This window comes from Pezoporus wallicus, unplaced genomic scaffold (genome assembly GCF_028554395.1).
Source record: "Pezoporus wallicus isolate ANWC-B61680 ecotype Strahan unplaced genomic scaffold, APGP_CSIRO_Pwel_v1 contig_7011, whole genome shotgun sequence".
Taxonomy (NCBI): domain Eukaryota; kingdom Metazoa; phylum Chordata; class Aves; order Psittaciformes; family Psittacidae; genus Pezoporus; species Pezoporus wallicus.
Window position 1 is genome coordinate 1233114 of NW_026638234.1, and position 71734 is coordinate 1304847.

The window sequence follows — 71734 nt, forward strand, 5'->3', positions numbered from 1 at the left end:
CCCTGGGACTCTCAGCTATAATATAAATGCCAACTGTCCCCTCATTCATGTCTCTGGGAAGTTTCTTGTAACTGGAAATGAGAATAGTATTAGCACCTCAGACTTTCTCATAAGAAGGAACTCCTGTATTTTGCTACCAGTTCTTCATAGCAACTCAAGTACATTTTGCTAGTACCTATGTTTCTGGTATCAAACTGATGGTTCCTTCCACTTTTCAGACCTCATTCATTCTTATGTAGCCCTGCAGTGGTACATAAGAAAGGATGGTTAGTGCTTTGCCAACTACTACTGCCCAGCATCCTCTCATTCCTTACTGCCTTCTACTACTCTGTATTATCCTTGTACTAGTATAGGATGTCTGAGGTAGATGTGTGGATGTTACAAAAACCTACGACCTCTCAAGCTCACTTTTGGGCCTTCTCACAGAAAGTGATGCTATGTATTAGTATGTAAGGAAAGCGTCTAGGTTAGTTAGGTCAGACTAACCAGCTAAGCTCATTAGGTACACTATTTTTCTGTGTCGGAATGCCTGACACAAGCAGCTCCTTGAGTATAGCCAGAAAAAGTGCATTTGTCCTTCATGGCCTTACTGAAAGGTTACAGAAAACATCTCCTTCATGCCCAAAGTAAGGAGGAAAGGACACAGACATGGCATTACGTGGAATCTTTTACAAGTCTTAAGTCACAACACTTTTGGTCTTGGCCAGCAACAGGATACTTCTGAAAAAAGTCCAAAGAAAGGGTGAAGATCAGCTGCATCAACTGCCAGCAAGAGGAGATGCCGCTGTCCACTGTTTCCGCTGTATTTTCCTTCTTCTAAGCTTCCCTTTGTTGTCTGTTCAGCCAGCTGCTTGCAGAACATGAAGGGCTGTTTGTCCTTTCTTTAAGGCAGGTAAGAGAACCAAGGTGTACATAATGGTGGCATTTGACTGATTTACAAGTGTTTGAGTAAGTTTTTTTTTTATTCATCTGCTTATTGCAAAATATTCCTTATCAAGACGTGTTGTTCTGTGCTCCAGCCGTGATGCAAAACATAGCTGTGTGGCTGCAGCAGGCCCTGGACAGTCACCGTGCCCCTGGGTGGCTGCCACTGCCCCAGGCCGCGCGGCCGCGTTCGCAGGCTTGCGCCCAGGCTCAGCTCCCTCAGGTACGGGCAAGTTGACCGCTACCCTCACTCAAGATGGCGGAAGCAGCGTCTAGCTGGGACAGGCCACCTGTTGCTGCGGCGGCAGCAGCTTCCTATTGGCTCACAAGGAGCCGTGCACTCTGCGCCCGGGGGGGGGCGTGGGGCGTGTGTGTGTCACGAAGGCGCCGGTTGAACGGGCGCGGGGGTTAAGTGAAACGGCAGGGGCGCGGGCGGGGGCTGTAAGTTTTGTGCGCGCTCCAAGGCGCGGCGAGGCAGCGGGACGCAAGCCGTCGCTGCGAGGCGTTGGTGGTGCCGGCGGCCGCCAGACTCCGCCCCGCGGGGGCTCCGCTCGCCCCCGGCCATGGAGAGCGGCGGCAGCGGCGGGAGGGGCCCGGTGGGGCAGGAGGAGCCGCCGCCGGCTCTGCTCCAGCCGGCGCTGCCGTCGGCCGGGGAAGCCGGGGAGGAAGAGGAGGAGGACGACGAGGAGACGGCGGCGGCGCTGCTGCTGCGGCCCCCCCCCGAGGCCCAGGCGGACTGGATCTTCATTGACGGCGAGATGGAGGAGGTGGCGCTGCAGGACCTGCCCACCGCCACCATCGCCTGCAACCTGGATCCGCGCGTCTTCCAGGATGGACCGTGCCGGGTGAGCGCGGCGGGCAGGCCCGCCCTACGCCGGGGACCGCGAGCGGGGCGGGCCGGCTCCCTCTGCTGGCTAGCATCAGCCGCCGCGCGATGCGGCTCGGCTCGGCTCGGCTCGGCTCGGCCAGCTTCTCTTCGCCCGGGCCGCTACTTGTGCGGGCAGCGGCGGCCTGTGGCGGGCGCTGTGGACCGGCGGCGGGAAGGAGGGTGAGAGGCAGAAGGAGGGCCGCCTCCGCCCGGTCTCGGCGGGCACCTTAGTCGCCGTGGCCACCCTCTCCGTCAGGAAGTGTGTGTGGGGAAGCGAGGCTGTGTCTCTGCGTCTCCGCCCTCACTCCGGACGCGGAGCGAGTGTGTGGAGGCGCTGCGGTTCTAGCCCGGCCGGCCGGCCCCTCCACCGGCATCCCGTATAAAGTCTTCTCCCGGGTCTCTGTCCTCGGGTCTGATCCAGAGGCTTAGTCCGGCGGATCCACTGACCTGAACCCGTAGGTCAGAGTAGAGAGGGGCATAGACGAGGAGGGAAATAACCCCTGCCTGCGACCACAGTTGAGAGCCTTGCGTTTATGGGTCAGCGAGGACGTGTGGTTTATTGATGCATCCGAAGGCGTTTGAGCTACGAGGCATAAGGCAGCGTTTGGAGACACGGGAGGCTGGCAGGCAGGTAGTTGGTCGCAGGGGTCCAAGTAGACGCAGAAGCCGCCGGCCTACAGGCAGAGGGAGTTGTTGGGTAGCACACACAGGTCTCTAGCGTTTGCCTGCCTTGAGGACCACTATGTTTAAAAGGCAATCAAAATTACGAACCGTCATTCTAGAGGAGAGAATGGTAACAGCAGCTGTCATAGGAGTACCGTAAACTGCCTGAAGTAAGCCACAGCTCTAGGTTTTAGAAGTAGATATAAATATTTCAGAATTGCTTCTCCTGTTGTCTGTGGCCTTCTTGAGGAAGAATCATCAAATCACTTTTCTATTTTCATCCTTCTTTCATTTTTCCAAGCCCTAGCAAGAATTAAAGAATGAATGAAGCTGATTTCCCCCCCCCCCCCCCTTTTTTTTTTATAGTTAGTTTTGCTATCAAGCTCTTATTTTCTAGTGACTTGGGTGCTGATGGAGATACTTGGTTTTTAAACAGATTGAAATTAAATGAAAAGGGCTTGAAAAATTAGTCGGTAATTGTACTGTATTAAAATCCTATTGAAGTAATAGACTGTCTCTGTGTGAGAAACAACTTGAGTTGTAGTAGTAGTCCAACAGCTCAACCCTGCTAACAGTTATAATGCATTAAAAATGAGCTGAAAATAGGAGATGCAGCTATGTTGTGTTCCAGTTACTTTCTAAGGTTATGTAACTTTCAGTGGCAATACACTTCATATTGCTTCGAGCACCTGGAGGTGTGGTGGGAATGGCACCTTTCTTGGGATTTACCCTATGTATTTTCATCCAAGTTCTCTCCAGGTGTGCTTAGGAAAGCGCATATAATCACTTCTGTGTGGTGTCATCAGTTGCGTGTACTAATAATATTTTCTCAAATAAGTTTTTGTGACCATGAAGTACATGTTTTAAAACAGTAGTTAGGTGGATGACAAAGGTAGATGCATAACCCCATGCAAGACCCAGAGGTAGCTGAACCATTTCTGTCTTTGTTTCGATGCCAAAGAATCTCTCCAGACATTTAATTTTGTTCAAAGTCTTATATATCCTTAACACCAGAATAAAAATTTTTTTTAACTAATTCTTTATTTTCCTTGCCAGGAGCTGCCGCAGGGAAAAATGCAGATTACTTAAAATAGTAGCAAATTAATTCGAGGTTAATCATCTCGGCATAAACTGTGTTATCTTAACCATGGATGAAAGCATGCACTGTTACTGCAGCATAGCTGGGGCTTTTAAAATTTAAATTCCTAAGGCAAAGAATGGAAGAATTATCTTGAAATTGAATAAATACTTATATCCATGAGGGAAGAAAAGTTTTTCTTAAGTTTTATAAAAAAAATACCCAGAAATATTGAGGTGCTTGGACTTGGTGTTTTATAGATGTGGTAGGTATACATAGACTTTTAATAGATTGAAAATATAGCCCAAGTTTTTGCTAACTGAATCGCAACCGCTGAAAAATATAATTTAGCTTCAGTTAATATGGTTATGAAGATGTCAAAAGCTAACTCTTTGGAAATGTGTGACTGCTGTGGAAGAAAACGGCAAATTCATGGATGGATATGTTTAATGTGTTCTGTTGGCTAAATATCAGGCAGTTGCAAAGAGAGAAAAGGTAGTATGAGGCACTAAGGCTGGAACGTATACAGAAAAATCAAACTTGCCCTTACCAGTGTAAGCAAATGATTGTGTGGAACTTTGTGATAATAAAGGAACAAGTAAAGGTATTGTAAAATAAAAGATAACCAGACATAGTGTTTTATAAATATTCTGTGAATTCTGATATGTGCAGTGTGTTTTCTTCTGTTTTGTGAACTTCTTACTTTTTCCAGTGTATGTAATACTCTTAAAATACCTTGTCTATATAGTTAATGTTTGTTGGTTGTTTTTTTTTTTTTCCTTCAGTAAGCCCCTTAGTAATCCTGGATTGCCCTATTTGAGGAGGGTTGATCCAATCAAAGGTGAGATAGGACAGCTAGATGATGGCTGACAGCAGCAGTTTCTGGTTTGCCCTCCTCCTTCCCAAACAGTGATTTCAGTGATTGGCACTTGAGATGCTGATTGGATGTTATGATGTTATTGCTCTTCCTTTTTTTTTCTTTTGAGCTGTTGATGTCACAGTTGACAAATTTTCAGATTTGCGATCAGTCTTTTAAAAGTAGATCATCTGCCAAGTAAGGTAATAGTTCCAGCAAGTTACAGTTTGTTCTCTGTTTTATTCTCATCAGAATGTGACTTGCTTAAATACCTGGCTAGTTTTTCAATGTCAGTTACAAAATCTTCCAGAGAACACCCGAGTACTTACTCTCAAGTTTTTCTGAAGCACAGTTGGAAGAATACAGATAGATTCCACATCCCTTTTTGTTTTCACTGGTATAAAAGAAGTTATCTTAAATGAAAACCCTTTATCTGATCCCTAGGTTGGCTAATTACCTTGGAAAAATACTGTTCTGATTTCCTGAAATGTCCTCTGCCTCTAACCCCCAGCTTTTTGATAGTTTTAATGTCAACTCTGTGCTTAAGAGATTTTAAATCTTACAGAAAAGCAGTGTTTCCTCATACAGATGAGTTTGATCTATTGTAAATAAATGCCTGTGAACTCATTTAAAAAAAAGGGAAAAAGTGTCAGTAGCTAATTATCAGAGCCAGCAATTATGCTTTTGCATATTTCAAACCTCCTCAACTGGTGTTCGTTTTTTAAGAGCCTTTTTATGTCATTAGAGGACACTCGGGTTTTTTTATAGACCATGTACTGTCAAGTGGCAAGTCCAGTAGGTAATACACTTGCTTTTGTTTTGTAATCCTGAAGGGATGTGGCATACTTCACTGATGACTTTAAAGTTCTGAGTACAGCCACGGGGGGGGCTAAATAACTTCATTTATGCCCTGGTAGTCTCTTGCTAAGTAGGTTACCTAGGTCTATTCTGACTCTCAGGTTTCCATTTCAGCTTAATTGTAGACAAGTATCACTCATGTAATTTGTGTAGAGTAAAAAGAGGAAGATGAAGAGTATCTAGAAAGAATTCAACTTTAGACTGCTGAGAAAAGAATGAGCTGAAGGATTTTTGTTGAAATAGTTTTCCCTAGAATGGGTTGAGTTCCTTAAATTACTTTAGCAGATGTTTTAAACCTTGCAGGTTACTGCAAACTAATGAATGTGGCAGAGTTTTCCCCTAATTAACAAAACCTTACATTCATAGATAACTCCTGAAAACAGGCTGTTATATCACAGTAATAGTTTCTTGCTGGAGTCTGTTAGGGAAAACTTCGCTGAAAGACGGATTTTTAAATATCTTGACTGCTTTTAAGTGCACCAGCAGTAGGAGTGAGCCAGTCTCCTACAGTAGTCTGTGTCCTGAGGTAACCTCCAATGGCAAGCAAAAGTAGAACTGGCTGTGAAACAGTGCGATTATTTATTAACAAAAAAAGGAAGATTACAATTGTATTTGAAGATAGGGTCTAAATAAGGTCAGAAATCTCTCCAGTAGTATAACCAAGAGAAAAGCTGTAATGGCAGGTGTATTGAATCTTGTTAGTGATTATCATAGCTTTAAAGGTAAAGGAAGAGCAGAATTTTACATAGGTTTAGTACAGAAAAACTTGTTGTGAACTGATCTGAAAATGAAGCTGTTGTTAAATGACCCATGCTTTTAGCAATTTTTAATTGACTTAGAGCCTACTGGACTAATAATGAGGTGCTGAATGTATTTTGGGTTTTTCAGATCCTTAGAGATTTCTTCTGCTTTACCGGAAGCTTGTCAAATTTCTCAGGAATATTTGCAAAACTTTCTTTACAAAGCAATACATGGGCTTTCTGATAATCTCTTCCTGTCTCAGTCCCATGCCTTGTTAATCCTCTTAGATCACGTTAAAAAAAAATAAATCATTCAAGTAAATGTCAAAAAAATATTTTTATGTGTTTGTATTTTTGTGACCACAGCTCTGTTTCTGTCAAAAAGTTCCTAATGGGGAATGTAAAAATTACTTAGTGGCATCTATACTATTCTGCTTAGATTTTGAAGATTTTCATGATTTCTCTTCCAGTGTTTATCTCAAATAATTTTTATTTTTTTTTGGTGACAACGTTCATAGTTCTTTATATCCTATTGCTTTCCAGAAAAGCCCAGGGTTAAGATTGTTGTTCAAAATCATATCCCAATAACCTGTTTTTACACTGAACAGTAAAAGGATTAAGGATCATTTTAAAAAAATGGAGAAAACTTGTATTATGAACATTTTATTAATAAAATTTCTGGAATTATTTAGCTCCTGTACTTTCAGATGATGCAGATTTATTCTGCAGGTATTAACAGGTTAAGGCAGATTTCTGGGTGATTTTAAGCCTGGAAGCCATATAAATATAATGCTATCTCTGGCATAATAATCTTTGATGTTACAGTAGACCATAATACCACGCTAATGCAATTTTATGGCTCCTGGGATGCATCCAGTTTGCCAAGCGCACAAGCAGAGAATGTTTGTATCTCTGCATCTGAGGACAAACACAACTCTTGAGAGTCACTGGGATGCTTCACCTGCCTTTTTTTAGATTTAAAAAAAAAAAAAAAATCTTCTTTTTTGTCTAAAAAGATGGCATATTTTATGACTCATATGAGGCGTTCTAACACTTGATACTGTATCTACATTCTGTATGGAAACCTTAGCAGTAGTCATGGAGAGGTGAAATACGCAGAGAGAGTTCCTCACTTTGAAGACAGAAGCTACATACTTTATACACTCAAAGTGAAGAGGTGCTTGTAGTTTGCTTAGTGACTGTGCTGTCCTCTGGGGCTTTTTTGTCCATTCTTTCTATCCTATGCCTTAATAAGAAAATGGAAATAAATATGAATACCGTTCTACATATTATCAAGTATTAAAGTTCTATTCAATCTCAGTGTGTCTGTTTAGTTTAAGGGTGGTGTCTTCAGTCTTCTTGCTTGAATAGCTGCTTTTGGCCCGTGAACCCAGAGTAGGTTTTCTGGTTGCTCCTTTCCAGGTCTTGTGTGGGATGCTGAGAGGTGATTTGAATAAATTTCAAGTAAATACTTCAACAAAATTCAAATCACAAAGGTATTTGAATAAGTTTAGAGCTGAATACTCTATTTTAAGCTAGCGAAGGATCTAAAGAGACTGTATAGTATAGAAGTTTTTGATCAAGCAGTGCTTGACTGCTTCTTTTCCTATGCTTTGAAGCATTGAATAGTGATTTAAATGGCTTCCTTACACTATTGTCCACATCTTAATTATTCTTCTTGTGGAAGTATGGATAATACCATTAAACTGTAGTAGAAAGGCTGATTTCACAAGGGGAGAGAGAATTAATTTAATTTCTGTAGCTCTTTGTTGTGCTCAATGCATTTCAGAGTGCATCATAACCAATTGAGGCCTTGATAAAAAAAGGTGCTAACAGAAAATCCTCATGGTGCAGCTTTGAGTGTACTATATCACAGTTTAACTCTCTGTAGGTCTCCTAGGTCAGGTGAAAATAACAATATATTTATTTCTGTGTCAAAAATCAAATACTATCTAAGTGCTTACAGTGTGCTGATCATTCTGTTCTATGAACATTCTATTCTATGATCATTCTATTTTATTGCAAATACCTTTATTAGTAGAAATAAAATGGAAGTATAGAATATTTATATAATATGCTAAGTCATGCAAATGGCATGAAAGTAAGAGTAAAGTTGAATTTATGATTGTTTAGAAGCAATTTCTGTAATGCTCCACAAGATGGTTGCTGGGCTGCTTAAAAACACTTACAAATAAAAAACATACTGTAAAATTGTCATAGCATAGATGTTTGAGATATTAATAAAAATATTTCCATGTGATCCAATGCTCAAATCATTAGCTCAAAGTAATGAAAAAAGATCATAGGCAAGATATGTGCTACAACAAGATTAAGAGCTTTAATCTTCCTGGAGAATCAAATGGAAACTTGGAAGAACTTTGTCTAGTTTAAATCACTGTGCTCTGGTCACACTAACAAGTATTGTGTACATTAGAATGCTATGGAGTGCATTTCCTTATGATCTTTGCTATCTAATTTATTTATTTTTTAAATTTTTTTTAGGAATAAATTTAGCTTTGTTCTCTAGGAATACTGGCATATACACACTTGTGTAAAAAGAAATACATGAAAATAACTACAGATTCTTAGATGTGATACTGCCTTAGAACTTATTCCAAACACCTATTGGTAACATAATCAGTAATAAAATGATTAAGACAGTCTTTTCACCAGCAATCATACAGAAAGCTTAATTCTGCAGCAGCTTATTATTAAAACGTGTACAGTTGAGTAAGTAATTTTGGTAAGCCATGTTTATAAACTTGTATTTCTAAGTAATATTGGTCATTAATAAGCAGTATGCTTTTCAGTGTCATAACAATGTCAAAAGAATTGAAAATGTAGAACGAGGAAAGTAATTTAAAAGTGGTAACACAAAGTTCATGTATGGTAAATTAAATAGAAATGGTTTCGGTTTTGTGCCTATATGTGTGAAAATATACTGGAGATCTGGATGTGTGGTTTTGTTGTGTGGTTTTGGTTTGGGTATCAAGTACCCAATTTGGTTTTGTTTTGTTTTGTTTTTTTAATAGTATTCTAACAAAGGTGCACCACCTTCCACAGCTGGTATGCTGGGTACTGTTAACTGGAGTTCGTTTGGATTTTTTCCTCTTGTTCCAAGTATGACCAGGTCCAAAGCATGGTTCTGCACTTCAGATTTTTCATGGAGATGTTTCTCAAGTTAGTGAGGGAAATTAAGCTTTTGTTGCTACTGTTGCTATATCTTCTGATAAATAATCTAACTGCTGTTTTGACACCAAAGTAGCAGGTAAAACAATGTGAAGGAACAGTGGGTGATGCTAGCTAATATTTTCTGTGTACTAATTTATAAAAAAATGTGAAATAATTCAGAAGCCCCAGTATTCACTGAGACTTCAGCTTGGTGAAACAGAAGTCCCACAACCACAACATGAGACAATGGGTGGGTTTTCTTTGTATGTTTGGGGATTTTTTTGTGTTCTGTGGGTGGATTTTTTTGTTGTATGTTTTTTTTTTTTTCTTCTTTTTTTTTGGCGGGGGGGGGGAGTGTTGGGGTTTTCTGTTGTTTGTTTGGCTTTCTTTTTTTTTTTTTTCTCAAGACTTGATACAGCTGCTTATAGAAGTATCTGAGGGGTGGACCCAACTGAGACTCTTGTCAGTGATATAAGGACTTAACTTTGTGAGGAGAGGTTTCTAGACACCTCTGACCTAAAACCAGCTAGGAATGACTTTATAATTGCTTGCAGTTTTTTCCATTCAGATAGCCAGAACCTGCTCCTACCTTCAAGGGAAACTGTATTTTTAAGAGTGAAGAGATCATTCATGCATATGAATTGCTGCATGAATTACTGCATGAATACTGTCTGGTATTTATGAAGGATTTTCAGGGTTCTTTTTGTTTCATTGTTTTTTTTTCCTTAAAAAAAGAAAAAAGGAAAGGTCTCTTCCCCTCAAAAGAAAAAAAGAAAAAAAAAACCAAAACAACACCCCCAAAAACAAACCAAAAACAAGCCAACAAAACCCAGTGCCCAATGAAACTTGGTCTCCATCAAGTTCTACCAAAATTTGTAGTCTACAGGATTGTCATTTCCATTAGAGAGGGGAGGTGTGGGAGTGAGCCCTTGTGCAGCATGTTTGTATTCTTATTTGTCTCATAAAATGTGCTGGAAATGCATTAGTGAAGCTGAAATATCCTCTGTCATCAGTGAATCTGAAGTTGGGTCTGAGGTCTAAAATAAAATTTTAAAAATCATTTTTTATGCATTTAATGCATAATTAAACTGTGGAAGTCATTGTCCTAGAATGCTTGGGAGTTCCATGAGCCATATATTAAAAAAAAGGTGAAGCACAATCCTCAGTTTGTGAAGTGCTGTTGCCAGGTTTAGATGAGAGAAGAGTAGCCTACGTAGTCAATAGTTACCTGGCTTTATACCATTTGCTTCTTCCTCCAAGCATCCAGAGAAAGCTAGAATGGCTTTCTTGTTTTTTGTTAAGTATGTGAGTCATTATTTATTACTGGTCCCACTCATAAAAGCAGATCTGTCAATTCTCATAGAGTATGCAGTGGATTTCATTTACAGAAATGTAACTTCATTGTCCAAGATAAACTTTGCTCTTCACAGATTTTTCAGGCAGTTCAATTTAACAGTTGGAATTTGATTGTTTTTCCTTTTTGAGGTTTTCTTTTTGTGAGTGATTTTGATGCTGGCTGGTTTCCTGGAAGGAAGATGCAGTCTTGGCTATTGAGCTGAGAATCAATGGCAAACCTAATGAGTTGGATTTTAGTTACTTGTTCCTGAAGTACAGAAAGTATGATGAAAATGTAACACATACACTGCAAACACTGTAAACTATGAGACAGTTTATCTCTTTGATGCAGCAGTGGTCTTGGGAGTAGTAAGTGTGACCAAACTGCCTGATTGTGAGAGTAAAGTAGGAGTTGAAAGTATTGCAATTAGCTTTTCCTATCTTTATTCAGCCTGGCTGAAGGATGTTTCTGATGGTATAAACTTGAGTCATTTGGCAGACAGTTGGCATGGAGAAGGACGAGGTGCTTTTGGCACTTCTCTCCTGGAAGCTACGTTGTAGTTCCCCTATTAAGAAGCTGCTTTCTTGAGGCATGCATAGAAACTGCTGTAAAAGCTTAATGCTGTAATAAGTGTTTGTCCTATCTTTTAGCTCTAAGTTTGCTGAAATGCATGATGACTTTGAGTGAAGATCACGGAGAGATGAGGATTGTTTGATAAATGAATTGATATATATATGTGTGTGTCTGTATCACACTTAAAAAAAAAAAAACAAACAATAAAAATCTTGGTATGTTTAAAAGAAAAAAAAAGACTTTGACTTTTAGATGCTGTATAGGTGAGTAAAACAAAATCATACTTTCTTTTCTTTCCTTGACGAAATACCATTCTGGAAACTTCTATGAAGTTTTAGGCCTATTTTAAAAACGAAGGACTGTCTGGATGAAAAGACCTCTTAAAAATCAGGATGCTTTTCAAATAAAAATTGGCTGAAGGGCATGGATAATTGTTTCTCTTTTTCCTAGACGTACTGTTTCCTCTCTCTCTAGCGATAAGGAGACAGGGTAACTGAGCTGGTAAATTGCCAGAAGACCCAAGCTGTATTTTAATAACAAATTGGGTTTGGTTGTTGGTGTTTGGTTTGTTGGTTTTTTTAACTCTAGTTTATGTAAGTGAAGAAGTCGTTCATAATGCAGGTAAATAAAACATATCTGTGGGCTTCTAATGAAAATATAAGAAAGGGAGGGTGTAACACAAAACCCATAGATAACATATGTTAAAAAATGTGTTAAGAACAACTCCCAGCTCTGTTATTTCTTTGTAGAATTTTGATAATTATTCAGAGCTGGTAGCTTTGCAAGTAAGCTGCAGTACTAACGCATCTGGTACTGTAGAAAGCTGAGGCTACTTCTAGTCCTGATTTTTGTCTAGAAATTGTATGTTTGCATGTTGCAGACTGTCTTGCCCAGTTAAGGGAGGAGACTGAAATTAAATATGGGCAAAAGAAGAAAAAATAATAACTAAAATGTGTATTTCTTGCAGGTTGTGATACTAAATAATGAGGAGTTTTTTTGTGTCAAGCAGAACATACGTATTTGTGAAATATTCTGGCGAAAGCTCATGTGAATGGCTTGTGTAAGTGAGAGGGAATCAGTGGTATTTGTCGAGCTTCTGAGGTATGTGGACACTTTTTTACAGGGTGGATATTTTTAATCAATTTCCTGTAGTTAGACTACTTGGCACTTTGGCCATACCGTATCAAGCTGATAGCAAAGGTTGGTTGCCTAATGGAAACAGTGATTAAGGGCTTGAATTTTCCTGGGGCTCCAGGGTGATAGTGAAACAGCTGCTGTTGCAGGCAGTGGAAAGTATGAATAACTCTTGCCTGGGGTTGTATAACGAAAAGAATAATCGGATCAGAGACTAGGTTAAATCATTGTGACTTCTATTAAAAACGCTGCTGGCCCATGTTCACGCCTCATTGCAGCATGTAATTTAAGGACACTGAAAAGAGCCCACCTATTAGGCATGAATAAAGTCTTCACATCAGGAGTCAGGTATTTTTCTCTTGAGAAAGGAGTGAAGGGAGAAGGTGATTGAGAAGTGTATAATAACTCTGAACACATTTTAAAAGTTGTTTGGGTTTTTTCTGTTTGTTTTTCTTTGGTATATGGCAAACAAACTTTAAATACAATTCTAATAACCTTGTCCATAGCAGATTAAATGCAGTAATTCTTCACAGGAGACAATTTCAGGAGAGATTGTTCTTAATTAACTACTTGAGATGCTGTTATGTCTCTTGTTTCTTCTTTAGTAAGTTGCCAAAATAAAATTCTGCTCTTATCAGTGTTAGACGGCAAGGATGAAGCTTTCATCTTCCCTGCTGAAAAAAGTGAAACCCAACAATTTCCGGGGGGGGGGGGGGGGGGGGGCGGAAAGCAGGAGATAGAAGGAAATGCAGAACCACATTGGTTTTCAGCAATTTTAATTGAAGTGTAAGTTCATAAACAACAACAACAAAAAAGTTGCTTTTGGTATTCAGGAAGTTATAATGGTTTCGGGAGTTCTTTTCTAATACTGGTCCTTTTTCGTCTTCAGTCAGAACAGATGTGTTCTTGGCATATAAACAAAGAAATTAAATGCATCCTGAAAGCTTTGCTGTGAAGTACCTCAAAAGCTTTAAATGCCTGTGGTTTTTATTACCAGTAGTGTTTCAACAGCAAAATTGCCTTGAGGCATCTCTGATTAGGTCAGATGGTTTTTTAAATGCCAAGATACTGCCACTGGCAGTCGAAGTCATTCAGCCCTTGTGTTGCTGTTGCGTGGTTGCTGCAATGAAAGGGTTAGTCATGTAGGAAGTTTCATGAACTTTGCAGACAGGGTGTTTGACTGTTAGAAAAGCTGTATTTGATTATATTGTAGTATGCTTGCATATATGGGTTATATAATTTATCACAGTATCCAGTACATTGCTAACTTAACATGCCTGAGAAAATTACAGTGTATTAGACAGTAATCTTATCAAAATTGCAGTGACTTAGGGAAAATCCTGTCTTTTCTGTGGCTCCTTTTATGATCCCTATTAGTATATATTTTTAAATGCTTTTGAAATTTCTCTGTGTGAAATTTAGGTGTGCTTGGTATGTTCTTAGAAGTACCATATCTAATTGCAATGATGTTGTTCTTCTGCTACCCACACAGAACATTCTTTAAAAATATTTTGAAGCTATCTTCCATTCTTCCTCCTCTGACTCCAGTGGAAAATTTAATTCTTTAAAGTTCACAAAAATACCAGCCTGCTTCTGAACAAGTACTGTGGTTTTCTAAAGATTCGGGTGTTAGAGTGTAACTTTTTTTCCTTGACATTTCCCTTAGTCATAGAGAACATCTGAAGAGTTGTCAGAAGAGGAACACTAACTCTTACTTGCCTATGATAATACTTTTATACTGAAGTTAAATACTGTTGCCACGCTATAAGGAAGTAGTCATTTAAAAAGGTGCCAAACACATGCTGTTTTCATACTGTTTAGTCCTGATCTTTCTTCTAATTTTGCACTCCCTCAAGTAGCAGTTTTGCATGATACAGTTTTATTTTTTTAAATGATAATAGATAGTTAATTGCAGAAGTGTTTTTCATTAAATTTCATCAGGATTATGACTATATTGTCACTCATTGTCACTCAATATGACAGTTCATGTACCTGTCAGCTAAAAAAAGCACCATAACAATTCAAAGAAATGAGTCGGGGGCAACTCCTACTTTAATTTTGGGAAATGATGGCTAAACATCCAAATAAAAAAAAATCAAATTACGCATTCATGTTGCAAGGTTTGGGGTTTTACTTGGTGATGTCGGGGGGGGGGGGGGGGGGGGGAGGCAGGCTTGGTTGGTTGGGTTTTATTTATGAGTTATTTTTTTTTAAGGGGGGTAAAAGCCAGTGTAAATCTAGATTTAGTTTTACCTGTTAAATCGTCTTTGCCATTTAAAGGATAAACTGGGTATCTTGGGTAAAATTTGGCACATATAATGCCCCACGCTCCCATTTTGCTTTTAGAAAACAAGCAGCAAAACTGGAAGGAGAGGAGGTGGTTACTCCTGTTGTGCGATGATGGAAGTGTTGATGAGCTGGGCTACTGTGGAAGCATCCTGGCAACACTGACATTGCAGTCTTGGAAGAAGCCATTCTTTCCGAGCAGCTGCCCTGCACTCTAGTGCCCTTATCACCAAGGCAAGGACTCCAGGACTTTTGAAGGCTCTAAAGTGGGCCAAGTAGATAATAAGGCTGCAGCTGGATAACTGCTGCGGGCTGAAAGTTGCTTCTAATAGCACAGTATCTAAGAAACGCACCCTAGAATTGCCATCAGATTTTGCAGTGTTCTTGGCATTAGGTTATATGTATGCATGAGCTTGTCCGGTGTTGACAAACTATCAGCACATCCTGGTGTGAATGAAGTGGATTTGTGAGAGAGTGTTACCTCTTTGTCTCATATGTTTATTCCTTCTTGTCTGAAAATGCCAAGCATACTCTTAAAGCTGATAACAGTTCTGAGACCTGGAAACAAATTTGAAATTGCCAGCTGCTTTCTTGGGAACCCGTGAAGAGCTGCCTTCCAGATACTGCACATGACAGCAGATCTTAATTTCCTAGCTGAAAATAATAATACCCTCCTATATTGCCTACTATAATAAACCTCTGACCCCACAGATGATGTAGTCCTGTAGGTGTGTTTGAAACAGACATACAAAATGCTTGCTAGTCAAAGTGAGTTAACCAGCGTAAAATTATGTGCAGCTGATTAATTCTTGCACACTGCTGTGAGTCCATTTTTCCCCTCCATAATGCACACATGTTCAGGTGTTACAGAACACTACAGTGATGTTGAATATTTCATCTCTGAAGATGTTATGAACTAGCTTTTTATTTAATAGCAGACTTCTGTTAAATTAAGAACGTTTTAGTGACTGTCTCATGGTAGATTTCTGTAGAAGAAGTCAGTGCAGGAAGTAAATAGAAAAACTGAACAGTCAAGTCCTATTGTAATTTGCAGTACAGGAGTGATGAAGAAGAGTTGTATATGACATAGCTGGGACCTGAACTGGTGCTATTTAGAGAGTCCTTTGGTCTGGGAAATGGATGATGACACTGGTGTCTGTTTTTTGAGGACTGTTTCCTACAGTTAATAAGCTATAAAAGTTATTTGTAGTAGATCTGGTCTTCTAAATGCCATTGTGTGTAATGAAACATAAGGCATGTGATGCTTTAAAAAGCAAATTCCAATATAAAGATAAATTTAAGAAATTCTAGATGATAGGAGAACTGGGTGGAATGATAAGAATTAATTTTTGATCACAAAACTTTTAGTGGTTGATCATAAGTTTGAAAGTAGAAGTTACTTAAATCTGTGCATCTGTGCTGTCTTTGCTTCTGTGTCTCCCTTCCCTAGACTATAGGGGACCTATAGTTTAACCATAATATTAGGAGGGCAGTTGCCTCATCATCTTATCCTTAAAAAGTAAGTATGAGGTAGAGGATCCTGTGAATGCCAAATAACTGGAGAACAAAAGCCAGCTGCAGCACTTCAGTGCTTCAGAACTACAATGCAATACAGCCACTTACATATAAGCTACCAGCAGTTTGCAGTACTGGAGGCCAAAAGCTGAAGCAATGACAGCAGAGGAGCCAAGGTCCCTTTCAGGCCCCTGCACACCAAGGCAGCTCTCTGGCAGGAGAACTTGCTGTTTGTGACACTGAGGAATTGGCACAGCGCTGGGAACAGTTATGCTGAGTGGTGGCGTTGGTTTAGTTGGTTCAGCCACACTCTTCCTGAACAGTTGGACATATCTAATAGGAGTAAAGGCTAGGAAGACCAAGAAGTTAGCTGTGTGACAGACCATGAGGGTTTTGGGGGAAATAGTGTTTGGATCTATAAATCTAAAACCAAGGACTGACTGAATGAAAAGTCTTCATGTGTCGACCCGACAAGTTCACCTTAAATCTTGAAGTGAACAATCTTTTTTTAATAGACTGGATGTTGGACACCAAAGTTTAATACTGAACAGATCTAATTGTATTTATTTTATAGGATATTGGAGCATCATCCCTATCTGAGGAGGAATTACTGGTACATCCTGCAGTTGTGTTTAATTACAGAGCAAACTGTGCAGTTGAGCAATTTAAAAGAGAATTGTGCCTTGGTTTAGCAGTGTGAGGTGGTTTGATTGGGTTTTTTTCCTGTCCCCTATAAGGAATAACATACCCTGGAAAGATTTGTTATTGAAAGCTGATTTATCTTTAATGTAACTGGTAGTTTCTGAGCCTCAAAAAAGGCAGCTGACTTCCTGGTAGGTGACAATGTACCTTCTGTTGTAAATGCATAAGATGATGATTTCCAAAGGGAACTGCTGGTAAAATATTCCTTCCTTCCCCTCACCCCCCTTTTTTTTCCGACACACTTAATCTGTTCATATATTTGCACATTATTGTTTAATCTCTCTTCCCCTCCTTTCCCACCTCCCTCCCCCGGCTTGCTTTAAATATCGCCGTTTTTTGCTGACTGCTCTGGTTAGTACTTTGCATCGTATATTATCTTTTTTGAAGACTCTGTAATTCTTTTGCATTTAAATCTGAAAAAAAAAAAACTTGTTATAACATTTAGGTTGCGTAATGTAGAACTGGAAATGCTTGTTGTAAGCTCTTTTTGCTCTGCTTGGCAGGTTTGAAACGTCAGCTAAAGTTTCCTGAGTTGGCTTTAGAAACAACCAAGGTAGTGCTTTCCTTAGAGGCTGTCAGAATCAAGTGGCTTTGAGAAGAAGTGACTAGTCTGTGGTGGTTAAAAATACAGTGTGTATGAAACTGACTCTTAAAAGCGTATCTGTTAATCGTGGAAAACCTGTTTTTACGAAGAACATCTGAGCCCTTAGTGTGTTTTCCTCAGTCAAACTTGTAAAATGAAACACTTTATCTCCAAGCTTTTTACAGAAGTAGTTTAATCAAAACCCTATTCATCTGGAAAAATGATAAGCCTTAACTGTTCACATGGGAAAGATGTCTTTATTCCTGTATTTACTTAAAGGCTAAGCGTACAATAGTAAACTTTCCTTTGACTAGGACGTTATTGTTGTAGTGACTTAATGAGGTTCCTCAGAAATACCTTGGAGAGTGGCATTAATAGCAAACACTAAGAATAGCTTAGGGGAGTGCCCTTAGGGAAGCTGTCTGCCGTTCTTCCTTAGCTGGAGAAAAGACTTCATGGTTGTATTTTCCAAAACAGGGTTTGGGGGACTGCAAGAACAAGTAAACAGGAGATTTGAAAGCACTAGGGAAACCTGAGAAATTGCATTCATGTTTCACACCACACTGAAGTTTCTTTGTTCTTTAACCTTCACTGGGAAACAGTAAGAATTTTATAAAACTGAAAAGCTATTTTGATAGCACTGTTCTACTTACAGATGTTGTAACTTATGTTTATAAAATTTATAAAAATAAATAGAGCATAGAGTGTAAACCCTTTAAGTCATTTCAAATGGGGACTTAATGGCAGTCCAGCAGAACTTGTCTGAAGTAAGGGCTGCAAAGCTCTCCTCAAAGTGAGATTTGTAAGTCTCATTCAAGGCATGAGAACTGTGAATAGTGCTTTGTCAGACTGTCTGGGAAGGGAGGAATTGTGTAATCAATTGCCCTTTTAAGCAGGGAAGACTAGTGAGAGAGATCAACCTGTTACCCTTCAAATTACACAGAGGCAGCAACACAGATACGAATAACATGACGTTACAAGTAGTTTTGCAATACCCAGAGCTTATCTGCATACAAACAGATTAAACAAAATTAAGTTCCCTGAAATTTTTTAATGAAAATGGGAGGAGATGAGGGTCCTGGGAACTACTTTGAAGACTCATTTGTTTAAGTAGTACCCTCCTGACTCAGGCTTGATCAGATAGAGGGTAACCAGAACTTTGATCAAGTACTGAAGTCGGCCTCACTGATGTGCGCTATGTTGAACTGACACCACAAGGGATTTTTAGCAACCAGTCAAGCAAGTAGTTTCAGGGAACTTGTAATTAGTTCAGTCCCTCTATCTAAACAAGCTGTTTGTAGTGTTGAGACTTCCAAGAAATGAATAAACTTTTAATAAAAGATGCAAGTATTCAGAGAGGCTCTTGCTAAATTTGCTTACAGTCTCCCCGTTCCTCCCAAAACCTGTTTCCTAGTGCACCTAATGGTGGAGATCCTATATATCCTATGGATAGGTAGAAAATAGAGTGAAAAGTACTCGTATGTTTAGGTTTTTTCTTTTTTTTTTTTTAATAAGCATTGAAAATAAGCATTTAGATTTATTTTCAAATTTTTTTAACAAAATCAAATTACATCCCCCAACACCCTCCCCACTCTCCACCCTCAACCTACCCTCATACCAGTTTGTCAAGACTTCTCTGCTGAATCCTCCAAGAAATAAGGTTTCCTCAGAGATGCTCCTCTTAAGAGGCCAAGTAAATTTCTCACTGTGGAACATCATTTCCACCTAAATTTTGAATCAGGTCAGTATTTATAATTACCACATTTCTATAAAGAGCTAAGAAGAATTGATTGGCAAACCCCAGATCTGTTTGAGTGTCTGTAGATATGGCATTCAAATGTATATATTTAACTGTTTGTTTTCCCACATGCTCACTGGTAGAGGATAAGTGTCTTGCTATTTAAACAGAGTAGCCCTTCATGGGTTGTTAAAAAGGATATCGGATCTGCTGGCAGCTGTGCTCTTTGAGGAGGAACTGTTTGTATTTTCACTGAGGTCTGACAGCCTGTGGCTTTTGAGGTTGTCATAAAGTTAAGTTGTTGTATGCCGTCCTCATAGTCTTACCTTAAGTTGTATTAAACAGGTAACTTTGTGTTTATTGATAGTTTGGGTTTTTTTGTTGTATTACTGGTTTGGCAGCAGCATCTGAACAGTAACAAATCCCTTCTAAGAGGAGCTTACAGATAAGGATTTGATCCTTCTTTCATTTAGGAAAGTGGCAATGTTATGGTATTAACTTTAACTGGAAACAGAATCAAGACATAAAATAGAGATGTCAGGATCAGGATGGACAAGAGAGGATAAAACTGGCTATTAAAGGATGTACTAAGTCTAGTTACATGTCAAAGTAGAACTGTGCATAAGCCTTGAGTAACTTGTTTAGGAAAACAAGCAATTGCATGTTTGCCATGATGGCAGTTATTCAGGGTATAGGAGTGCTTGATTTAACAAAATCATAATTGATAGATTGAAGTCACTAAAATATGCTGTTTGCTTTTAGAGAGTCTCAAAAGATTCACAATTAGAAACTAGACAGTGTGAATATACTGCTTTACATACTGTGCAGACTTTGTGAAATGTTTTCCAGGAAAGTTGAGAACAGCCATGAATCACTTATGGAAAACCCAGTGGAATGAATTAGTCAAAGAAATGTTTGAGTGACCACCCTTTGCCTTCTGCTATCGGGAAATAGTGCAGCTTTCCACGATTTTATACAAATCATGTGGCATAAATAAAAAAGGTGTAGTTAGAAAAGTAAGCAGTTACAGTTGCTGCTGTTTGACTTTCTCATAGCTTTCTAAAAATGCTTATTTTGAAATAAATACGAAATTTAATATCAGACGGGTTGTGAGTATTTGAGGGGAAACCATGTCTTGAAGATGCACAGGGAATTTAATCCTGAACTTGCCTCTTCTACCTGTGTTTTCCTGCTGTCATAGTTTAAAAAGGGGGGCTGTTTTCACTCTGTCTTCTGAAACTATTACTTGCCTTCTCTCCTTTGACTGCCAGGCTTTTACTTTCAGAGTAGCAACTAAACAAAGTTGAAACTTGCACAGTTGAAATTACTTAACTATAGAAATGAAGGCTTCTACATTGATACTGCAGAAGTTACGGACTTGGTAATGTACATACACTGCAATACTGATTACTGTTTTTCAGAGAACTGATGGAAAATGGTATCCTCATGTATGGTAAATTGACCAAATATTTCTTTATTGGGTCATAAAGAATATGTTTTTTTCAGGTTATCAGCATACTTACCAGCCAAGTCTACAGTCTGTGTTTCACCCATGCAAACTCATTTAAGTGTGTGAGCTTCCATGCTTTTTGCACTGGCAGGTGGGATCTGAACAGTGTTAATTAGAAGAGAAGGCTCCAGAGAGACCTTATAACAGCCTTCCAATACCTAAAGGGGGTCTACAAGAAAGCTGGAGAAGGACTTTTTAGAGGGGCATGTAGTGACAGGGCAAGGGGAATGGCGGGAATGGCTTAAACTGGAAAAGGGTAGATTGAGATTAGATATTGGGGAGAAACTCTTCCCTGTGAGGGTGGTGAGGCAGTGGCACAGGTTGCCCAGAGAAGCTGTGACTGCCCCATCCCTGGTAATGTTCAAGGCCAGATTGGATGGGGCTTTGAGCAACCCGGTCTAGTGGAAGGCATCTCTGCCCATGGCAAGGGGGTTGGAGCTAGATGATCTTAAGGTCCTTTCCAACCCTAACTATTCTATGATTCTGTGATACAATTACAGTGTTATAAGATTAAAAGGGAATACTAGAAATGCCAGAAAGAAAGTGCATAGGGTGAGGGATTACAGTTTTCAGTCATCTTTGAAGCAAATCCTGCACTAGTTTTTTTTGTAACATGGGCTGTTGATCCAAAAGCTTAGGGGAGCTCTTGGTGTTTGGAAGGGAGTTGCTTGGACTTACTGACATCCTTTCATAGATAAGAAGCTGTGAGTATTGAATGACTGAAAAGTCTCGCTTTTTGCTGCTTCCGCTTCCTTGACGAGAGCTGGTTCCACCAAAGATGATTGCATTCAAGTTCTTTTGGGGGCTGTTTAGGAGATTGGTTTGTATTTTGTGGTTTTGTTTGGTGATTTTGTTTTTTTTCTTTGTGGCTTTGGTGGTGTTTTCTTTTTGGGGGGAGGGAGAGGAGAGGGGAATTGGCTGTGGGGGGTTCTTTTGGGGGTGGGGGTAGTGTTCTGTGTAGACAATGGCTTGTGCATATTCTTGATTAGACCAGTTAGGTCTAATGGGATATATGAAATATTTTATTCTTTAGTAAGTGAAAGCTGCTTCATTCACTTTGTGTTCAGCTGCACTGAACTGTGTCTTGATAACTTAATGGGTTATTTCTGAAAGAGGATAACGTAAATGAATGGCACTTAGGCAACTTTAACTTTGAATTTCTTTGGAAAGTGGATGGGTGCCTCATTTTCAGTTAAATACACCTGAAGAAATTTGATTACAAGAAAAAGCTTAAAAATATTAATTTGTAGCCATACAAGATACCATTGAGCTTAACATGGAAAACCAAAATATTTTTTTCCTTAAGATAACGTCAATGATTTTAATTTTTAAAATTTTATTATAGCATGAAGTATAAGCAAGCCCCTAAAGCTTGGAAATTCCTTTGTACACGAAGTATATTTCACAGATGGTGGAACAAATGTCTGTCTTACTTTGCATTTGTGTCCTTGGTCATCACCTTCTACAAGGTTTTGAATTTGCTCTTCTTTACATCTTGTGATATCTGCTGATACTTGTTCTAGCTTGTGTGGAAGCCCACATAAGTTGCCTAGCTGGCTTCTGCCAAGCAAAATAGCTGACAGCAGAGTTCTGCATGCTGCCTCCTTGGTCTTCCTGCTCTGCCCAGTCCCTGGTATTTTCATGCAACACTTATCACAAATTCTGTCCCTTAACCCTTTGTCCTGGTATCATACTTTATTAAAACTTTAGAGGCTCAATACAGTCCATTCCTTGCCTGCTGTCTGATGACAGAAAACTCCCTGTATCACTTTAAGAGACATTTTTCTTCTGTGGATTTATACTTGCATGAAGGGGCTCTTTCAAAGTAAAACACAATGCCTTTTTTCCAGATCATTCTTTAAAGGATTAAGTAATGTCCTGACGAGATTATCCCTGAATGATGTCTGAATATAGGGTTATAGGCTCTTAGTAATCCTCTGAGTGAACATAGAGTGCTCCTCAGAAATTCCTAACCTTTTAAGATGCTGTTAGCTAATGACTGTTTCCTGCTTTCCAGGTGAGAACAAACTTTATGAGCTTTCTAATGTACTTCCTAGGTATACAGCAGTCATAAATATTGTTTGCTCTGTTCTTGTATTTTCCAGAGAGACACCAGTTACTCTGGACTGAATGTTTTATAGCTCCCAAGTATAGGAAGGCTTTGAGGTATAAAGGAGCAGGAAGGAATTCCAGCACTGATCTGGCTTCTGGGTGGCATTACATGAATTGGTGATAACTAAGCATCACAGTTATTCAGTTCAATTGAACACCTTTTTTCCAAAATGTCACTTCTTGAACAAAGTAGCGAGGTTTCTTGGAGATTTTTCTGTAGAGGGCTCAATTCTTTCAGCAGATTTATTCATGATCTGTTTAAGATGCTAATTTGCACAAGTGTTAGCATATTTTATTAGCCTCTGTTTGTATAATCAGTCCATACAACTGACCAAATGCTGTTCAGTTCTTATTTACTTGTTCTGGTTTTTGCCTGTTAATGAAAATATTTTTCTTAATGAAACCAACGTCATTAAACAGAAGTTGGTTATCTCTAACTATAAAAAGAATTTGTTTCTCTCTCCTAAAATGCTCTCAGCATATAAAGTCTTAAGACACTCTATCCCGCGCCTCCATGAGTCCACTATTCTATTTAGTCACTGCAATTTTGCAAACTTTTGGGAGCAAAAGCACTCTATTAATTTTTCCAAGTGGAATTATGTTTTTAATATGAGTAGAAAAATAGTTACCAATAAATACATGGTATAAAAACATTTATTTCCTTCCAGAATATTCAAATGAGGGCAAAATTGTAATCCATTTACTATGGATCACTTGAGTAAATTCCTTGCAGGAATGGAAGCATGTTGAAAAAAGACTTTAAATTTTGGAATATACTTGCCATATGAAAATTTTCTAAATGAGTCTAGTTGATTACTCAAATATTCTGTAGTGGAATTTCCAAATTACCACTTTTATGTTACCAGTCAGTGAACAGGAATTTTGTGTTTAATGCTTGGAAATGGAAGTGTAAGTCATGGATTTTTCCAAGGAAGGAATAAGCACACTGTAGGTATTTATTTTTCAGATGGCTGGCTGGAAAACTATCACGCATTGAAACTGTAAATAGCCCTTCTGTGACAGAGCACAGCTCTTTATATTCTGTCTGAACATATGTGGGCTACATAATGCAAGCATGACTACAGTTCCTATATTTTAAGGTCCTGTTTAAAAAAATAAATCTTGTAAGAGTCTATTCAGCGAAACAGCTACTTTCCTTCTTGGCAGTGCTTTTGGAATCTGTGCTTAAAAAAAAATCATCAGTGGGTTACTTGAATCTTTTTGTAATCCCTCAGTGGAGTAATTGTGGAGTGGATAGTTTCTGTATCCAGAGAAATCACTGAAGTCAGACTTGGCTTCATAGAGGCCTCGCTGACATCCACAGGTAATGCACACTTCTGTGGTCAAAACTCTGGATCCCTTGGCATTGTGGCTTTCTGCTGAAAGGGCATATAGCTTCAGGGTGTAGGCCATAGCTTAAGACTTCAAATAAATGTTTTAAATTGTATTAAGAACTAATTTGAGTAGGATTTCTTCTTTGTTCTCCTTTTGAAATAGCAGCAGTAGGTGCAGGTAACCTTCTGAAAGTATTGTTTTGTTTCTTTTGTCATGTGAAAAGCTGTTGAATTAAGATTAAGAAAATTACTAGGTTAACTGGCATTCATTGGAGCAAGCATGGTTTGCTATTCACATGTCTTTAATAGGTAAAATTTTTAATTGAAGGGAGAAGAAATAAGATTGGAACTTACAAGAATTATTGATTAAACGGTGAACAAAATTGTCTCATGGGTTTTGGAGATCCTGTGAAGAAAGACTGACTGTTCTAAACCATTCTCCACAATTTCTTTTATTCAGTGGAAAATGTTCCAAAGTTGTTGTAAAGTAATTAAACTGTAGGCAAGCCAGTATGCTGCTTCAGCAAATGTCATCATAGTAATAATAGCTCTTGAAGGTTTTGGATCAGCTGTACTCCCTCTGTGAGGGGGAGTAGTCCACAGAATGACACCTGTGTGCTGTGACTTTGGGTTTAAGAATACACACAGATTCCCAGAATTCTACCAAAGAAACAGCCTCTGGGAGGAGGGACCACCAAGGCTACTTACTGGTTTGAGTAAAGGTATGTTGCTGTTATGCTGGGGGTGTAAATAAAGTGTTTATTGCAGTGATTGCTGAAATTGCTTTTTTTTTTTTACTGTCTTTAGCCTTGAGGAGTGTGCATCTGTTCTGGAGAAACTCCAAATGGCAGAATTTCAAGACCTTCCAATAGGAGAATACAGGTGGAGCTGAGAAGTGAATATTATTATATTCTTCCCTGCTTACAGCTGTTTTAACTTGTCATGGGGAGCTGATCTGATTGCCCAAATGTGGTTGTGGAAGATTCATTGCAGCTCAGAAGCTCTGGTTCTGTTTGAGTACAGTTAGATAAGAATGACTGGGTTTTGATTTCCACCATCAGATGTCTCTTACTTGTTTCGCAATTTTCGCTTAACATTACAGACTTGTCATACTGCAGTGCAGTCTGTGGAATGGAGGAGTAGAGTTAATGGTGTCTCACAGGTTGCTACTAAGAGCAGCATGGCACCAAAACACAGGTTGATGGCATGCTCCTAGGAGCCTCCAATATCATCAGGAGAAGTGACAGCTGGCTTCAGACTTATTTATGTGGTTTGTTTTTTTTTTTTTTGCATTAAAGGACTTTGGAACTATTTGTCTAACCAGTTGATCTGAAATACCCATCAGAGAACCTTGGTCATGCATCTGGAAACCACTAAAACAATATGTTGCTATGTCAGAACAAATCTGAAGGCAAACCCTTGGTTGCTTAAAGAAAAAGTCATTAGGTTTCTTAAATTTGTTTATCTGAGGCTTTACTATGCACTGATTCATGTTTTATAATGGTAACTCTTGATTAGATGTTGAGTAGGGAATAAAGATAAGCTGACACAGATTTGTTCCTTCTACTGTTTCTCCTCTGTACTGACCTTTTAGCATGATATTCCTCATTATCTAGAATGTACAAAGTGAGATAAAAATAACTTGACTTTTTTGGTTTTTGTTAGAATACTTCCAATGGATCTGGAAGTACATTGAACCAAAAACGACACCTGCCTTTTAATCCTGCTGTGATGATCAGTGTGTGTGTCATAAAGCCAGAAAGCCAAACAAATATTTTTTCCCCCCAAGCAATATTTAAGACTAGGATGCTGACATGAAGGTTTTAGTATAACGTATTATATATATAAGGTTTTAGAAGATGGAGTTTTCAGTATGTGAATCTGGATCATAACCTTGCCCAGTCATCTCAAAATTTAGTTTTTAAAATATCCTGTTTTGTAAAACGTACCGTGTCTTCATCACTGTAGTTACATGTGTATAGATCAGAACAGATCATAACTTACTGGTTTGGTTTTTTTTAAATCATAAACCAAGTTTAGGTTCAGTGTTCTGTTAGCATTTTTCATTTATGTTGTGGATGCTGCTTCTGGCTCCAGGGTGGAAAAAAGGGAGTTTTGGAAGTGTGTGCTTGATGCTGAAACATCTGGTATTGGCGAGCTTTGACCACGCTGGCTTCAGCTCAATAGGGCTTGAATAAAATGCTCTCAGTTGTGGGACTGGATTGTGACACACTGCTGGATCACTTCCTGGGGTCTCTTTCCCTCTTAGCATCAGAAAGGTCTGGGGAACTTTCATTTCTGTGTCTTTTGCTACATCTTTCTTATAAGCTGTCACAAGGCGATAGTCTTCCAAAAACTTTTATTCCTCATTGCTAGTTGTTTCAGCTGCTGAAGATAGTTCTATTTACATCACTGTCAACATTTAAATATATCTAGGTTAACATTAAAGGCCCATTTCTGTTCAGCCTTCAAACATGGCATATTTTAGATATCAGTGTACAGGTCCAGCACCAATATTCCTCAGTGCCCTTTAGCTCACCCTAATGCGTGGGCAATGTGCAGAGGCAGCATTGGAGTGCAGCACTCCAGCTGTGTGTGTGTCAGAAATGTGTGACGTGCTGAAGGAATGCATGGATCTCACTGTCAGCATGTGCCCTATCCCCTGGACCTTTCCCTCCACTGAATCCAACTTATAAATAACTTTACAGCTGTTTCTCTTTACAAAACCAAAGTGTTCTTCATCTTCAGAAGGTGCCTCCTCACTCAAGAAATAATCTCAAGGCTGTTTTAATAGCTAAGGTGTGTAGCATATCCCTTCTTCCTTTCTTAAATGGCTTCATCTTGCAAATCTACCTGTTAATTACTGTCTGGATTTTTTTTTTTCCCCACACTGGTATTCAGATAACCTTGAAAAGGTCAGACTCCTGATAATTTTTCCTAGCTATAGTGATAGGAAGAATACACACATTTCCTTAAGTACACAGTGCTTATGGGATACTATCTGTATTTTGCAGGGTGGGAACATTTTTTTAACAAACAACTTCCTTCAATTTTGCTGTAAATAGTTTACAGATGCTTTATTTTAAAGCAGGCAAAAATGGCCTATTAACACATTTTGGTTTAAAAGCCCTTGTTCTTTTTTAGCTCATAATAAATATAGATGATCTTTTGAGAATTTTCCTCTTTCCCCTTTTTAAATCTCCACTCTGAGGGAAGGATTTATATAGATATCTATATTTATAGAAGCCTTCAACAAGTTTAAGTTAGAAGAGTTGTTTAAGGATTTCCTGCCCTTCCCTTTCCTTAGTTAGCCTTTTCTAATGTGGCATGCACACCACTTCCCCTACGAGTTATAGACTGTACTATTGTCCTCATCGCCTTTTCTTTCCCTTTTCCGCCTTAAGTAGAAATAAATAATCAACACTGCAACTATGTCTGGCCACGGGAGCGATCTTGTTTACATTTGTTTCAGTTAAAGTTTATCATCTTGGTCTTTGGCTTTGGCTTTGGCTTTTTATTCTGTAGGTTTACTTTTTTGTCTTGCAGCCCTCTCCACCCCCAACGTGTAATGGATTGAATTGTAATATTGCTGGACAGTCTTTTTCAGGTATTTTCGTACACTTTAAAAAAGCATCTTCTTGTAGGTTGTTTTGATTATTTGAAACCAAATTATCTCTCTGTGGTGCGGGTGGGAGAAATGTTTATTTGCAAGTACTTTCTCCTTCCCTTTTTCAGTCCTCTTACGCAATCACTGCAAAAAGGTGTGGTGTTTCATGGTATGTTCTTTCTACTGTGAATATATTACCTGTAGATAATTTTGTAATTAAAACAAATGAGTTAATAAATTTAAACAGAAACACAGGAAAAATAGATAGCTTTTTGAAAAAAAATTGTTTGATTGGCATTTGTCCTTATATAATTTTACGTATATAAAGGTGTTTGGGTCTTGCATCTTAAGCATGTGTACCATCTTAGTAAAGGTTCAGAATCTTCATAGCATTTTTGCTTGCTTTTACATATTTTGGAAAGTTCCTTTTTAGAGATGAAAGTACTGTCCAGAAGTTCAGTTTTATAGCCGCTGGATAATTTTTCCAAATGGTTTCTATATACAAGTACTTGATCTAGCTTGATGTAGTACAGACAGGTAGGGATTTCTTCTGTGTAGGCTGTTATATGGAATCAGATGCTTAAATTTTGTTAAAACTGCACAAATTTTTTTCTCTATTTTTATGACTGGAAATTCAGTGACTAAAATACTTGTAAGCATAAGTGGTCATGTGTTTGCTGTTCTCTGATATAAACAAAGTTAATGAGAGGAGCTGATGATGACAGTCTTAACTCCATGCTTCATGCCCATTTTTCCATTTTGTCATTGTGTGGGTGTTACCTTGATTTAATACCCTGCACGTAGCTCTGTGTTATTTGGAAAACCAGTTTGTGTGTTTATATTGCTGTGCTCTGTGTGATTTCTTTATTGTAAATACATTTGCAGATACTATCCATGCAGTTACTTTGTAACATTAAAGATTCTTTTTTTTTGCTTGTTAAAAAGGTGGTTTATTACAGATTATTTCTCTGGTGATGTACTAACTTGGTGTATGCACTCGTTTTGCTTGTAATGTCTTTCTGATGATCTGATCAATGCATAGAATATAAAATCGAGTATGCAACCTTAGGAAAACTTAGTTTCCTTTAGTTAGGAAAATTAGTTTTCCTAACCACAAAAGAGAAGAAACTGTTCATTAACGTTTTCAGTTGTGTGAAGATTCTGACTCCCTTCTTCTCCCAGTGTTTCTGATCTGGGTTTGCATGGCATGGGAGAAATTTGTATGGCTCAGTTAAGGGCTATGTTACTGCATGAGTAGGTGTATATCTATTCCAGTGTTCTGAATTAGATCTTAAGGTTGCCAGTCTCCCTGTGCTCAGGCTATTGGAAGGATTTTTTTGAGAAAAAAGTAGTATGATTAGTCAGCCAGATAATTTTACTTCATAACAAATCCTGTCAGACCTACAAAAAGAAATCATGTCCCAGGAAGCTGATTCATTTTTGGCTAGTAAAATGATCCTAAGAATTGTACAGACATTTTAAGGCAAGTGTCTTAACTCACTGCACTCACTCCTAGCTCTTTGATTGAGCCAGCCAGCACTGATGTGACTCCTCTTGCTCACCAAGTAAGTTTCAAAACAAAACAAACCCCAGAACACAAACATCCACATAATAATAACCCACTTCTTGAATGCAAGGGCAGGGAAAAGAAGATTTTTTTCATGATGGAGAATGTTACTATTCCTTGATGGCAGTGTTTGCAGAGCACACTTAAGAGGCAGTAAAGAAAAATACACAGTCAAGGACTTGCTCATTAGCCCTTCATGTGTTAAACTTACTTGCCTTTCCAGTGGCCCTGAGTTCTGGGAATTTTTTGTTTACCTGAAAGCATGCTGAATCCATGCTCTAGGTAAGTGTTATGTTCTATAAAGGAATGTTTGTTAGTTTTTCCCATTCTCTTTCAGCGTGCCTGTCCCATGCAGACATATACTATGTGCTGACAGAGCAGCACAGGTTAGAAGGTTGTCTGAACTCAGGTGCATGCTGGCACAGAGCAGAGCTTACTGACCCTAGACATGCATGGATGGTTCTGGAAGCCCATCCCCTGTCTGCCCCTCCCTCTCCCAGCCACTAGGAAAATGAAACCAGTATGATTATTCATTCTGGATAACTTCAAGATCTTCAAGATGTTTATCCCTGTCATAAGTAAGGACTAAGGCAAGATAATTAACATGAAGACAGGAATAGAAACTATATGTTGATAGCAAAAGATCAGCAAGTATATATAGAGGGAACACAGGGATTATGTGAAGAGCACCCTCCAAGGGCAATTCTAAAAGTCTGCCAGGGATGAGAGAAAAGAATGGACTACATTGTTCTGATTTATAGCTCACAGGTGATCATTTTATTAGCTTACAGAATTACCAACACATTTATTTTGATGTTAATTTTCTTCCTCTGATTGTTAGCTTTGCTAACGTAGTGATAGGCAATGAACAGTCATTTTTGTGACTTACCTTTTTCCAACTTCTGTGGTCTCACTTCCTCCTCTGCTATGCCTTACCTATTTTACTGCATGTGGAGATTAAATTATAGAACTGTTTATGGCATTCAGTCGTCTTGTGTTCCCGCTGTTCTGTATGCTCATTTGAATCCTAGTTTCTCCTTTCACCTCCAGAAGTAATTAAAAAATGGTCACTGTTGAATTTCTCTGCCTGGGAAGTGCTACTAGTGGAGGATCTGTCAGGTGCTAATGATGTTAGGGAGTACTTTAGGTCTGCACTGAGTATCTTGTCTGCAGGTTTTAGTACTCAACTTTTAAAACTTAAGCCCTGGCATCTGTGTACCTTTCAAGGCAAAGGTGAAACCTGAGAAAGCAGGGCTGACTGTGTCGTCACGTCACACTATTCTTGCCCAGGTTGGTTTCTCTGAGTCTTGTTGCCTGAAGTACAGCAGCATCCCATTGCACTGATGACCTTTGTATTATTTGGTATCAGAAGTTTATTTGGTATCTAGATGATAGCATGTATCTTAAAGCAGGTAATCTTGCCCTCGTTCTCTTTCTGTAGGTCACTAGGGAGTCTCAAAGAGACGACAAAAAGTAGCAAATGCTTTGAAGATGAGGAAGAAACTGTACTCTGATTTTTGTATCAGAACATCATATCCAGGAGTTCTGATAGTCTTGTCATGTTCTTGTTCCAGACTCTTAGCATGTGGTTAGCAAATGTTGCAGCACCTGAACACCTCAGGAGAAACACTGCAACACTGACAGGATTTTGTAATGGTGGCCTTGTAACTTTGACTCTTCGTTTCCAGGGTACATCTGGGGGCTCGCAACACAGTGCTGCTGCCTTAAATCTACTAATTGAAACACTGTGGACTGCAATTTTGTTCTAATCAAGAATAGCACTAAGGATATTATACCAGTTCAAAGGGATTTCTCCTCCCACAGAATACTAATTCTCAATTTATTCTGTGTTGTGAATGGAGTAGTGTGCAACCATCTTTTTCCATCTTTTTTTTTTTTTCTCAAGTTGTTTCTTTAAGAGAGACTGGTAATGCAACCTTAGCAAAAATATTAAGGGTAAAATAGAACAGATTAGGACTGCTTTATTTTCTTTGTCCTTTTAGCTGGGCAAAGGGAAGACCTAGTATGTATCAGTAGAAGACTCAATGTTTATTTTACATCCAGAGAGGACTGTGAAAAACCATTTTGTGACATGTTAGATGTTCTCAAAAAGAGATGGTTTGTTTACAGCAGTACAGCAGGCTACAGTCCCGGTTTAGATGACGGTTATATCTGAAAGACTTGTAAACTAATTTTCTTTAGGTCCCAGTAATGTGTAGGTGGCCTTGAGGATAGCAATCAGAGGTATTTTTAATATCTTAACTCTTCATGGGATCTGGGCATAAAAGTCTCAGTCTATAGTTACAAAGGAATGCAAGTACATGACATCTACCTATCCTACTCTAAGCTGTGAAGTCCAAAACGGGGCTTTTGAAGACTTTTACAGCCACTGGACTCCTAGGAAGCTTTGACACACTTAGCTATATAAAGGTCTGCAGCTAGGTTGCCAAAGGCTTCAGAAGCTTGTGACTGCCTCCTGTGTAGGCCTTGTGAGGCTCAAATATTCTTGCTGCCTGTCACCCACAGAGGTGATGCAGGCAGCTTGGTAGCCTCAGAGTATGCTAAATGACTGACTCAGTAGCAGGTTGAAGGGGGGGACCTTCTTTACTTTCTTATCAGAAACTATAGCATTCACCTAGGATGTGGAAAGCCTGTTTTCCTTTTGTGCTCAGGTGATTCATGGCCATATTTTCCAGATGAGCATCCTCACCACTGGTCTACAGAGTCATACTTGGTGCTTCCACTTCCGAAGTCTTTAAGACACTTGACGACCTAATTCCAGGGCAAGGGATTCAAGACATACTCGGCATGATTTTCTGTGTGAGTTCAGGTTCCCTGCTTGGCATGATGGCTGTTTATGAGTCATCAGGTATCTGTGTTTCTGGGTACAGGTCATGGGCTTGGAAGTGTTCTCACTGTATGTGCGCCCAGTCCAGATCTTGGTAGTGCTGAGGAGCTGGATAGCCACTGCATCCCATCTTCCTGGGAGGTCAGGGGGAAGAAGGGAGCTGCTGTTTCTCCCTATCTTTTCTGTCCCTCAGGTACCCAGTATGTTAGGTGGTCCTGGAGAACTGTGGAGGGTTGTTACCTGTTGCTGTCTTTCAGAGTTGATTTTAATCTCCATGACAGCATCTATACCAATTGTTGAGTTGTTCTTCCAAGCACCTTCTCTTGTGCTGAGCTTATTTTCAAGGGCTTCTAAGAAAAGGTGCTAGGAAGTTGGTCTGAGTACTCTTTCACACCAAGGTAACTTTACAATAGCAGAGAGTTTGGCTGGTAAATGGAGAATTTTAGACTGTGGCACAATAAGCATCTTTAACTTAGAGCAAGTAAGTAGAACCACTGGAAATAAAAGAGGCTATTCATGTGAGTAGTTGCCCATGATTAAATATTTATGAAATAAGGTTTTAAAATTATGACTGTCTGCAAGTATTTCATAAAAATATGGTTCTGTCAGAGCCCCGTACAGTAACATGAACTAAATTGCACTTAGGATTTTTGACTTTATTATAAACTTTGATTTGAAGCTGAAAAGGAGAGTTCCAAATAGCTTGTAAGAGCTTCAGTTTAAACTTAGTGAATTACTTCAGATATTACCGAGTTTTTAAACAGTTCTTGACTATTTTTTTTTTATTTCTTTTTAAGGCAAAAAAAAAAAAACCACAAACCCCAAAACTCCCCCCACAAAAGCCTGTTCTATGCTGCTTTGTGGGAAATGTTCTGAAGCTGGGATATGGATAAACCACAAAATGCCAGAAATGTAGGTTTCATGCCTCATCGCTACTGTCAGTAGTTCAGGGTGTCTCTTAAAACACTGCCACCAGATTTCTTGTGATGTCCTGGTTAAAGAAAAGTAAAAAAAATCCCCAAACAAAAAGTCTCAGCAGTTTATGAAGCTCGAAATGAGGTTTTTAATAAAGTGAGAATGGTAATTAGTCCGTATAGTTGCTTTGAAGAAAGCTTCAAAAAGACTTCTCACTGTAATGGGGGAAAAAGTATTTTCCCAAATCGATTCCTCCTAATCTCTAAATATCAGTCTGTGTATTTTTCCACAAAATTACCAAAAGCTCTTGACCTGAGGGATTTGTTTTCCATTCCGAAGTCTTGCAATTTTCCTCCTGGCTAATTACAGCCTATTACTCTAGACTTTGGTCCTTTAGCAGCAACATTTTCCATCTTAAGATGGGTTGTCCCATTCCAGTGAAGAGCATGTTGTCTGAGTGCTGAATGGAATTACTACCAGTGGAAACTATGCTGCAAGAGGCTCGAGAAAGCAGCTGCTGTGCAAACCTCAGCTGTTTTTTCCATCCTCCCGAGCACTGGTAATTAGCATAGGGAAGCTGACTAATGTGCTGACGTCACCTCTTTCCAGTCGCAGCTTACATTTTGTTCCCGACTGCCTCAAAGCATGCAGGACTTTGTTCAGGAATTCGCTGTCACATACAGGATGCTCTGAAACCTTTCTTTTGCTTTCCTTTTGTTTTTTTTTCGTTGAGGGGCTGGACTTGTTTCCCTTATAAACGCTGCCTGCAGGACCAACGGCTTCCTTAAGTCCTCGGCTTCTTGCGGAGCAGCAAGCATTGCTTTAGTGAAGCATAAAATGCATTTCAGAAATTTTAACTACAGTTTTAGTTCTCTGATTGCGTGCGTGGCAGATAGCGATGTCTTCAATCAAGCAGAAACAAGGGTATGTTCTATCTTTTGTGGTTTATTCCTGTGAACTACTGAAGTATGTAGCTGCTGTTTCAAATTCTCTAAAATACCTTGATACCTTTATGACTTGTGAGAAAATTTCAGTTTGATGTAAGGGTCTTGGGTCTTAGAAGTCTGCAACAGTATGCTCTGACATGAATTACGAACTCTGGAAATTACTGTCACTTAAATTGCGTGGGTTTGAAAATGATCAGAAGTTTACCTCCAGACTTCTTTGACTGTCTGTATAGAGCACTCTTCACTTGTGTATGTGCTTTCAGCAGATGTTTAAAGTATGATTTTGGTGGTAAGTTTCACATAATTTATAGCACACTTTATACTTTCCATGGTGTTGTTTTTTTTGGCTGGCACTGTAGCTAAGAGCATAATGTTAAAACTATAAGAAGTCCTCTCAGGTTTATATTTAACTGATTAGAATTAACATAATGTAAGTAATCCAGTCCTGATACAGGGAATTTTTGACTGCTAGGATACCTTAGGGATGAAAATAACATTTTGTTTACTGTTGTATTGCTAGCACGACACTTATGACCTCTAGAATCACACGTTTAAAAATATATATATATATATTGCACAAATCTTGCAGGTACTCTCTCAATTTGTGTTGAATGGGAACTTTAAAATGTAACTTAGTGTGGGTTTTACTTACTTTTCGTGGTTGCATCCAGCGCTCTCAGAGTATAGGAGGCTAACAGATACAGGCTTTGTGTGTAGAGGGTCCTCGCCTTGTTTCAGAGCTCGTTTTGAAGAAGCTTAAGTGCAGCTCAGCAAGAAGCAGGACAGCTCTGATACTTTATCTTTGATACGTAGTGGTTCTGTACACGGCTGTGGAGAGTCTGTGAAACAGAACTTTTCAGGAAGGAAAATGAAATTTTGAAGTAATCGCTGCCTTCTTATGTAGTGTTTGTTGCTTTTCCCTACTAATTCAAAGCGTAACAGTAAAAAAAGAGGCAGTGTGATTTTACTTACTTGTTTATTTTGGCTTTGTGTTGATCTTCTAGTAAGCTTTTATGAAGAGAAAAAAATACCTGAAATCTGAATGTCTGATCTATTGCCATCACTGAAAAAAGGCTTGTGACTGGTTACTGTGTTCTCAGGGTGAGCGTGAAACACTTTGCAAAAGCATGGCAGCTTCAGAACCTCCTGCTGCTTTCTCATCTTTTTGTGTGGCATCATAAAGTAAGACTGGAAGCACTCTTCATGTAAATGATATGAAAAATAGCCAGGTTTGCATAGATGCCCTAGGAGCACAAACCTAAAGCTTAAAATGAAAATAGCCAGCTGATGGCAAAGGTGTTTCAGTCTCTTACAAAGATAGGACAGCAAAGTGACAGCTGCAGATCTATGAATGTATAAGGTTTTGGTCCAGTTCCTGCTCTTACCATACAGTCAAAACAAGGAACGTGCCAAAGGTACTTTAGAAGCTGTATGGTTCATCCTGAAGATTTTTTTAGGAAAGATAGTGAGAGCTTTTTTGGAATTCAGTTCCAAAAATAGAAGAGGCTGTAAAACCAGAGTGCAGTTAAGAGTATGTTAATTTTCTTAAAGTAGCAGCTATTAAAACAGGAGATGTTCCTGAACTTTATTATGCATGCTGAGACACTGCAGAAAAATAACATTTACGTTGCAAATATGTTTTGTTTTGTTGGTGGTTTTTTGGTTTTTACATTTTCTTCTATTAAAACTGTCATGTTGGTTTCCTTGAAAATTGCATTCTCAGACAAAGATGTGCCTGACAGACTTTTTTTTGTATATTAATTTTATAAGGCAAGCATTTCTTTTCAATTTGTTACCAATACTGTTATTTCTTTGTGTCACTAACTCAGAGTATCATGTCCAACACTAATAATAATCCATTTTCAGTAAAGAAGAAATAAGCTGCTATATAAACAACAAGTGCTAGGTTAAACAAATTTGTTATAAAAAGAGAGAAGAAAACTAAATCTAAGCTGTTATAAATAGATCAATATTCAAGAGTAGTAGTATGCTGCTACTGGTAACTGCAGTTTATTTCTGTATTTCTTTAAAGAAATTGTAGTGTTTTGCCTGTTAACTTTCTTCTCTGGTCCTTTCTTTTCAGGCCAAATTTGAATCACTGTTTAGAACATTCGACAGAGATATCACCTTTCAGTATTTTAAGAGCTTCAAAAGAGTACGAATAAATTTCAGTAACCCTTTATCTGCAGCAGATGCTAGAATCCAGTTGCACAAGACAGAGTTCCTTGGAAAGGAAATAAAACTGTATTTTGCTCAGGTGAGTCTTGTGATTATCCTTACAAAGTACTAAAGCATAACTTAACCCTGATAAGTTTCGACAAGTCTTCAGTCATGCTAATGAACACTTAATTTTTTTCAGTTTGATTAGAGAATCACAGGTTATTCCAAAGCTACAAGTATTTGGAGGTGTTGCATACTTCGCATTTATGTCTCCCTCTGTATTGTTTTGATAATCTGGGGGAAAGGGAGTAGATGACAGTAATCAGCACAGTTAAAGGAGTTCATGGGGTGGGGAAAGTAGCTCTGCCAGCAGTACACCCTTACACACATGCTTGCTCAAGCAGTATCTGAGGGAATCCAGAGAGCTGCAGGTTCAGGACTACCTGGTGATCCTGCTCTCACTGCTGCAAATCGTTTGTTTAGCACATGTGTGCACTTGGAGATCACTATCAGTGCAGCTGTATAGCTGGCTAGCTCTGCTGCTAAAGAGGTGAAACTCAGGTTCTGGTAATCTGGGTTTTTTTTGGTAGCTGCTGTGTATTTTCCTCCGCAAATTAAATGGGAAAATTAATCTATGTGTGTCTGTTTCAGATGTCCCTAGGGACAGTCCTGAAGGAGCCAGTTTATTTATATACCTTCTAGAATTCTCACCACTCTCACTTGTGGTAATGAGTTTCAACACCATTTGTCATTAGGCCTTAAAGCCCATATCCAGCTTCCTCCTACTTCAGTATTTTAAGGGCAGATAATTTCTGGTGAAATTCTTGTAGAAATCCGTGATAAGATGTGGATGTGCATAATTCATTGCATGTTTCATCAGAGTTAATGAATGTGGTGGCTTGTCTGTATTTTGTATACTGAGTCTTTCATATAGCTCTCTTCAATAATATAGTTACGTGCTGCCACCTTGAGTGCCTGTTACAGCATCACATCTATCCAAACCTTAAAACTGCTCATGAATGATGGATTCATTGATAATAGTGAAACAGCATTGGCTTTTATTGCTTTTTCCAGACTTTGCACATTGGAAGCTCACATTTGGCACCACCGAATCCTGACAAACAGTTTTTGATTTCACCTCCTGCCTCTCCACCTGTTGGCTGGAAGCAAGTGGAAGATGCTACTCCAGTCATTAACTATGACCTTTTGTATGCTATCTCCAAGTTAGGACCAGGTAAGGAGGAGTAGAAATACTAGAATTTTGTTTGAGTAAACCACCTTTTAAACTGTCTAAATTTCTAGAACTTTTTGAGTTAATTACTCTCAACCATGTAAACTTGAGATGTCAGAAAAGAAGTATGAGTAAACGGTAGTTTCATACACACATAGTAATTAAAAGTTTCCTTTTAAGTTTTAGCGATACCAAAAAGATGCCAGGAGATCTTAAATACTTAAGGGCTTATTAAGCAGTAAAAGTTGGTCCTTTTCCCCCTGAAAGCTCTGTTATTGACATGCCCTGCAGTAAGCTCATTGACAGATCTGTGATCCTTTTTCCTATGAGATTTTTCATGTATATTGTGAATGTTGAGCTCTGTAAAGCTTGCCTCTTGATCGTGATGTTGGAATATGGAGTTAATGACTTGGTACCAAGGAGCAAGTGAGGTTACTCTAGCACAATGGCTTGTGTGTTTCTGAAGAACTGGAGGCGAGAGCTTTTTCCTCTATGGAGCTACTTGTTGCACCAGTTCCTCTTCATGAAATTCTGAGGGAAACAGCAGAGACCACTTCAGAGCCTTGACACACTAGAGTGTGCTGCTTGCCACAGGTGTTAGCTCTTCTGAACAGCTGATGTGCATATCACTGTAGTGGTCTTAATGGAGACTGTTCTTTCCACTGAGAGGTTGTGAGTATAAAGTGACAAGGAAAAAAATTCAGGGGAGCTGATCAGGGAAGTGGTGAAAGGAAATAGTTTGCCCTTTCCCTGACATAATGTAAGATTAGACATAAAAGCAATTCTTTTATTACTGAAAAACTAGATTGCAGATCAGTGTTCAATAAAATTTGTATCATAGCACTTCTACACACTGGTTGTATTATATGAGTGTTTGACATTAGATGTGCATGAAGCCTGCTAACTAGCTCTGCTCCTCCACAGAATGCCAGAACAGTGTTAGAGCACCTCTGTGTGAAGTGGGAAGAGCTGTATCCAGCTTTCTTAAACTGAAAGTTTTTTGGGGGAAGGAAGATCCTGTGGTTTTGCTGTCATTCAGGAAAACCAAGTCTTCCTGAATGTGGTACAGTGGATAGATAATCTTGCAAGCTTTAAAATTACAAAAACCCACCAAGGAGACTTACAACTGCTCATGTAGAATGCTTTCTTGAATACCTAGGGTAATATACATGAACTTGCTTTTAAGCAAGCAGCTGAGCTATGTTGATTTGAAAACAGAACCAAAATATTTTGGAGTGGTAAATGTGACTATTGGCAATGCACTTGCCTGCACCATCTAATGCCTTGTGGCATCAGATTGTTGTCAAGGGTATTACTTATGCATTTTTATGTATTCCTCTTCTCAATTTCTTTCATACTTCTCTACAGAATGGATGCTTTTTAACAAGTTTTGCTAATATTTTAACTTTCAGGAGAAAAGTATGAGCTACATGCTGCAACTGACACTACTCCTAGTGTTGTCGTCCACGTATGTGAGAGTGACCAGGAAAACGATACGGAAGAAGAAACAAAGAAACCCAAACCAAAAATTATTCAGACGAGACGGCCAGATTATACTCCTACCCATTTCAGTTGAACTGCTGTTGTTTTTCCAAGGTTGCAAGTAGACATATGCAAGGGGAAAATTTACTGTGGAAACAGCAGGTCACAGGTTTGGTGGCAACAGCAGCAGTTATAATAGGAGAAATTCCAATATAAGTTTGCTCAGAAAAAATATAGGAAGTTTCATCCTTACTCTTGATGCTGCAAGTTGATGGATGCCATGAGGGTATTCCCAGATTGCTGGGAACAAAAGATAGGCAGAAGAAGACATTTTGAGACATAACAGGACAAACTAGGTTTATTTTTTTGGGGGGGTGCTATAAGCTCTTCCATTATAAAGCAGCTGGGGGAAGCTTTCTTTGTTCTGACTCACAAAAATCATCAAACTAATAGGCTAGTCATTGTGTGGAGTACATAGCGATAACAGAGCTGGTTTTAAAGATTAAAGTATGGGAACTCTAAACCTTTTTCTTAAAATAGATTTTGTGCATGTGTATTCTTGGTCTTCTAAAGTAACTTTGCATTTTCTATAGTTTCTCACATGTTTCTGGAAATCTGGGGAATTATTTGAAGTATTTATTATCTCAGCATCCTGGACTTACTACTAGATGTGTATATACATATATATTTATATTTGTTTTTATTGGCACTTATTTTCCAGCAGGCATAAGATTTCTTCAGCACCTTATTTTGGTGCTATGTAACTTGTGCTTTTAAAATTTTAACCTTTTAAATGCCTATGTAGGGTTTTATCTGGCAACGCAATGGAAAAAGTGCAATAGGAAAGTTGTTTAAACAAGTTAATTTTAAATTATTTAAGTTCAAATAATTTATATCTTCAATAACGTCTAGTTTGGTAGCTTTGACTTTCTCATTTGGAAAAAAAGTACTTTTAAATGTATAAATAAAGCTAATGTTGCATATTCACAGCAATGTAATTTTTCAGTGAAAACCATGATGTTGGAGAGATGTGAACTCTACTCAGTATGTGAATCTGCATTCTTGTGAGCAAAGGTTTAACAGTAATTGAAAAATTGCACACAGTGTGTAGAACAGCAAAGAGAGATGGAGTGCCTTTTCCTCGTTCATTCCCGATGTGAACTGTTCTACAAGCTACACACTTGTACCTTTTTCTACTGGCTTTCTATGTCCATAAATAAAATCTTTCTTAGCTTTGCTTCCAAAATAAGCTGGTATTTAGAAATGTTTAATGCCAAGTAATCTTGCATTCTTAAGTAATGGGTATCTGTTGGAGAAGCTTTAGGGCTTTTTATATGTTAGTGTTAAACGACAGAAGCCCATGGCATACAAGTTCAGAGGAAGAAAGAAGACAAAAGTGTATTTTACTACTTGTTTTTTTAAATGGAGATCCTCACTTTGAAATAGATTTCAGGATTCTTTTTCTTTTTCTTTTTTTTTTAAGAGATAGTAACTAACTGAAATCTGGGGAAATACGTAACTTACAGTTTTAGAAAGGAGATGTGTGAAGCCTCTCGACATGTTTTTAGACATGAAAGAATGATTCTCTGTTTGCTTTTGCCAGAGTTGGTCTGAGGAAGTGTTTTGTAGCTGGGACATCCATTCTGTGCCATTTGAAGCAAACATTGACTGAAATGCCCAGGTTCACACCTTGGTTTTTAAATAAATAATGTATTTTTTAAAAAACAGGTAATGAAACCATTCCAAGCTGTGGTGCAATGTTACTGAAGGCCTTTTATAATACTAAGCAAAACAGAGATTGATACCCTGCAACTACAGAGAGCAGGAATATATTGAACTTCAGTAATACCTGCAGTATGATCTTGGTTTGAGTGGTGTGCCCTGTGACCTGAAACAAAAACTGGTACTTGGACCTAACTCAAGTAGCATTCTCTCCGTGTTAACAGTGTTAAGAAGAGCTAATGCCATGTATTGCTGAAGCCATGTTTTATGGACATGGGGGTGCATAACATTATTTTGTGTTACTAAGGTGTAACAATCAGCTTGATACATGTACTGCTTGTTAACATGCAAAATAAATAAAAAGGAGAGAAACTTTGTAGGTTTGCTACAACTGCCTTTAAACCTTTCCAAGATTTCTTCTATGTTTTTCAAATTACTGCTGGACTTAGTGTGTCACTTCATTTAATTTAAAATTGTTGGAATAACTCCTGTTCTGTCCTTTTTCCATCTTTCTATGATTACCAATTAAAGCATTTGTTTTGCATTAGAAATCCGGGTAGTTGCGGTTGTTTCCTAGCAATCCGAAGAAATCAGTGCTACCTTTCAATCAAAAAGAACATGATGTTAAATACTAATATGGTTGTCATTTTTAGTACACTGGCATCTGCATAACAAGGTGGACACTAGAAACCATGGAAGTCTTGGGATGGTTACAGTGTGTTTCCCATTCTGATGGTAGTTGCAAACAACAGTTGTGAAGCAGTAACTTGCCTGCATTTCTGGTCGTATATTCTGGGCTGTGCCACCTTCTGTTATTACTACAGCGTGCTGCTTGCTTTTCCTGTTGTTTCTTGGGTTTATTTTGTTTTTTTTTCTAACGTTCAAATGAATGCTTAGTTGGTATTTTATACAGTTCTATAGTATTGAGCATATTTAAATTAAAATATTTTGTTGTCTTCTTGTAAATGTTGTGGTATTTATGCATGAAACTAGTTGAAGATTTTGCACCAGAATCTGGACTTTAAACTTCCAAACACTTCTCACTTAATAAAAAGGTGAGAATATTGTCCCAAGTCATATCCTTGCCAACCAAAAGAGTTTATTTAGCAAAAAGCTTTCTAGCACTCTGCTTGTCTTGCATGATCTCAAGAAAACTATGAGAGTCTCCTATATTTTTATTGATATAAAATACAGTGCAGAATATTCCCACGAACAACTGATTCTTCTGTGCCTGAAATTGACATGCTTCCTAATAAAGGTATCAACATCTCACTATTCTATAGTAATCCCTGTGCATTCATAATATCCTTGCCAGTTTTCTTATGCAGCATCAATAATTCTATTTTTAAAGTTCTTGAAATATGAAGATATACCAGCATTCAAATGGCTTTATCTAGTTACTGTCTTTGTGTTACGAAACACGTTATGCAAAAATACATTGGAGGTTTCTCTCCTGATATGGACAGAAATCGTTTCTTCTTTACTTACAACTGGAAAGTGTTGATGTTTGTAAGAAGTCATTCTATACACACAGAAGTGATCTGAAATTGCAGAGTGCTGCTGCTCATCGATAGCAGGCCATCCAGGGGATTTCTTGTGTAGAGTAACAGAAATAACTTGGTCCTAACAAAGGATAGAATCTGGAATAGCAATTCCAACAGAGCCATCCTGCTTCACATAGATAACCTCATTTATTTTATTTTTTGGAAGTATTGCCCATGTTTTATCATTTGCCCTCTGCATAAGCCTGCACCGTCTCCATAAATCTAGTAAGGGAACACTAGCATTTGTTATTTTGCAAGACCTGCTGACAGCTTGGTGACATAAATTCCTGGTGTTGGCTTATGCATTTGAGCATGCATTGCTACATTAAGGACCTTGAATTCAACAACACGTAAGACTGAAGTTTGTTTCTTTAAAGATGAGGATTTTGTTTTTCAGAGCAGCAACAAGTGGTGTAACTTTGATATTTGAAATACCAGACAAGTGTATTAGTTGATCTTCTTGTGTAGTCCAGACTTGTCAAGGGTGGGGAAGGAATGAACTCCAGCAACTCTTCTCTCATACCATTTTAACAGTTACAGCATGGATTTTGCCTTAGGCATAATCACCTGCCTAGACAAGTTTTGCTTTGTCGCACTAGAGAAAACGTCTTGGGGAAGACAAGCTCTTTAACTTGAAATTGTGATTTTTTTCTCTAAAGCTCACTTGCTTGTTCTCTTATGTCTTGAACCTTCTCCCAGTTCCAAGCATACAAAATGACAACCTTTAGGCATAGACTTTTAAGTTCAGAAATTCCCTTACTAGGTCTGAAGTTCAGTTGTCACACTGCTTCAGTCATCTTTGGTTTTAGCTTAACCAACACACTTTAGAAACATTTCTCAGAAAATTATACTGCTTAATACTTCTAATAATTCACGCTTGCATGTCTGAAAGGAAGAAAACAAAACAACCAGTAATAACAAAGATAAGACATCCATCAAGGTGCTGTACATTACAGCGAATAAAGCAAGATCGCAAAGGTGACTCAATTGATTAGTAGGTGACAGGATGGATCTGGCAGGACTGAATTTATCTTCAGTGACAAAATTTCCATTGGTGAAGTAGTGACTATCACACTTGAACTCCGTATCACTTACCTTGCCTGTTTTGGGGTTGTTTGTTTCGTTTTCAGTAACTGGCAGTTGTTTTTTTACTGTAGTAAACTCCATCTGAGGTATGAAAAGAATATGGGAGTTTAAGTCTGAAAGGTTGAACAGGGAGGAAGGGGGCACTTTGTCACTTCTGTCAATCGTGTCACTTGTTCTGTTTTGGACATTCTGCCTCTCAAAGACCAGCTCAGGAAGCTCCAGTTTTTCCTAGTGTTCCTTCCTGCTCTTACTCCTGCCCTTCTTCCACAAGATGCTTTTCCATATTTCCCAGAGACTCAGAGCCTCTAAGGTTTACAGGAATTTCCTTTCTGAAAATTACTTTTTCCTTTTATCCAAGGTAGGCACAGCTCAGTGTCTGTGGCTCCAGAATTTTGGTACAGGCTTTGCAAAGGTCTTGTATGCTGGCAGCACAGCACACGGAGGACACTGACAGGAACTCTTAGTAGTCTTCAGTCTGGTGCTGCTCTTGCTGCTAGATTTGGAATCTGTCAGTAATGACTTTCATATTTAGAGTGGTCATGTGTTTATAGCTTCCACTTTGTCCTCTCGATACTTTTTGTAGAGTGTGAATTTGTTGGGGTGGGATTGGGGGGGGGGGGTGTCTGTATCTTTGTCCTGTCTTGAAATCTTTCTTCTACTTGACTTTTTGTTCTTCCTACCCATTGGAGTTCATCACGTACCATCTATCAAGCAGGTCCTTTATCTCCTTAAATTTTACTTTTAACTTTATTTATGCGGACCTGCCTACACTTCGAGTGTGTGCATGTTTTCTTGCCGTTGAAGTTGTGCCAGGAATTCGTTTTGTTGGCAGTTTCATTACTACCGCGTCCCACTTGAATGAAACCTCTTAAATGTAACTAAGAACTTTTCCTACATTCCCCTAATGCTCAAGTTGTCGTGTCCTTTATTGATCCTAATGAAATTATATCTGATTTTCTGTGTGTGTGGTGATACCTTCAGTACTTCTGTCAGATTCGTAAATGTGATGCTGGCTGCTATCTACCATTGTCCAAATCTCTGGAAATTTTGATGGTGTCTGTCCTGCCTGTCTACCATTTCTTAAGTCCTGTGAGGATAAGCTTCTCCAAGGATATATGTGCAAAGAGCCCAAGAGTATTAGCAGGAGTTTGACGTGTATCTATTTGTTTAGCGTTTATCACCTATTAATTACTTTTCAACTTGCTATGCTTGCTTGCTAGGATAGACTCCTTGCATCACAGAGTACTTGTATTTGATACTCAGGATTTCAGGGTTAACCAGTGTTTTGTTCACAACTCTCTTGCTTCTAAATCCATTTTATTCGGTTTCATACCTGGAGCCTCTCAGGATTTCAGGGTTAACCAGTGTTTTGTTCACAACTCTCTTGTTTCCAAATCCATTTTATTCGGTTTCATACCTGGAGCCTTGTTAAAGGTTTTCCAAAAAGGGCTTGTTGCAGAAATCTGGAGGAAGAGGTAGAAAATATGTCTATGAGTCTTTGTACCACTGAGTGTTGTGTCTTAATATTTGGAGTTACTCTGATACCAAGCCTATAAAAGTGCTAAAGAGGAAAAGCTAAAGAGGTCTTTTATGTGTCATTCAGGTAGACATTACCATTGACTCAAATTACTTCTGTAGGAGTACGTTGTGCTTTTTGGGGTGCCTAGGGGCACTGTGAGATCTAGACATGTTCTGGAACTCTTTGAGTTCTCTGCTGCTGTGTATTTCAGTGGTTAGAAGTTTATACTGTGGTGTCTGCCAAAATCCAGCGATTACTTCTTCCTCTCCCGTATGTCATACACTTACATCCCCTGGTTCTCAAGATCTTTTCTGGTTAATTCTTCTAAAGCTTTCAAATGAGTCTTTCAAAACCTGCCAGGCTTTCAAACAGATTTTGGTCAAGTCATCTTGGTGTTGTTTCCTCACAGTCTACCTCTCGTCCAGGAAGTTAAATAATAGTCTGTCTTTCTAATGATGTGTATCTGTAGTATTCAAGAGATCAATAGAAGCTCGTGGTAAGTGGCCATTTCTTGTTACAGCGTTACAAGTCTTTGGGTAACTTTCAGAGGAACTTAGCTTTTAAGGTTTACAGATTTCTATGCTTTTATTTTGTGATTCAGTGTACAAATGAAATTACATATGGTTCTCAGCGAGCTGAGGGTGTCTAGAAGGTCCAAAGAAGTTCTGAAAACCAGAGGTCTTGAGTTGGATTGTAGCTTGTAAGTCAGCTTTTGCCTGAGGAAGCTATTAGAATTCTGACTTCAAAAAGGATAAAAAATCAAAGCTTACTGCTTAGTATACAAGAACCTGGTTTAAAAGAGTCAATCAATAGCAATGCTTTGGAAACTAAGGAATTGATCTTGTATTGATCTCTAAAGAGAGATCTTGAATCTGTTTGTGTGTTTCAAGATGCCATTTTCTGGAGGTTTTTTTCCTCTTTTTTCTCTCATTGCTCTCCTTTCCATTAACCAGTTTGTGTGCTGTTTGATTTGAGTAGCAACTTACATCCTAATTTGAATGCAGTTCTCAACAGAAATGTGAAGCTGCTTTGTTTTCTTTGTGGGCAAGTAGGGGAGACCTGCGTGATGAGAGCCCTAAAGCATTAAGTAAATTTAAATGAATTGAAAGAGGTGCGTAGAGGTGCCCATAGGTGGAGCTAAATATCAAGCAATGTCATTGCATACTACTGAACAAACCTGAAATCTCGATCTCAACCTACAGCTAAGGGTCCCATCACAATAGCAGATGTGGAAAAGAAGTAATTTCACTATTAGATTATGAAAGCATGGTATTCCTTAATCCATTTGAATATAGGTGATTTGAGACGTATCTGTGGTCTATAGGAAATCTTGTAGCAAAATACTTCTTAAAGGTAATCATGAGCTATTTTAGCAGTAAGTTGCAGTGTGGCACACTGCTTTGCTTAGTTTCGTTGGTATTACTCATGAGGAAAAGTTCACATATGCAAAGTGTTTGAATCAGCCTACAAAGAAGTCTTACTTTTCAGGGCAGGTTAAATACTGGAAGATAGCTAGCAGCTAGTTTCACATCTCAACTTGTTAGAAGGCCGCAAGGGCAGAGTACAGGATTTGAAGACTTCTGTTTGTGTTTGTACCTTTGGTACTTCATAACGTGTGTAGTTTGGTACTTCATAACATGTATCCAATATTTCATGGCCAGATTGCTTCCAATACTTAAGTATCATTGTGAGTATCCCTGTATGCAAGTAAGCATGCGTACTTGTAACACGGGGCTAATCCAAGTGATAAAGCATGCTGGGGTGTAGCGGTTCAATGGAGATAAGTTTTCCATCACTGAAAAGTCATCACTGTGATGCTCACATAACAGGAAGAACAAGTTACAAAAGGCCGGCATTCATTGCAGGCTTGCAGTGATGGCTAATGCTTGTAATTTTGCAGATGTCTTTATATCATATCTCTTCAAACTAGTGTAAATTCAACTTATAATTAAGTGCACTAGCTCAAAGGAAACATAACCAGCAATGAAGCTACCTGTTAAAAGTGGGGTATGATTTTACGCCAGAAGTTAGAAGCTATCTGGGATGTAGTTATATTTGTTTCACCTTATCACTTGCTCTACTGGTTGCCTTGTCCTAGCTTGGTTAGGTTAAAAATTACTTACATTACATAGCCATTAGACATATTTAAAGTATTATGAGAAAAACTTCAAAGTGTTTTTCTCAACTTCTCTTGTTAAAACCTTTTGCTTTAAAGGGGCACATTGGACACACACAGTGAAAACTGGCTGGTTGCAAACAAAAAATGTTCAGATGCCCTGCTCTTTGTAACCCACTATATAAAGTGATGCTAATTCACAGGGTGTATTTGACTTGGACCACTTCACCCAAAAGCATTTCTTAATGTGAGTTACTGTCAGGCTAATACAAAGAGGATGAGCTACATAAAGTACCTTTCTGGGCCTTTTCCAGGGTTGGAGCTCAACTGTGTTGGATTGAGCCTTTGTTATGGTAAGTAAAGTAATGATCGATTTCCTGGTGTTACTTGAGTTGGGGAAATATATGACCTGACACAAAAAGCAGTTGCACAGCTTTTTATGCCTCTTGTTTTCCACTCTTAAGATTTTGCCCCTTTGTGAAATGAAGTTTTATCGGTTTTATCGCTCTGACCTGTCATGGCATGGCTTGAAGCAGTAAGGTGCTGAGGCATTTGTACTCGGCAGTGACTGAAAAGGTTCAGGTGCCAAGGTGCTTCTCTGTAGTAGGGCAGGGGGATTCACCCCTACCTTGGTTGATACCCTGCACAGTAAGGGCAAACAAACCAGCAGTCAGCTGGCACTTCACAAGAGCAAACGTGTGGAGGTTTTGTGTGCGTTAATTTCCCTAGAAACCAGCAGAACTTTCAGTGTTGGTATCTTCTCAATGTCCCTCTTATGTGCTGTTCTAATGATTCTGAAAATGCTGTTTCTGATCTCTTGAGAACTGCAGAACAGACAGCTGGTGACCTCTAAAGGCTGCAAGGAAATTTCTGGTCAGCCAGGTAATTATTTCTCAATGTATATTTTAGATGCTTTGTGTATGTGCCGTAACTCATTCAAAGGAGGGAGAGTATGCAAAGAGAATACACTTGCTAATACAGCCCTTGTGAGAGGAAATTGCAGTTATCTTCCTTGTTCCAGCACTCAAGGTCAAAACTATTGCATGTCATAACATGCAGTATTCTGTCTGACGGCAAATGGGCTAGTTTGTATGAAGGGTGCCTACAAGGACTTTTACTTCTTGTAAAGGGGGGAGGATGGAGGGAAGCTGCAGCAGAAAAAAGTCTTGCCTGTGATTGCTTTTCCAGTCTGCATAAGATGTCTGCCTGAACCAAGGTAGCTGCCTGAGCTATCTTAACATACAGTCCTTAGATATACTGGAGTTATTCTAAAGACTGAAAGGACTGGGTTTGTATTTCATCAGCCATGCACAGGATTTCATCCAGAGAGATGGGGAAGGCTTTCAAGAAGGGTTTTTTTATGCCGAAGACCACTGCTCTGGATGTGGGTTTTTTCATGAAATTCAGTATGGTGAGATTTTAAGGAAAAGCAAGTGGCAGTCACTCAGGAAAGAGAAGGAACGTGCTGTGATGGAGAAGGTGGTAAGAGGCAGAGAGAGGACAGAGAGAAATCATAGGAGCAGGTGAATGGATTTGGACTTAGGAGACTGGGAGGAAGCATGAACATACATCAGCTGTCACTAGCATCATGATGGTTTGCTGTGGCATTTAAGGTGGTTGTATGATCTGTGACCTGATCCATGACTAGATCCAAGTGGCTTCAAGGACTGCAAGGCAGGTGTGTGGGGAAAGGGATGAGCACAGCCACTGTCATAGAATCATAGAATCATAGAATAGAATCATAGAATCGTTAGGGTTGGAAAGGACCTCATGATCATCTAGTTCCAACCCCCCTGCTGTGGGCAGGGACACCTCACACTAAACTATCTCACCCAAGGCCTCATCCAACCTGTCCTTGAACACTGCCAGGGATGGAGCATTCACAATCTCCCTGGGTAACCCATTCCAGTGCCTCACCACCCTAACAGGAAAGAATTTCCTTCTTATATCCAACCTAAACTTCCCCTGTTTAAGTTTTAACCCGTTACCCCTTGTCCTGTCACGACAGTCTGTAATGAAGAGTCCCTCTCCAGCATCCCTATAGGGCCCCTTCAGATACTGGAAGGCTGCTATGAGGTCTCCACGCAGCCTTCTCTTCCCCAGGCTGAACAGCCCCAACTTTCTCAGCCTGTCTTTGTATGGGAGGTGCTCCAGCCCCCTGATCATCGTCATCCTCGTGGCCCTCCTCTGGACTTGTTCCAACAGTTCCATGTCCTTTTTATGTTGAGGACACCAGAACTGCACACAATACTCCAGGTGAGGTCTCACAAGAGCAGAGTAGAGGGGCAGAATCACCTCCTTCAACCTGCTGGTCTCGCTTCTTTTGATGCAGCCCAGGATACGGTTGGCTTTCTGGGCTGCAAGCGCACACTGAAGCCAGCTCATGTTCATTTTCTCATCCACCAACACCCCCAAGTCCTTCTCTGCAGGGCTGCTCTGAATCTCTTCTCTGCCCAACCTGTAGCTGTGCCTGGGATTGCTCTGACCCAGGTGTAGGACCTTGCACTTGGCATGGTTAAACTTCATGAGGTTGGCATCAGCCCACCTCACAAGAGTGTCAAGGTCCCTCTGGATGGCATTCCTTCCCTCCAGGGTATCAACCGAACCACACAGCTTGGTGTCATCGGCAAACTTGCTGAGGGCACACTCAATCCCACTGTCCATGTCAGCGACAAAGATGTTGAACAAGACCGGTCCCAACACTGATCCCTGAGGGACACAACTCGTTACTGGTCTCCAGCTGGACACTGAGCCATTGACAACTCTTTGTGTGTGGCCATGCAGCAAGTTCTTTATCCACCGAGTGGTCCATCCATCAAACTGATGTCTCTCCAATTTAGAGACAAGGATGTCGTGTGGGACAGTGTCGAATGCTTTGCACAAGTCCAGGTAGATGACATCAACTGCACTACCCCTGTCCATCAGTTCTGTAGCCCCATCATAGAAGGCCACCAAATTGGTCAGGCAGGATTTCCCCTTAGTGAAGCCATGCTGGCTGTCACCAAGCACCTTGTTGATTTTCATGTGCCTTAGCATGCCTTCCAGGAGAATCTGCTCTAAGATTTTGCCAGGCACAGAGGTGAGACTGACTGGTCTGTAATTCCCCGGGTCATCCATTTTCCCCTTCTTGAAAATGAGGGTTATATTTCCCGTTTTCCAGTCATCGGGAACTTCCCCTGACTGCCATGATTTCTTAAATATGATGGCCAGCGGCTTCGCAACTTCATTTGCCAGCTCCTTCAGGACCCGCGGATGGATCTCATCAGGACCCATGGACTTGTCCTTTCCCCAGTCTGTGCTCCCTGGTTGAGAAGATGCCTTGCCAAACCACACTTGGGACTCTGCCACCATTTCCCTTCTCTCAGCTACTCAGCAGTTGACTGAATGTCAAGCACCTCAGGTCATGCACTGGTATCTGTCACACTCTTACTTCTGCCTGTGTCCTAACCAGGATGGTCAGCAGCTGCTGCAGTTGTTCTTGGTCATGATAGGGTTACCTGGCAGCTTGGAGCGTGAGGCAGCCGGATGTCAGCCCTGGCTCCTTGGTTTATGCCAGGTCTGCAGGCATTCCTTAGGAAAAGGAGAGGCAAAAGAGATTTCTGAGGTGGAGATGAGGAGTCTGCAGGTGGGGAAGAACCAAAACAGGGAGAGTTTGACATAGCCATCAGAGCAAGCTCTGCTCAGATTTCCTCTCCCACCACTCCTCAGTGCCGTCACACATGCCTCCTTATGGTGGATGCAGCAGTCCTCCATGTTCTGCATACTCACTGACAATACCACTGCTCTAGGGACCATCACACTGACCCTCTTTGTAGTAATAGCTCTGATCCAGCATCTGGACCTGTGCCCCTGGCACTTCATCTTTCTTTCCCAAAACACATACTCTGTGTCACTACGTTGCTCGCGCAACACCAGATACCCCTCAACTCCCTCACCTTCTAATTTTTGAGGTTCACAGAGGGTAAGCCTCTACTTCCTTATGCGCCAGTTCCTCATCTGTATTTCACTAACCTTCCTTTGCCACTTGAACCAAGGGGACAGGTCTAATGGCCTTATAGATCACAGTGTTGCTGCTTTGAGGTTCAGCCAAGAACAACCATGGTATTATTTTTAAAATTAGGAGTGAAAATAATTCCTTACTTTTAAAGCTAAAGACTTACTTAGGCATTTTCTGAGAGGGTTTTGTTGGGTTTTTTTTTTAGGTTTTATGGAGAATACATGATTCGGTCTGATAGCAGGTACTCATACATGCATGTTCTGTGCTATATAGCTGAGCTCATCTTCTGAAGGACCAGTGTTGCTGTACCACAAAGAAGTCCACTTAGATGCATTGTGCTTGCAATAAGCAGGGAAAAGATAACCTAATTATGCTGGAAGACTTAGTAGTATGAGTGAAGATTTCTGCTGCCTTAGATCTCTTAAAAGGGAGGATGAAAAGCTTCAGGCTCATGAAAAGAATGCAGTTTATACTGCAGGATATCTGCAAGAAGTGACAGTTGTACCTACCAGTAAGGTCTTGAATTCATTTGGGTGAGTCGTGGCTGGCTGTAGAGGTTGAAATCTCAGATGTACTAAACTATTAATATTATTGAAAAAATATTTTTAAAGAAAAACAAGCAAATAAAAACTAAACAAAAGCCCCACAGGCAATTTGATGAGTAACCATGAGTTCTCTAGGTACCCTTACCTCTGGATACTCTCTCCTTTCAGGGCAGCATTACAGAATGGAAACTTTGACACAATCTTAATTATAGGCTAGTGCTGCTATAATATAGCTGCTGTAGGTAGGTCAAAAAGCTTGCTGAGCAAGGTATGCCGTTGCAGCATGTACTCACTGAGTAGCAGTTCTAATGGGTCACTGCTGATTAAGGAGGGTGGTTTAGCAGTCAAAATCTTTAGATGAGATTATAAAGAAGGTGCAGTACATGATAAGAAGGTGCAGTAACATGCTGCTAATCTCTCTGCCAAATTGTGTTGTGTGGGAGAGACATTTAGCAAGAACTTTCCATGCTTTGTCAGCATGTGGAACCATCCAGGGAAGGAACTAGCACCATTCTGGGGGAGTGTGGTGCTGGGGAGTAGTAGTAAATAATCTTCCCTTCCATAGAGCATGACAATGAATTAACTCATCCACGTGTCCTGTAACTCCCTTCCATTACCATAGGTTTCCAAAATGCATCTGGGTAATACGCTCAGCACTTGATCTCTCAGCCCTTGCCTCCCTTACACATCAGACGCATTGTCAGATGTGGTTTTCAGTTCGCTTTATGCATAGCCCAGTTTCCATGTCAGAGAACATCAATATGGAGGCAAGGTGTTGCTGTGCTGGTTTAGTGATCTGTTGCTCATCAGATACCAGGGTTGCTGAGGGCTGTGGCAGATGTGTGGGCTGAGGAGGAGGGAAGAACTGCTCAGGTTAAAAACTATGATTAATTGTTGTTCGCCAGAGCTCATTGTGATGTTTGTGCTTTGCAAGTACCAGGCTTCAGAAGGTCTCTGTCTCAAGCAACTTCCAACTACAGTGTGAGGAGAAGATGAGACACTCAGGCATGTGAGAGAGAACACTGAGGAGGCCATAAAGAGTAAGTTCCTGAGCACAAGGGAGTTGTCAATGTAAACACCCCCAGTCTATGGCTTGGCTCAGAGCTCCTTCATGTGGAGAAAGCTCTCAGAGCTATTTAAGAGAACACTTTGAAAATGAAGTCCTACTGGAAATCAATTCCTATACTCCAGGGCAGGTGCAAATGGATCTAACTTCTGAGAAGCTGTCACTTCTGCAGGCTGGGCTGTGGAGACAGTGGTGAGTGGTAAGAGGGACAGTGCTGGCAGCCGATGCCAGCGCTGTTCCTCTCCTCAGCAGTAGACGCGTGCCTTCATTTGGCCAGCTGAGTCACACAGAATTGTTTGTGCATCTAAAGAGATGCTGTCTGCTGGCAGAAGAGGAAACACACTGAAGAGATGCATTTGCTCTGTTACCTACAGAGTAACTTGTTATAGCCCAAGGACATGCTAGCAGAGCTGTCACCTGTTTCCTGGGATGAGTGGGAAGTGAGAAAGCTGCCATTTTGCTACTGTTAGTCAACCTGAACAGCAGCACATCCCCAGTTGTCATACAAACAAGTGCTTCCTCAGCTGACACTGCAAAATCACTGAGCCTGGTCCTGTAAATGACAGACTTTTGCTGATGACACCACAGCTTGGCTGGCTATAAGGCTGCTTGCTATCTGCAGATGCTCTCTATTTTGCTTCCAAATGTCTCAATTTCCCTGTGCTCCACTTGATTACACACTGCCAGATGGCACAGCAAATACTGCACCAACTCCACAAACAAACCCCATAAAGAGAGCTTCAGACAGAAACCATGTGTAGAGCTCATACTGCGGGTAATCTTGTTATCAGGACAGGTACATGGGGCTTCCATGAGAAGATGATAAATAGTCAGATGCGGGAGAGGCAGCTGCTAATGGCTCTGATGAGGGCACACGAATAATGAGATCAGAATGTTGATGTGGAGCTGGGAAGCAAAATGAGGGAGGGAAATGCACACAAGTGTCTTGCCTTCGTGGGACGCTTGTACCATTTTCTGGTACCAAAAACATCCACTGTAGACCAGGTAATGCATATGAAAGCAAATTCCATTCACCCTGCTGCTTGTGGAACTATTGGTTTAAAAATATCTGTTAGAGGTAGAAACGGCATTTTGCACTGATGAAGATCTTAAAGTGCTTTTAAAACACTTGGCAGAAAATGTAGGATGACTTTCTGGTGCATGCACAAGGTCTGTTCACAGAGGTCCGAATTCTTCTCAAGCTCTGTGTCCCAATCTGTCCAGCATGGCAGTGACATTCCCAGGGTATTACCGGAGGCCTGTAAACACATCAGAAAACCAAATGCAATAAACACCTGAGCTCATGTGCTGTTGAATCATGTCTGCACGAGTTCTCTTGGTGTCAACAATGAGCTGGCTCCAGCTTAGGCCAAATTTTTGTTTGGACAAAGTCCAAACCTGCAAGTGTGTGAGTGTTCAGCCTGTTGTGATCATTTCCTTTACCAACAAATCACACATCCGTGTTGTGCATCTTAAAAATGGGTGTCAGAGCTCTATGTGGTGCAGCAGATGGATCCTCAACACAAGCAGCTGCTATCAGATTTCCCTTTTCCATTAGCTCTTAAGAAAGCACGTAACTTTCACCTTGGGAAGATGGGAGGCAGAGTCTGTACACTTTGTCAGGCCCCTAGCATGTTCGGAGTCCCAAGCCAGCACTTTTAACCCAGCAGGCATTAAGCTCTTACAACTAGAAGCCACACTCACAGCTGCTGACTAAAGTTTTTCTGGCTGTGGAAGCTGAACTTAACTGCTTGAAAGCCTTTTAATTGTAACTTGCGGATTTGGAGCTGTAAAGTGCTACTCCCTGCCCTTCCCACTGGTGAAACACAATTCTGTGACTATTAAAGGTTGAATTAAAAAGATATTTGGCTAATTTCATCCGAAGACCTTTTCCAGCCAGGGGAAATCCATTTTCTTTGTTTCTTAGCACTTCAAATGGTCAGGACTTGGCCCCTCCTTCTTACCTTCAGCTTCGATGACCTGACTGCAGGTGAAGGAGTGTCCTGAGAGCATCTTGATGGGAATTACCCCATATCTTTGTTTCTTTTTTTCTTCTCTTTATAATTAGTTGTTACAGAAAATGGAGCAGAAGAGATGTTCCTGTACATGTGCGATCACAGAAATGGTGATAGACGCATGCTTGGAGTCCTTGTCAAATCAACATATTTCCATGGTTTTGACCTCAGTTAACTGCACATTATCAATCAAACTGAAATGCCAGGGGATTTTTACTTTGAAGACAGAACAGAAAGCTTTTGTGTTTGGTTTGCTCTGGGTGGAATTGGCAGGGAGAGGGAGGGGAAACATTCTTTCCCCTTTATAGCTGAAAAAACCCGCAATTATTTGCACTGACCTCGCTCTGAATGCAGCTCGCTTTGTTAGCTGACTGCTGCTGGGGCAGGTAAGTAAATTCTGACCCACCTTGACAGAAAGAATAGCTTTGGTTTGATACATCTGGGTGGCACTGGAGGGTTGGCCTGACAAGCGCAGACCTTGTGCTCTATAAAGAATGGTGTCAGGGTGTCAGCCTGTGAGCTGCCTCATGACCTGACGCATGGGTGATGGTTGGTGCGGGGTGCTTGCTGAGGGAGGTGTAACTTGGAGCAGGTGGCACAAGTGCACAGCTCAGGTTGGTTTTGGGTGAGGGGATATCAATGTTTTGTATTTTGCAGACTGCTGGATCTGTTTGTGTCAGTGTGGTGCAAACGGCCCTTGTCATTTTGGAGGTGCTTCGGTGCCTGCTGTCCTGCCCAGGGTTCCTTTTGTACAGAGAGCAAAGGGATTGTCTCTGTCCAGAAAGTTCAGTCATGCTGTGTTTCCTCACTTGACAAGTACTTTTGCCTTGCTGTGACCTCTGTTTTGGTGTGGGACTCATGTGCTTGAGCAGACCATCTTGTGGGGTGTCAGGTGATGGGGAGCATTACTGATTTTGTTGGCTGAGTGTTGGCCCAGCCAAAGGGGACACAGATCCCAACTGCGTTCTGGATGTTGCAGCCTTAGTTAAAAAGGAAAGGGTCAATACCTTGGTTATTTTTCTATGTGCTATCTATTATTTTTATTGGAGGAACTGGGATGTCTTGAGTTTGAAGTTTTGGTTTTTGGTTTGTTCTTTTTTTTTTAAGCAATTTTGGTGTCCTGGTTTGTTCACTGGTGTGATGCAGCAGCATTCAGATCATGAACACCTATTGATGTAATTATGCATGTGACTTTTTGGATGAGATTCAAAGGGAAACAAACAATAGGGACATTTTTGTCTTATGTGGAAACACAAGTGGTTAATTTTGAACTTGAGATGTAGTGACTAGATGAAATCAGGTGTGATAGAGTAAGGAAAAATCGTGTTTTCATGCTACTGCTTTGTCCTAGAAAGCTTGACTTTAAGGTACGCTTTTCTCTTGACTTTTTTCAAGAGGTCATCTCATCTCCAACAGTTAAATCATAGCTGTCAACGTGTTTAATGAATTTGCCATCAGAAGCCTTATTACATTATGCGAAGGATAAGAAATGCTAAAGATATTAAGGATTACCTTTGCTAGCACAGACCTGAGTGGAGGAGACTTACAAACAGCAGCACCTATGTGAAAGACTCAAGTATTCCTCCACCTCCCAGCCGTTGTCATAGCAAGCCCCTCATTGTTCCTGATGCTGCAGCGTGGGAGCATGAGTAAGGGCAGAAAGGTGAGGGGCAATTCACAGCAAATACCTGATTTCTCCGTCTCTGCGTCACTGGGTAAGACCTGCTGCTAGTCCAGGAGGGGCAAGGGCTATTCACAGGCAATGCAGTGTGGATGGTACTAAGCTTTTTGAGAGGGACTGTGGTGGCTGAGCTGGTGAAAGCTGCCTGAGGCCAGAACTAGAAGCAGAGTGGCCACAGGTGCCCCATGACTTGAAGGCAGCCTGCTCTGCCTTGTTCATCAGGGTGTGCATGGTGCTTCCCAAACACTCACGGGGGGAAGGAACCTCAAATCACTTGTTATTTTCCCAGCATGGAGGAAAACCTCGCAGAGAAGTTGAGCTGCTCTTGGGGTATTGTAGGACAGGGATAGCCAGATAGAGACTCAGCCTATGATACTCTGTAATGCTCAAACTAAATGCTTTTGGTTCACAAGAAATACCCTAGACTAAGGTACTAAAACATTTGAGTTGTTTCCAGTGATCCTCACTGTCTTGGAGCATTCCTGTGGTGCTTGCAGGTACCACTGGAGGTTAAAACTCCTGAACAGGCAAGAATCCCACTTATATTTTTTAAAGCAGTTGGGTTAAAATGTGACACCAAGTGGAGCTTTTTGTCATGAGTGTAGCTGCTCGTAACAGCAGAAAAAATATCCTCTCGGTGAGATCTACTGGAAAGTATTTGGATAGTAAATTTGTTGCATTAATACCATTTGAGTAATGGATAGTGTTTGGAAACGAAACTTTCCAAACAAAAGGAATAATGTACTATATCTGGGAAGAGAGTTGAACAACAGGAATTCACATTTTCCATTTCCTAGTGTGGAACAAACAAAGTAAGCTTAAAATTAGAAAATCTATTAGTCATTACATTATGAATGGCATGGTCGAGTAATGCCATAGCTTGGGGAAAATGTTTGTTATAACTATATACAGTTCCCTAAATAAAACGGACCTGTTGCCTGGCACATGGTGGATCTCACCTTAGCAAGATGGAGCATTTGGTATCTCACACCCGAGCATCTTCATTTGCATGTGACAGAGGATTCGGGCTTGGATGACGGACAGGAGTCAGCAACGACTCCCTGGACTTTGCTGTTGTTGGGATGTACCTGCAAAGGGCTTTGAGAGCTGAGCACGATGCTGCCTGGTATTGGCTTGGCAGGAAGCTAACAGAGTTCAGAGGTATTGACAGTGCTGGTGATTCTGAGCCATAGAGAAACAGAATCATAGAACAGCAGCTTGGAAGAGACCTCAAGGATCATCTGGTTTGACCTTTCTAGGCAAGCATGACCTAGATTAGATGTCCCAGCACCCTGACCTTAAGCTGAATCTTAGAGGTGTCCAACACTGGGGAATCCACCAACTCCCTGGGGAGATTATTCCAATGGGTGATTGTTCTGACTGTGAAAAATTCTCCTGTTGTGTCCAGTCGGAATCTCCCCAGGAGTAACTTGTGCCCATTACTCCTCATCTTTACCATGGGATTCAGCATCCTGTTGGCCTTCTTTGCTGCAGCTGCACACTGTTCACTCATATTGAGCTTGCTGTCTACCAGGACTCCATGACAACTTTTTCAAAACCTCTGAGTTTTGCAGCCAGGAATTTTTAAAAGCAAAAAAGAGTAGTTTGTTGAAACATGTCAGTAATGAAGTAAAATCCTTCTACAAACATTGTGATTAAGGTCACTTCACCATTTGCTTGTGGTGGTGCTACCCCTGGACTGCACTAGAGCGTGGCTTACTACAAGCAACAAGCAAAGTAGGAGCAACAGAGGTTGCTTTTCAGCTCTGACTGAGAACCAGTGTGGGCTTCAGCCTTGCTTGTTGACCAAGAAAGAATGGAAACTATGAGTTTAGCAGTAGTGCCTTATTTAAAGCAGGAGGAATGCATGGCAGCCTGGTTTAAGGAGGGACAGTTTCACTCTGTGTTTAGCTTATTGTTCTGAGTGAGAGGGAATTCATAAAACTGGGAAGACTTGTTTGCCTAGGAGGAAATAAAATGCCTAAAGTAACGAAAATACTTGGTGTGTGGAGAAAATGTCCATGTGTGCATATTTAGAGCCTGTGTGTATAAACATGCATATACAAACCCAGGCGAAGAGGAGGAGCGCAGAGTGATGGACCTGAGTGAGCAGCAGCCCTGGTGAGCAAGCGCAGTGTGAAGTGCTCCTTACCCACTGACCCATGGCATCCATGCACTGCCGGTGGGCACTGTGGAGGTGCGAGGTCCCTTCCTGCACACACCTGTTTGACTTTGGTTTACCAGAATTTCTTACAGGTGTAAATCTTATAGACGGTGACAGCAGAACAGAGTTTTTATTGTCCATCAATTCCCCTCTTCAGAGGTGGCAGTACAAGAACATTCTGGGTTTCTGGCGAGCCAATGGTATAAAATGAAAAGGTTTTGTGCCTCTCAGAAAGCCACTGGATTGTGTAGGTTTGCCTTTCACAACCACAACTGTCAGCCAGTCTCCTGAACTTCAGAGAGCTGGTTCCTTCTCCCGAGCTCTCTGCTGAACTTGCATGACTGATAAACCTGCCTCCCTTTCTTTCGTTTGTGTCTGCACAGAAAAAGAGGACAATATGCTGAGGGGCTGCATTTTAAGGCTGGCAATAAAGGTATCGTGAAGCATACAGGCATTAATCTCAGCAGACTGGTATGAAACTCTTGGGCTATACTTCGATATTACTCTCCCCGTCGCTGCTTTTGACTACTAACCACTTGAGCCATTAGCTGGTAAGTTCTCCAGTTTTGCCTTTTTCAGTAGCCTTGGGCTCATGTCTCCAGATGACTGACAATAAAAGTTTGACTGGAGTGGTGACAGCCCATCTACCACAATTAACATCCAGCATGTGTTTGAGGTTTGCTTATAGTAATGTCATTAGGCGGAGCTACAGCCTCTGGCACTTCTGGGAGGCTCTGTCTCTGTCGTTCTTTAAACCCACTGAAGACAGATGTAACTTCAAAATCAATCAAGTATCACCATCACTGCCTTTAAACACATCACACCTAAACTCTGTGAGAGGTTTCCTAGGTAAGTGAGACACAAGATCTCTACTGAGAGGAAGTTACAATTAACACATGATGCTAATACAGGTAAAGAAGAGGAGGACCCACCTGGAAGAATGGAGCAGCCCAGTAGTAGACCCTGTGTGTTAAGCTTTGTTTCGAGGCTCTCCTCCTCACCTCCATGGTGCAGGCCTTGATCTGAGGTAAGGATTTAAATGCTGATTAAATGAATTTGCATAACCTCAGCCCACGGAAAGTCTGGTTAAGCCTCATGTGTGCAGGCAGGCTGTTTTCTCCAGGCCAGCACAGCGAGCTCCTAACCCCAATGCACCACAGTCTGCAAGGGACTTGGGGCGCTAACTCCAGGTAGGTATTAAACAAGATCTGATTTTATTTGAAAGGGAAGAGAATTAATGATGTTTGGTAAAAGTGGGGTTTCTTGTCCACCAGTTGAGCAGACACTTGCTGCTCAAGCCTCTGCAGCTCGTGTTTCTCCTCCAAATCAGAGAACAAACTGGGCAGCAGCCATGTTATCACAGCAGCAGATGGTCCTCAGGTGCGGCAGGGACAGACATGGGGTGACATGCTCTGTGGGATGGGTTTGAACTCAGCACCAGCTGCAATAGTAGTAGAAAAATCTGTGGTCAAGGTCTTCTCCTTTCCAGTCCCTGCGGAGTCCAGAGGTACTGTGTGTGATTCTGAATGAGCAGGCTCAGTGCCACAGCAAAGCAGAAATTTCCATATGGAGTTATGCTTATTCGGTGCTACTTCTGGTTTTGTCTGTGTGTAGTTTTAGTTAGGAAAATGCCTCAACTGTTTTAATGTTCTTAATTCACGTAAGTCACTGTTGTCTGTAATTTCAGCAGGGCATAGGGAATTGTCTAACAACTGGTGACGTGCAAGTGGTGCCTGTGGCTGCAGCTGCTGGTATGGAGAGGCTGTGCCAAAGGCTGCCTACCTTGGCACTGATTTCATACCAGTTCGTCCTAAACAGATGCTCTGGCCACTCAAGATATTGGGTTAAATGGAATCAAGCAGCTATGGCTCTTTGCATGTAGAAGCTAGTCAACGTTTCCTGGAATAAATGCATCACAGCTTCTACCTTTGCTTCAAGGTGTTTCAGATGCTGAGTGCCCTATGTGATATTCACATCTTCTGAGTCAGCCCTTTTGCTTTTTCTCCTGTGAAACATGTGTGTTAAAGCAAAGAGGAACCTCACAGAAAACCCTGGCTCCAGGTGCAGTAAAAACACTCTTAGGCTGGCTTTTCTGTACCTTCTGTTCCTAAGCTGCAGGATTCAATTTCCTTCTGCTTGGTTGTGATCAGAGAAGAAAGATAACCTATGTGTACTAGCCTTATGTACTTACCAAGGGATGATCTTGCCCTTCAGCCTATAAAGCTACAAAGAAGTTGTTATATATCCTGAGCAGGTATCTAATATTCAGGGCCCCGTGGGATCACTTCTATTGAAGTGATGTGGCTCATGCTTGCCTTTCATGTCTGGTTTAGTTTACAGATGCAGAGAGCCTTTCCTCCTTGACTCACAGAAGGATTGAGCAGTAGGCAGTTTGTTTGCTCACCACTTCCAAACTGCAGGGACAAGGAACCCAGGGTGTGAGAGGTACTGATGGCACATGGGGTGCCAGGATGGCCAGAGGGTTGGGCTGTGCCCAGCACTCACTCAAGACAGAGGAGAGCAGGAGAGATGCTGGAGAGAAGGGGCTATGTATTTCTGTTGTGTAGACCCTTGTTGGGATGACAGCAGCCAGGTTTTGATGCTGTGGTTGGGTAATGAAGAGACCTGCTTCAGTGCCTCATCAGTACTGTACTGATCGGCCTCTGCTGTGGCAGGAGAAGGTATTTTGGGACCAACTGCAAAAGCTCTGACTTGTGCTCTCAAGATGATGTGTGAATTCTGACTTACCTTACACTGAACTGGGAGAAAATTTACTCATGTCAACATGTCTAAATCCATGCAAAACTGGGGTAAGGACAGTGCAAATTCATGCCAGTGCTCCAGTGAGGTCAGCATGGGCATAGCTGCATGTCCAGAGAAAGCGCGTCCTGCGTCCTGGGGGCAGTCCTGGCCTTCTTGCTCTGCTGTAGGTCAAAGGATCTCAGAGGTTTCTGAAGGGTGGCAATTTGCTCATTCTGCTCATATCTGGTGTTTGCTCAAGGGGAAAACCAGCACAGCAGGAAAATGCACGTGGCTGCTGCTAGAGAGAAGCTTATCTGTGCCTTGCACTGTAAAACGCACAGCTGCTTAAGAAAAGAGAAGAAACACCAGGACTAGTGCTGCCTCTGTAAAACTTCCCTGATAACACAGGCAAGGTTGGACCTTATGTGATGCGCAAGCACAGGAAGCTGTGGGTTGCATGGGTGACAGAGTGAGCACATGGGTTTCATTATTTTAGCTAAATTTATGGAAATGTATTTTTCTCTTTTGCTTTTCAGGATACAAGGCTTCCCTTCCCCCATGAGCTGTGTCTCCACCTGAACGGGTGCGTTTTTGAGAGCGTCCCTCCTGGTGCATGGAGGACCCTTCTTTTCCAACCTTACCTAGCAATTTAGTGCAAATGCCTGGAAGAATAGAGAGGACGTTTGGACAGCTCTCTCTTCCTGCACCATTAGAGGATCTTTGAGCTGTCTTTCTTCTGGCAACGCTGCCAGCAAAATAAGCTTCTGAGCATAAAACATCGCTACTTCTTGTGTATTGGGAGATCTGCTGGTAAAAGTGCGGATATAAAATGCTCTCTGAGGTTGTTCTATTCGGTGGAGGAAAAGCCAGAGATTCAGTATTATTTTTGCTTAATCAACATACTGCCAAAGGAGAACAATGCAAACTTGTTAGTCATTTTCCAATACTCTAGATATTGAGAGGATGAATAAATCTCCAACAATGTAGTGATGCTGTGGTGGCTTCCAAAAGCCCTTCCTGCCTGATGCCACAGCTCTTCGTGGGTCACTGTCAGTACGAACCCTATGCTGCCCATGCAGGTTTTGGGGCATTGGAATTTTTTTGGGGAAGGCTATCATTTAAGAGCTGTGGGCTCTTCACAAGACTGGGGATCATGTTTGATTGGATGTGCTTTGTGAGTATAACCTTTGAGTCTGATTGAGTCTGGATTGTGGTTTGTCAGGCCCACATTTCTCTTCCCTCCTCCAAGGTGAGGGAGGTGGGGAGTTGGGCACTTCATAGGGATGGATTAGTGAAGGGGTGCATCATCTGGAAACCCGTTGCTCAACGACAGGTGCTGCCGTGCTGTAGAGAAAGGGGGCACAAACCACTGACCACTCTCCTGCAGCACAGATGTGCTGCATCCTTTTGGGTGCTGAGCTTCAGACGTGATGGGCATTGCTTGACATCTGACGATCTCTGGCTTACCTCTGCAGCAGCAGCAGAGTCTGCACAGTGAATTGCAGATAGAAACTTGTATCTAAGCACGGAATAGTTTTTGGTGGGTTAGGTTTGGGGTTTGGAGGTTTTCTTTTGCTCTCTTGTTCCTTATGTGGTTGGGTGGAAAAAGTGACAATGAATCCTGCTCAGTCATAGGCTCTCATTCCATACTTGGTACATCCTGAAACCTGTACCTCTGTGTGTGCTCTGGAAAAATGCCATCTGGATTTCCTAATGGAATCTGACGCAGATTTCAACTTCTGTGTACTGCAAAGGAGGAGAAAGTTTCCAGTATTTTCCATTCACCAGTAAGTGTTAGCATGACCCCAGCATCAAAGTATGGAGGGCTCTGTGATTCTTTTCCACTGCACTGTTCTTGTAACTCTTTTCTCATAGTGTTTTATTTTTATGAGCATATAGCTTTTGTAATTCCACTTGAGTTAAGTGAGCTGTTCAGACAGCATGCTTCAAAATGTGTCTGAGGTGCTATTTTAGCTGTACTTTGCTCAAGATAATCCTTTCTTTTAAAAGGTGCGTGTAGCTCCACCTTTGCGTAAACCTTTGTAACAGACAAGTACATAATCCTCCTTAGACAACCTGGTGGAAAAGTGTGCAGAGGCTTTTGAGCTGATTGCTCCTTCTGGCTGTGCACAAACTGTGCAGACCTCCACGATGCTCATCCTCTGTAGCAGTGGAGGAGAATGAAGCCTTCTAGTGCATTCAGCCAAAGTGGTGATCCAAGTGAGTTCTGCCTGGCTACCTGGAGCTACCTTACCTTGCTCAGTGGCTTCCCAGGGAGATCTGCTGCACAGAGCACTGGAGTGGGCCAGGTGATGCAAACAACCCAGAGTCTCACCTTCCTCACCTGCCTAAATCCTGGAGGTTTGTGTCCAGGCCAATGGTACTGTGGGAGCTGGCAACCGCGGCTTGCTCACAGGAGATGGAGTCCGGGGTGGATGTGAATGTGTAGCTAATGTTGTTGCCTTCCCACAACACCTGGTGAACAGTCAGAAGAATGAACTGCAGCATCAGTCACCACTAAACCAAATTTCCCCAGTCTGGTCATTAACGGAGTGAGTGCTTGCTGATTGGGGATGACTCATCTGAATCATCACCATTATAAAATATAGCACTCCAGCCTTTCGTGCATCTGCCGCCATCTATGAATTACTCTTCAGTGACAGAATTGCTTTTAACCTTGTTATGGGGGTGGGAAGCATCTCTATGCACTGTCTCTCAAAAAATGCTGCAGGTGTCAATGCAGTTATAATTTAACATTGTGGAGGTTTTTCACTCTAAATTGTATTTCAAAGATGGGCTGCAAATCGCAGGCCAGTTTCCCCAGCTGGTGTAAACTCACACAGCTCTGTTGATTCTGCTGCAGCCTCGCAGACTTGTGCCAGCTGCATCTCTGACCTGTAGCATTGCCCCTGCTGCTGCAGCCAAGTGAACCTTTATTTTGTGGTATTTTAATAGCAGAGGTTGTGCAAACACAGGGGAGCAGGTGGTCCACGCCCTGGCTTTTAAGAACCAGATGTGCTTGCATTAGCGCTGGGATATCAGCAAGTGAATTACTATCACCCTCCTGGCTGGGTTTGCTAAACATGATGTGCATTCCAATGGCTTTCATTTTTGGCTATGAGACTCAAACCTCATTTGCTGAAAGTCAGTGCTGTGGTTTTCCTGAAAGTCCTTTGTAAGATGACTTGGATAACCCCCAATCCAAAGTCACTTCTGTAGCCTTTGGGATGAATTAGAGGTCACATCCCAAAGGGGCCAGCCGAGACTTTAGCTATAGAGCTGTTTGATGGGGAGACGTTCTCAGGATGGGAGACAGTGCTGTTTTCCAGCACTGGAGATGTTTGAAGCCCCAGCCATCCTCCTGTCCCCTTTGTTCCTCCATAAGGAAGCAGAGGCGAGCGGGCAGCTGCAGCCATGAGCTGAGCTGAGCTCAATGTCACTGTGGGACCAAAGGAGACCAAGGGCACCTTGTGAGATTTTCTGCCTCCCCTGGGCTGCCCTGACCAGCCATTTCACTTCATGCATGGGAGCCCAGCAAAACTCTGCAAGAGTGAGCTGTCATATCTTTCATGTGATTTCCCCTCATTTTGAGAGACTAACGTGATATGTATGGGAAAGTGCCAGCGATAGTGATCTGGGCAGAAACATGTTGGACTTCATCTGTTTATGTGGAAGGGCCACAGCAGTAACCTTTCTAAGGAAAAGCATGATTCACCAAAACTGTATTCTTTATGCCCCATACCTACTTCCATGAAGTATTTCTTTCCACAAAACAACAGTAAAACCAATTCAAAGCCAGAAGACCTCCACAGAAATATGGTATCAAGAGGTCTGCAGACCTCTGTGCTTGCAAAATGTCCTTTATCACCTCCCAGAGAAAGCCTGTATTTGCTTTCTGAGGGATCCCATCACTCCACATGTTGTCATTGCACTAAAGAAAATGAAACCTTCAGCTACTGACAGATCTGGGAGGGCAAAGAAACTTCTTGGTTTTGTAGCACTGAAGCTAGCCTTTGTATACTGCCATTGCTGTAGGAAAATAATCTCCGTCAGACACTTTCTCGGGTCCCACCAAAGTCAAATGAGAGTTACACAGGTGCTTCTAAACAAAATGAGTCTGCTCTCACTTAATGAAGACATAATCCTCCTCTGAGCTGCAATGGAACCATGCTGGTGTGATGGCGGGGGAGGCAAGATCCCACACAGGCCCTGAGAGCTCCAAGAAATAATCCTTGCTTTGGTTTGCCCAGCCCTATGGAGCAGCTGCATCAGCTGGAGAAATTTTGCTGGGGGTACCCCATGGCTCAGTGATGCTCAGTGGCTGTGGTGTGAGGGAAAGCAGGGGTTAGTCACTGTATTCACATTTCTTTCCCCATCACAGGATGTTAGCTAGTGGGATCCTGTTCACAGATCTCTTCCTGGTTTTAGCAATGTGACTGAATATCAACTTTTTGCGATATAAGAATAAAGCAAACCCCAGAGGCACAGTGGTGTTGCTGTGGGGTTGATGTATTGTGCCCCTGAAGAAGGGGTTCACTCCATGCCAGGCACCTATCTCACTCCTTATTGTGTTGGTTACCTCCCTGCTGCATTTGGGATGGTGGGATGACACCCACCCTTCACCTGCCCTGGGAAGTGGCAGGGGACTCATCACTCACCAGCTGCTCCTCCCCATCACATGCTCCCACCTTCCCCAGGGAAACATTGTTGTTCTTGTCTCAGAATGCTTTGGGTGATGTTGCAAGAAAATATGAAGACGTTGTTTTCATCCATTCATTTCCATACCTCAATCACCGTCTAAATTCTCGTCTCTAGCACCCACCCTAGCAACAGCACATGGTAAAGCTGAGGAGCATCAGCCGAGGAGGGGCCATCCTAGTCCTCATTTGCTGTGGGCTGTTGCAGGTCTCAGGGCAGGGAACTTCCAGGGACCACAGGACACACCAAATATGGATTTTCCAGAACCCCAGGGATGCTGAGAGCATGTTATCCCACATCAGCAGTATCATCTGAATGAGCTTACATGCAGCTGCCTTGCAAAGACAATAAATTCATTGTAGGTTCCAGGTGAGCAGCAATGAACCCTCGCTTTGACTAACAGACACTTTCTTCTCAAATGGAAAATAGGTCTTCTTTGTTTGTTTGTTGTTCTTTTTAGGTGATGGACAGGAGATAGCCAGTCCCCCATGCAGTGAGCTGTTTGTGTTGGTTTTGAGGGGCAGCCCTGGAAATGGTTCCCCCCTTCCTTCTCACACCCAAAAGGCTGTAATATCACCAGAAGAGGGACCTCACTTTACATTGCCATAGCTCCTAATCCTAGGGGATTTTGCTGTTTCTAAAAACACCTCCCTGTGCGCCTATCCACAGATTTAGTCCCTTGTCTAGACCTGAGGCATGGTGTGTCTGTGCCCTGTGCAGTGGAGTGGGGAGGTGAGTGTCAGCATGCATGAGCAGCTTGTGTGGTGCCAAGGGCAGCAATACTTGGGATGTCCCAACACCCCAGCATCCTCTTTCTGCTCCCATTGCACTGTCCTGCCGGCACCCATGGGCTGCAGCATGGGAGCTGCCCTGGTACCCCCCCCAGAACCTCCCATGTGGAGCCGGCACCTGCAGCGGGAGGCCGTCTGACAGCACCCACGCCACGGGCTCCTGCCCTCCCCCAGCCGGGTGAGCCCGCGTGTTTTCCTGTTTGCCTCTCACCTTCTGCTCTGATCCTGGGACAGGGGACACTGACACCCAGGCTGCTGCCCCTGCAGGAGCCCGCTCACACCCAGGCTGTCACACCCGCGGGCTTTCCAGGGCTCACATCCTCCTTATTCTCATTCCCCTGGAGGGGCTGGAGCCCTGCACCCGGCCGTGCTTCGTTGCCAGGTCTGTACCGACACTCAGGAGGGGCTGGTGGTGAGAGCGGGTGGTGGTGGAGAACTGGGAGGCTGCAAGAGCCACGGAGCTGCGGAGCAGCAGAGCTGAACTGATGGAGAAGAGGGAGCCAGGGCTCTGTCTGACAGGTTTTGTTTGCTGCTACAGCCGTGCCAGTTTGCCTGTTCTTGTGCAAGCCCAAGGCATCTGCATTTGTCTGGGAGGATAGACTTGGTTGTATATTGTTTGAGGAAGGTTGCTGGGGTTTCTGCTTCAAAATGATGCATATACAGTGTGTGTAAGAGGGCTAAGTTTCTGCCTTGTGGTTAGATAAAATGGTGCTTTTGGGAAGAAACAAGTGTATGCTACGGCATGAGTGCTGCTTTTTAAAATGAAACGAGGACCTGAAGCGTTGCTCGGGTGGGTAGGGATGGGTGGCCCTAGGACTGGTTGGAAGAGGATACAGATCTGCTAGAGAAAGGTAGGGACTGCAGAAGGTGTGCATGTCTTGTGTATAACTGCAGACCTATCCATACAGCCCTGCTTGCTTCTGGGCTGCAGTGTTGGCCCATCTGTGGTAGGATCACAGCATCCTGGATGCTGCACTGGTGCAAAATTTCCAGGAGCTGGAGGGAGGAAATGGGTCTGTCTTGTGCAATGCTCTGGCCTCCAGAAAGTTGTCTGATCCTGCTCATCTCTGTAACGAACAGCCAGGGAAATGAGCCAGAGAGGTCAGCAGATCCACTGCTTTATGGTGGTGAAGTGTGGTGTTGGCAGAAAATGCAGGGAGGTAGGCGATGTGCTGTGCTATCTTTCGTTACTAGCGTAGTGCACCGTGGTTTTGTGTGTTAACAGCTCATGAGAAGCTGCTGGAGTACTGTATTTTCTAAAGGTATGTATGTATTCCTCTAGACTCCCTTGGTTTCTGGTGCTTGGTTACTGATGCTTTTGGCAGTAATATGAGGGAGAGATTGCTGGAGGTGTTTACTCAGTATAAATTAGAATGCAGGTCCTTTGATTTGTGAGAGCTGAGAAAATTGCTTAGGAGATGAACATCTGTCATTTAACATCCACCTCTGCTTACATCATAAATACTACATTTTAACCTCAGTAGGGAAGAAAAGTACATCCAGCCAAAGCGAATCAGTTTGCCCACCTAATGCTTGAGGACAAAATTCCCTCTGAGCTCCAAAGCCGAATATCACATTAACTAGGTACATTACATGACAGAAAATTGTCTCTTTTCCTTTTAAATTGCCTGCCCCAGTGGTCGACCAGGACCCAGCAGCATCTCACAGCATGCGCTTCACTGAAGCTCGTTTGCTGGAAAGGAGGTCAATTCAGACAGGGGCAGTAAGGACCGTGATGGAGCCAGCAGTTCCAGCTGGTTTGGGTGCACTCCACTGGCAGCAGCACCCAAGCTCACAGAGATGCCATCAGCCTGCTTTTTATCAGAGATGCCTATTCTGCTTTGCCTTTGTTGGGAATCAGCCAGGTCTAAGTCAGTTCTGACATTTGTAATATAGACGGAAGTTATATTAAATGCCAGATGCGCTGCAGCTGCAAATTGCTCTATTTGAACTCAAATGTCAATTTACAGCTCTGTAATGGTATCCCTGTCACAGTCCTACCTCCCCAGCAGCAGTGGGCATGACTGCCTCAGCACCCAGACAGCCACAGCATGCTCTCCAGGACCTTAGCTTCACCTCCCTTCAGACCCAGCTGGGGTCAGACTCTGCATCATGCAGGCAGCCTCATGGACTTGCATTTGGCAGCTCTAGCACTCCATAGCTGTGAACGTTTGGGTGTTCAAGAGATTAGTATTAGATCTCTCATAGCATGGGTGTACTGGAGAGACATGGCCTCAGTGATGGTTTCTGAGATTGCAGGTAGACACCAGGTGCATGAAGCCTATCCATGCTTGCCCATGCATCTCCATCCTCCAGTCCCATAGCTCTAGCAGTAACCGGGTCTTCCTTGAGCTTGTATGTCACAGCTCTTCGTTACACACAGCCTTTTCAAACCAAGGGACCTTAGTGGCTTGAAGATTTCTTTCCTAATTCCCCTTCTTACCTGTCAAAATGCAGTCTTGACAGATGCCCTTTGCCAGGGATGCCTCAATTTTTCCTTCAGGAGGTGGCTCTCAGAGTTGGTGCTGCGCCAGTTGAGCAGTGTGAACAGACTCTGGTGTGCTTGGAAATAAGCAGACTAGGACCCATTTTCATCTACTCAGGGGCCTTTGGGCTGTACCCATCTGACCACACAGAGACATTTATGGTGTAGATCTGTTTCCTAGAGACAGATCTAGACTCAATTCCCAACTCCAGAAACCTGCCTGTGGCATCTTGACTGCTAATCACATGCTCTCCATGAAGATATCACTCAGAGGAGGTCCCTCTCCACCTCCAACAAGAAATCCATGGCATGAGAATGAAAGGGCAAGCAGCAGATGACAGTGAGGAAAGGGACAAGGCTCAGTGAGCAAGGGCCATCTCCAGTGGTGCTGCCTGGCACCATGGACCACAGGCAGTTACTCAGGTCGTTGTTGACACCTGATGGAAGATGAGTTTGGGCTATGCCATCAATACACCTGCACTGCTGGGAAACCTGTGTGTTGGAAAGCAGTCTGCACTGAGTCCATTACTTTTGCTTTGGAGGTCTGTCACCTGTATTTGCTGTAATGGATGGAGAGGCAGCAATGCATGCAAGAGCAGGATGTGTCCCACGTTGCTGCCAACCTTAGGGAATTCCCTCCGAGTCACTGGCCAGTGCAAAAGTTGCTGAACTGTTCAGTTTTGCCCCAGGTCATTTCTAACAAGTAATTCACTGCTCAGCGCTTGCTCCTCCCAAGTGATCCTCCGGGCATGCACCGAAGCCTGCTGTGGGATGGGAGCCACCACCCCAGGTGAGGTCCTGGTTTACCAGGATGAAGCCTGGGTAAACCAGGATGCTAATTTTGGGCTGGGTACGATTTTACTCAGAGCTCCTCAGGGGAGTCTCATGAGGGCATTGACCATGATTTGCAGTTCATAAGCAGTCAGCTGGGGGGAATAGTGGGAAGCAGAAAGCCACCCTGGTTATGGTCAAAACAGAGAGCTTTGGGGACAGTGAGATGTGACCATCTGCCATGGAGCAAACCAATGACACAGGTGGCTCTAAACTGGTCCCAGTACGGATTTCAGTGGAGTTGCACAGGGCTTCTGCAATGGTGGGTGAGGCAGTTAGGCTGCTGAGATTTCAGGGGAGACTTCCTGGGGAGCAGGAGAATGCCCCTTCCCTCCCTTAACCTCTCATGTTATTGCTGACTGATGTGGCTATGGAGATGGGGCCATTCAGCTCCCTGCTGGGTTCTAGCTCAGGAATCCATAAGTAGGCAGTACCTTGCAATCCTCGGAAACCTCCCAAAAGAATATAGAGAGGTAGTTGAGGATATCCAGCCTCAAAATATCATTTCATCAGCATCTGAAGTGTCTTCAGTGCTACTGAAAATTATTATGAGAAGTGATTCCCCTGTCCTTCCAGAAGAAGTTGAGAGATCCAGCGAAATTCCTCTTTGTTTTATCTTAAAGTTATTATTGCCATGACTTGTTAGCAGTTTTAACAGTTTACAGTGTTGACACACTCTACATGCTTTGGAGGAGTAATCTCAGATAAAGGTTTAAACTTCTTTTTCTCTTCCTTTCCTTTCTAAAGGATCTGAAAACAGCTGTGAAATGTGAATAGATTTTAACTATTAAGCCCATACTGCCAAGATGTTATTTCCTGTAGCTTTGACTCATGCAACTGAACAAATAAATTGGAGCAGAATATTGTTTTCTAACGTTGATTTTTGTCTCACTCTGCCACCCCCAGGCTCGGCTCTATTTAAAGCCGATACACCAAGGCATACTGTCCGTTTGCTCATTCTTCCTGCTTGTGAGGCACTGCATCGCAGGAACTGCTTGCTTGGAGCAGGGTGAGTCTGCACCCCCATGAGCCTGACCTGGCTCCCAGTGGTCACCCACTCACCAGGGGAAGCACCCTGTTGTCATCTGGTGTGGGCTGGTGCCACTCATGTGCCCCGGGGTTGTATAATGGAAAGAACAGGGCTTTGTCCACAGAATTCGTCATCCTGGGCTGAGCATTTGGCTTTCAGTGAGACCTGTCCCCAGATCCATGACTGCACAGCAGAGAAGTCTAGCAAAGGGTTCACACTGAAACCACCACATACAGTTCCATTAGCAATTAATTTCTGTGAAGTGTGTTTGATCATACTCGTGTCTGCATTCATTGTGTATTTCACCTGGCTGCCAACAGCACCCGCTAGCCCAGAACACACCGGGTAAATAACTATTCTTCATATGAGGGGTGGCAGGTCAGAAGATCAGTGTCCTCTTATTGCTTCCTCTGTCTCAGCATCTGCTTTTACAGCATTTATGCCACAGCAAGGCACAGACAACTTGAAGAAGCCTCCAGATACATCTCATCTACTGCAGTGTCATTACCGGCAGCTGCAGGCTATGTGCACAGCTGAACTGTCTCCCATGCAGAGGTCCAGCACAACATCTATACATCATTAATGTCGCTGTCACAGTGGGATGTAATTGCTGCCTAGGCCTTTTGATGGCTTTCTGCGCAAGGGTGCATTTCATTCTTGATGTATTATAAATGATTGTAATACAGTACCTCTCAAAAAAAAAAAAAAAAGAACAAAAGGTAAGTATGCTAGAGAAGTTTTGCTAATATGTTGGCCTGCTCTCACAGATTTAAAACTGTAGAAAGCACTGACAGCCATCTTATGTGACTACAAGATTGCTGTTATGGAAGTCACCTTGAATAACAGTACCTCATTCAGCTGTGCTAGGGTCACAGCCAGAGGGATACTGTTGTCTCAATTTTATAGAGACATTTAAATTAGGCATTGTAGTGAGATATTGTCAGTCATGTTGCCTTGCTGTTGA

The 71734-nt window shown here is 41.5% G+C and overlaps 2 protein-coding genes across 3 annotated transcripts in view; both read left to right on the top strand.

Moving 5' to 3' along the window:
- Positions 1–1472: 1472 nt before the first annotated feature.
- RCAN1 (regulator of calcineurin 1) lies at positions 1473–41426 on the top strand. 2 transcript variants are annotated; one of them, XM_057410090.1, is made up of 4 exons: positions 1473–1769; positions 35949–36122; positions 37100–37259; positions 38669–41426. In XM_057410090.1, the coding sequence occupies exons 1-4, from the start codon at positions 1488–1490 to the stop codon at positions 38830–38832; spliced, it is 780 nt and encodes a 259-aa protein (XP_057266073.1). In that variant the 5' UTR covers positions 1473–1487; the 3' UTR covers positions 38833–41426. The 2 variants fall into 2 exon arrangements, with proteins under 2 accessions (XP_057266073.1, XP_057266074.1); XM_057410091.1 differs by lacking the exon at positions 1473–1769 and adding an exon at positions 33590–33842.
- Positions 41427–66492: 25066 nt separating this feature from the next.
- The window catches only part of KCNE1 (potassium voltage-gated channel subfamily E regulatory subunit 1), an 8697-nt gene continuing 3455 nt past the window's right edge, over positions 66493–71734 (top strand). Inside the window, exon 1 of the mRNA XM_057410045.1 lies at positions 66493–66806. The gene's annotated coding sequence lies outside the window, so the exon portion shown is untranslated. The remainder of the gene's footprint in view (positions 66807–71734) is intronic.

Excerpts from the sequence above, each read along its gene's own strand:
- RCAN1 (XM_057410090.1), top strand. The coding sequence starts at position 1,488 with ATGGAGAGCGGCGGCAGCGGCGGGAGGGGCCCGGTGGGGCAGGAGGAG. Across the intron at positions 1,770-35,948 it reads TCCAGGATGGACCGTGCCGG|GCCAAATTTGAATCACTGTT; the intron begins GTGAGCGCGGCG and ends CTTTCTTTTCAG. Across the intron at positions 37,260-38,668 it reads TATCTCCAAGTTAGGACCAG|GAGAAAAGTATGAGCTACAT; the intron begins GTAAGGAGGAGT and ends TTTAACTTTCAG.